Genomic DNA, 72,089 nt, shown 5'->3' with positions numbered 1-72,089 from the left:
CATATTGGACGGCCCATATGATGCTACTGGGCCTAATTCGGATAGGTTGTAACGGGCCCTGGGTTAGCGGGTTGTAAATGGGCTATATGCGAACATGTCGTTAACAGGCTTTTAGTTGGCCGACCCGCCACCTTTTGACCAAGTCAAACGGGCCGGCCTTTTCACAGGAATGGGCCTCTCTTGGGCCGTGCCATGTGTCGACATATCATAGGCGCCTTCTGTCCAATGAGTGGATGACATCTGTGCCAACGATGAGACGACACGTGTTTCCTCTAGCCAATGATGATTTTACACGTGGAAAATCCCCATTGGTCGCGGCTATTAACGGGTTATCGGATCCACAACCCGACCCGATATCTTAACGGCGTTCCGTTATGGTGGATGCCACGTGTCGGTCACCCTTGATGAAAGCACTTTTGTGATGCGCGATTTATCGTCATGGAAGTGGACACTTCCGTGATGATAATTTTGGTAATGTCATGGAACACTTCTATGACAGCACATGTATGACTATCTTGATTCTGTCATAAAATCGTCATGGATGTACATACATGACAAAAAATGCGACCTACTGTGACAAACACGTATCATCACGGAAGTGTATTTCTTTGTAGTGAACATAAATGTGTTCCTTTTGATTCTGCAAAGCATCACAATCTCTTTTGGCTTGGTTGTGAGCACTATTGTTGTCTCCTACATGCTCCTTTAATCTATATTTTTTATTCCAACTTGACCAACCATTTGCAACAAATGCATCATATCCAGCTTCTTTCCTCTTGCGTGGTCTAAACAAGAAACAACAAAAACAATATGCTTTGTGTTCGGACTCGCTATACTCAAGCCAGCTCTCAAACTCATCAAACCATTCCCGAATGAACCTTCTATCTCTACCACATATTTCTGTTACTTTAAAATCACCAGTACGAGGCTGACAAGGTCCATTGGCCAAATACTTCCTTCTTACCATATCTCTCAGATTCGGATGATACTCATCTATACTTCTCCTTTTACCTGGATCAAATTTAATTTCTTCTTCCCAATTGATCTCTTCTTCAACTTGAAATAAATTCCTTGTATTATTGGCAGAATTAGGTTCATGTGTGGAGGCATCATTCTGTCCAGGTGGTGATGGCGGGGCTGGGACATCAACCTATTCATGTGGTGAGGGGACATCATTTTGTTTGACCGACAGTGGTGGTATCGAGGCATCATTCTGATTATGTTCGTGTGACGGGCCTTCATCTTGCAATATGGTTCTCCTCTTTTTTAGAAACCTTTCCATAAACTGAGCTTCTCCTGAAATTTGTAATTATTTACATAATTAATTTTTTCATAAAAGGAAAAAAACTAAGAATCATGTGTGTACATACATAACATGAATTTCAATTGCATAGCTGTAAAATAAAACTTACTTGACATGTTGCTGCCTTGCGGGTGCTTCCAGCCGTCCTAATCTCCTAGAATATTGAAGTATTCTTCTCCACTCATCCACTGACCACTGCAATAGCCAAATAGTCCAATAGCTAATATAGTCAAAATTTCTAGTCTTACCGAATAGCCCTAATTTCCTAGGGTTAGACAAACAAATTCAGAACTAGAGCAGAATTTGGGAATTGAAATAGAGGAAGGCACACACTGCGAATTGGGGTCTGATGCAACATACCTTCACTGATTGGGTGAATTGGGGGGATCTGGCAAACTAGATGAACAGGCGAGGGGTCGAGGGCGACGAGGCGACAAGCCACGAAGCGCATCGGCCGAGCAGCGAGTAGACGAACAGGCAAGGTGATACGCGAAGCCATGTACTGACATACGTATAGATGGATCGATGCCTGGGCCTGGGCTTTCACCAGGGTGTGCTGTGTTGGTTGTCGGCCGGGCCTTGTTGGCTAGTTGTAGATGTTTTTTCTGTACGGGGGTGTCCCATTAGGAAATTTAGGGGTGTCCAGGCCTTTGTGGGCTCTATATGTATAAGGTAAGGTAGTTTTTTACCTTGTGTCATGGGCTACCTGCTGGGTCAACATGGGCCCTCCCCTGCCTGCTGCAGATGCTACTAATGACGTTAAGAACGTCTGGCAGAGCAAAGCTGATGGCTACTCGATAGTTCAGTGTGACATGCTTTACGGCTTAGAATCAGGACTTCAAAGACGTTTTGAACGTCATGGAGCATATGAGATGTTCCAAGAGTTGAAGTTAATATTTCAAGCAAATGCCCGAGTTGAGAGACATGAAGTGTCCAACAAGTTCTACAGCTACAAAATGGAGGAGAATAGTACTGTCAGTGAACACATACTCAAAATGTATGGGTATCATAATCACTTGACTTAGCTGGGAGTTAATCTTCCAGTTGAGTGTGTCATTGACAGAGTTCTTCAATCACTGCCACTAAGCTATAAAGGCTTCGTAATGAACTATAATATGCAAGGGATGAACAAGAATATTCCCGAGCTCTTCGCGTTGCTAAAGGCCGCAGAAGTAGAAATCAAAAAGGAGCATCAAGTGTTGATGGTCAATAAGGCCACTAGTTTCAAGAAAAAGGGCAAATGGAAGAAGGGGGACTTCAAGAAGAACGGCAAAAAGGTTGCTGCTCAAGAGAAGAAACCCAAGTCTGGACCTAAGCCTGAAGCTGAGTGCTTCTACTGCAAAGGGACTGGTCACTAGAAGCGGAACTGCCCCAAGTATTTGGCGGATAAGAAGGATGGCAAAGTGAAAGGTATATTTGATATACATGTTATTGATGTGTACTTAACTAATGCTCGCAGTAGCGCCTGGGTATTTGATACTGGTTCTGTTGCTCATATTTGCAACTCAAAACAGGGGCTACGGATTAAGCAAAGATTGGCTAAGGACGAGGTGACGATGCGTGTGGGAAATGGTTCCAAAGTCAATGTGATCGCGGTCGGCATGCTACCTCTACATCTACCATTGGGATTAGTTTTAGACCTGAATAATTTTTATTTGGTGCCAGCATTGAGCATGAACATTATATCTGGATCTTGTTTAATGCGAGATGGTTATTCATTTAAATCAGAGAATAATGGTTATTCTATCTATATGAGTAATATCTTTTATGGTCATGCACCCCTACTGAGTGGTTTATTTTTGTTGAATCTCGATAGTAGTGATACACATATTCATAGTGTTGAAGCCAAAAGATTGAAGTTTAATAATGATAGTGCAACTTATTTATGGCAATGCCATTTGGGTCATATTGGTGTAAAGCGCATGAAGAAACTCCATGCTTATGGACTTTTGGAATCACTTGATTATGAATCACTTGGTGCTTGCGAACCGTGCCTTATGGGCAAGATGACTAAAACTCCGTTCTCCGGAACAATGGAATGATCTACTGACTAGTTGGAAATAATACATACCGATGTACGCAGTCCAATAAGTATTGATGCTCGTGGTGGGTATCATTATTTTCTTACCTTCACAGATAATTTGAGCAGATATGGTTATATCTACTTAATGAAGCATAAGTCTGAAACATTTGAAAAGTTCAAAGAATTTCAGAGTGAAGTGGAAAATCATCGTAACAAGAAAATAAAGTTTCTACGATCTGATCGTGCAGGAGAATATTTGAGTTACGAGTTTGGTCTTCATTTGAAACAACATGGGATAGTTTCACAACTAACGCAACCTGGAACACCACAGTGAAATGGTGTGTCCAAATGTTGTAACCGTACTTTATTAGATATCGTGCGATCCATGATGTCTCTTACTGATTTACCACTATCGTTTGGGGTTATGCTTTAGAACGGCTGCATTCACTTTAAATAGGCCGCCATCAAAATCCGTTGAGACGACGCCTTGTGAACTGTGGTTTGGCAAGAAACCAAAGTTGTCGTTTCTTAAAGTTTGGGGCTGCGATGCTTATGTGAAAAAGCTTCAACCTGATAAGCTCGAACCCAAATCGGAGAAGTGCATCTTCATAGGATACCCAAAGGAAACTATTGGGTACACCTTCTATCACAAATCCGAAGGCAAAATCTCTGTTGCTAAGAATGGATCCTTTCTAGAGAAGGAGTTTCTCTCGAAAGAAGTGAGTGGGAGGAAAGTAGAACTTGATGAGGTAACTGTACCTTCTCCCTTATTTGAAAGTAGTGCATCACAGAAATCAGTTCTAGTGATTCCTACACCAATTAGTGAGGAGGCTAATGATGATGATCATGAAGCTTCAGATCAAGTTACTACCGAACCTCGTAGGTCTTCCAGAGTAAGATCCGCACCAGAGTGGTACGGTAATCCTATTCTAGAATTCATGTTACTAGACCATGATGAACCTACGAACTATGAGGAAGCGATGATGAGCCCAGATTCTGCGAAATGGCTAGAGGCCATGAAATCTGAGATGGGATCCATGTTTGAGAACAAAGTGTGGACTTTGGTGGACTTGCTCGATGATCGGCAAGCCATAGAAAATAAATGGATCTTCAAGAAGAAGATTGACGCTGACGGTAATGTTATTGTTAACAGAGCTCGACTTGTTGCGAAAGGTTTTCAACAAGTTCAAGGAGTTGACTACGATGAGACTTTATCACCCGTAGCGATTCTTAAGTCTGTCCAAATCATGTTAGCAATTGCTGCATTTTATGATTATGAAATATGGCAAATGGTGTCAAAACTGCATTCCTGAATGGATTTCTGGAAGAAGAGTTGTATATGATGCAACCGGAAGGTTTAGTCGATCCAAAGGGTGCTAACAAAGTGTGCAAGCTCCAGCGATCCATTTATGGACTGGTGCAAGCCTCTCGGAGTTGGAATAAATCTTTTGATTGTGTGATCAAAGCATATGGTTTTATACAGACTTTTGGAGAAGCCTGTATTTACAAGAAAGTGAGTGGGAGCTCTGTAGCATTCTAATCTTATATGTAGATGACATATTGTTGATTGAAAATGATATAGAATTTCTAGATAGCATAAAGGGATACCTGAATAAGAGTTTTCCTATGAAAGACCTTGGAGAAGCTGCTTACATATTGGGCATGTAGATCTATAGAGATAGATCAAGACACTTAATTGGACTTTCACAAGGCACATACCTTGATAAAGTTTTGAATAAGTTCAAAATGGATCAGTCAAAGAAAGGGTTCTTACCTATGTTACAAGGTGTGAAGTTGAGTCAGACTCAAAGCCCGACCACCGCAGAAGATAGAGAGAAAATGAAAGTCATTCCCCTATGCTTCAGCCATAGGTTCTATCATGTATGCAATGTTGTGTACCAGACCTGATGTATGTCTTGCTATAAGCATAGCAGGGAGGTACCAAAGTAATACCGGAGTGGAGCACTGGACAGCGGTCAAGAACATCCTGAAATACCTAAAAAGGACTAAGGATATGTTTCTCATTTATGGAGGTGAAAAGGAGCTCGTCGTAAATGGTTACGTCGATGCAAGCTTTGACACTGATCTAGATGACTCTAAGTCTCAAATCGGATACGTATTTTTATTGAATGGAGGAGCTGTCAGTTGGTGCAGTTCCAAGCAGAGCATCATGGCGGGATCTACATGTGAAGCGGAGTACATTGCTGCTTCGGAAGCAGCAAATGAAGGAGTTTGGATGAAGGAGTTCATATCCGATCTAGGTGTCATACCTAGTGCGCCGGGTCCAATGAAAATCTTTTGTGACAATACTGGTCAATTGCCTTGGCAAAGGAATCCAGATTTTAGAAAAGAACCAAGCACATCAAGAGACGCTTCAATTCCATCCGTGATCAAGTGTCAGAAGGGGACATAGAGATTTTCAAAATACACACAGATCTGAATGTTGCAGATCCGTTGACTAAGCCTCTTCCACGAGAAAAACATGATCAGCACCAAAGCTCCATGGGTGTTAGAACCATTACTATGTAATCTAGATTATTGACTCTAGTGCAAGTGGGAGACTGAAGGAAATATGCCCTAGAGGCAATAATAAAGTTATTATTTATTTCCTTAATTCATGATAAATGTTTATTATTCATGCTATAATTGTATTAACCGGAAACTTAGTACATGTGTGAATACATAGACAAAACCTATAGTCCCTAGTATGCCTCTACTTGTCTAGCTCGTTAATCAGAGATGGTTATGTTTCCTAACCATAGACATGTGTTGTCATTTGATGAACGAGATCACATCATTAGGAGAATGATGTGATGGACATGACCCATCCGTTAGCTTAGCATTATGATCGTGTTAGTTTCATTGCTACAGCTTTCTTCATGACTTATGCAAGTTCCTCAGACTATGAGATTATGCAACTCCCGAATACCGGAGGAACGCTTTGTGTGCTACCAAACGTCACAACATAAAAGGGTGATTATAAAGGTGCTCTACAGGTGTCTCCGAAGGTGTTTGTTGGGTTGGCATAGATCGAGATTTCGATTTGTCACTCCGTGTTTCGGAGAGATATCTCTAGGCCCTCTCGATAGTACTCATCACTATAATCCTTGCAAGCATTGTGACTAATGAGTTAGTTGCGGGATGAAGTGACAAGATTGAACTAGGTATTGAGATACCGATGATCGAATCTCGGGCAAGTAACATACCAATGACAAAGGGAACAACGTATGTTGTTATGCGGTTTGACCGATAAAGATCTTCGTAGAATATATAGGAACCAATATGAGCATCCAGGTTCCACTATTGGTTATTGACCAGAGACGTGTCTCGGTCATGTCTACATAGTTCTCGAACCCGTAGGGTCCGCACGCTTAAAGTTCGATGATGATTGGTATTATGAGTTTATGTGATATGTTGTACCGAAGATTGTTCGGAGTCCCAGATGTGATCAAGCACATGACGAGGAGTCTCAAAATGGTCGAGACATAAAGATTGATATATTGGACAACTATATTCAAACACCGGAAGTGTTTCGGATAAAACCAGAGTGTCAGAAGGGTTATCGAAACCACCGGAGAAGTAATGGGCCTTATTGGGCCTAGGAGAGAAAGAGAGGGGCATCCAAGGGATGGCCGCTTGCCCCCCATGGACCTAGTCTGAATTAGACTAGGGGAGGGGCGGCGCCCCCTCCTTCCTTCTTTTCCTAGTAGGACTACGAAAGGGGGGAGTCCTAGTCCTACTAGGAGGAGGATTCCTCCCCCCTTGGTGCGCCTATGAGGGTCGGTCGGCCTCCCCTCTCCTCATTTATATACGGGGGAGGGGGCACCCCAAATACACACAAGTTGACAATTGTTTTAGCCGTGTGCGGTGCCCCCCTCCACAGTTACACACCTCGGTCATATCGTCGTAGTGCTTAGGCGAAGCCCTGCGCAGGTAACTTCATCATCACCGTCACCACGCCATCATGCTGACGAAACTCCCTCGGCCTCAACTTGATCAAGAGTACAAGGGACGTCTCCGAGCTGAACGTGTGCTAAACGCGGAGGTGCCGTACGTTCGGTGCTTGGATCGGTTGGATCACGAAGATGTTCGACTACATCAACCGTGTTAACTAAACGCTTCCGCTTTCGGTCTACGAGGGTACGTGGACACACTCTCCCCTCTCATTGTTATGCATCACATAGATAGATCTTGTGTGATCGTAGGAATTTTTTTGAAATTACTGCGTTCCCCAACAGGCGGAACGCCCCCCACAACACCCGCGGCTAGACTGCAGTGATCCACGTCGTTGAGCTTGTCGACAGTCTTCTTGGAGGCCTCAACTACCACCTTGGCCACCTCCGCAACATTGTAGGAAGCCTTGTAAGCAGCGTCCTCCGTGGCGCCGACCCGCTCGTGGTCCTTGGCTGCCCCATCCTAAACCTTCCTAACAAAAAGCATGAACAGCATGGCGATAGCCATAGCATAAACTACATAGCGCATGTAAGTTGCGATGAGTGTATGCAACTCATCTTCATTGCAAGTGGTATGATAGGAGGTGGGCCTAGCAGGGGAACACAAGGAGATGAATGAGTGAAAATGGAGGCAAAATGGTGAGAGCTAGCACTAAGTCAAACATGCCAAAAATTGTGCTAGTGAACCACCAAAAGATCTCAGCATCTTTAAGGAAGATGTGACCAAATGTATTTGCCATTGTGCTAGGCTGTTGGCTTGCAGTGGGGAGTTGAACTACACTATAAGTGTTTATATGGGCGTGGTGGAGACACACACGCAAGGATGCTACTGCTAGATTGCTACTCGTACTCAACCAACTCACGGAGCAACCAACAAAGTCATGATTGACAGACATGCACAAGCAACCCAGTAGCAGCAAAGTACTGCGGGAACCTGGTCAGATTGGTTTGGCTTGGTCTTACTCGCCCTTTCTATCCCCTACTACTACTAGCAGCAACAAACAGTGCAAGCGTGTAGAGTAAAAAAAGGAAACCCAATGCCACCTCTCTCCCACACACACAATAGAAAAACGAGACAAAGAGAGAGGTTTTCCAAAGGCGAGGAGATCTTTTCCCCGATCTATACGTTTTCAGGCTCTAGTTCAGGCGCAGCCTATGTCTGCATCCTTATCTCTTCTCCCGGGTAGTACAAGTAGCCAGTCTAGGGCTATGATTATGACTCAGTAGTAGTATTCTAGCTAGCCTAAATACATGCACAAATCTCTTCTGCCATCTCACGGATGTAAAAGGAAGATATTGTCAAAATCCCGAAAAAGGATTGTTTTGGTTGAACTTTTGGGAAATGATGAATTTTGTGGGTTCTAAAAGTTTGGTGGAGGTGCTCTCCCTTGGCACAAGTCTTGAAACTTTGCCCCGCAAGATGATCGTAAATTGGAGTTGCCTTACCCTTGATGACATTTGACTATTTGGTTCGGTTGACATGGTTTTTGACGTGACTTGTGTTATGAGGATAAGTTGAGGTTTCCAAAGGTGAAGTAGAAGTAATTACATTCGGGAGTGCTTGGTTACATGCACAAATCCCTTCTGCCATCTCACGGATTTAAAGCGGAAAATAATCAATGTTACTCTAATGATAAAATCATTTTTCGGTTGAACTAAGTTTGAACCATTCCCTTACATACATCTAGTTGATATTGCCCATAGACCTGCATCAGATTTGAAGCATGAACAACACTAATCTAAACACTCATCTTTCCTCATACACTAAGCATCAGTTTTGAAGCACTAACCTTAACTGAACTACAGATAACTAAATATGTTACTGAAGGAAATATGCCCTAGAGGAAATAATAAAGTTATTATTTATTTCCTTATATCATAATAAATGTTTATTATTCATGCTAGAATTGTATTAAACGGGAACTTAGTACATATGTGACTACATAGACAAAACAGAGTGTCCCTAGTATGCCTCTACCTGACTAGCTCATTAATCAAAGATGGTTATGTTTCCTGACCATAGACATGTGTTATCATTTGATAAACGGGATCACATCATTAGGAGAATGATGTGATGGACAAGACCCATCCGTTAGCTGAGCATTATGATCATTACAGTTTCATTGCTACTGCTTTCTTCATGACTTATACACGTTCCTCACACTATGAAATTATGCAACTCCAGAATACCGGAGGAACACCTTGTGTGCTATCAAACGTCACAAAGTAACTGGGTGATTATAAAGATGCTCTACAGGTGTCTCCGAAGGTGTTTGTTGGGTTGGCATAGATTGAGATTAGGATTTGTCACTCTGTGTATCGGAGAGGTATCTCTAGGCCCTCTCGGTAATGCTCATCACTATAAGCCTTGCAAGCAATGTGACAGATGAGTTAGTTGCGGGATGAAGCATTATGAAACGAGTAAAGAGACTTGCCGGTAACGAGATTGAACTAGGTATAATGATACCGACAATCGAATCTCGGGCAAGTAACATACCGATGACAAAGGGAACAATGTATGTTGCTATGTGGTTTAACCGATAAAGATCTTCGTAGAATTTGTAGGAGCCAATATGAGCATCCAGGTTCCGCTATTGGATATTGATTGGAAATGTGTCTTGATCATGTCTACATAGTTTTCGAACCCATAGGGTCCGCACACTTAACGTTCGACGACGATTTGTATTATGAGTTATGTGTTTTGATGACCGAAGTTTGTTCGGAGTCCCGTATGAGATCACAGACATTATGTGGAGTCTCGAAATGGTCGAGACGTACAGATCGATATATTGGAAGGCTATATTCAGACATCGGAAAGGTTCCGAGTGATTTGGGTATTTTTCAGAGTACCGGGGAGTTACGAGAATTCACCGGGAGAAGTAATGGGCCTTATTAGGCCATACGGGAAATAGAGGAGGCGGACCAAGGGGAGGTGGCGCCCCCCCCCCATGGGTCCGAATTGGACTAGTGGAAGGGGGCGGCGCCCCCCTTGCCCTTTCCTACTCCCTCTCTCCTTCCTTCTCTCCTACTCCTAAAAGGGAAAGGATTCCTACTAGGACTTGGAAGTCCCAGTAGGACTCCCAACACGGGGCACGCCCCTAGGGTCCGGCTTCTCTCCCTCCCTCCTTTATATACGGGGGCAGGAGGCACCCCAAAGACACACAAGTTTCTCTTAACCGTGTGCGGTACCCCTCCACAGTTACACCCCTCGATCATGCCATGGTAGTGCTTAGGCGAAGCCCTGCACCGGTAGCATCATCATCACCGTCATCATGCTGTCATGCTGACAAAACTCTCCCTTGACCTCAGCTTGATCTAGATTTCGTGGGATGTCACCGAGCTTAACGTGTGCAGATTGCAGCGGTGCCGTACGGTCGGTACTTGATCGATTGGATCGCGAAGATGTTCGACTACATCAACCGCGTTTCATAATGCTTTCGCTTTCGTTCTACGAGGGTACATGGACACACTCTCCCCCGTTGTTATGCATTACCTAGATAGATCTTGCATGATCATAGAATTTTTTTTGAAATTACTACGTTCCCCAACAGTGGCATCTGAGCCAGGTCTATGCGTAGATGTTATATGCACGAGTAGAACACAAAGAGTTGTCGGCGATAATGGTCATACTGCTTACCGACATGTCATACTTTGACTCGGTGGTATTGTTGGATGAAGCGGCTCAGACCGACATTACGCGTACGCTTACGCAAGACTGGTTCTACCAACGTGCTTCGCACACAGGTGGCTAGTGAGTGTCTGTTTCTCCAACTTTAGTTGAATCGAGTGTGGCTACGCCCGGTCCTTGTTGAAGGTTAAAACAGCACACTTGACGAAAAATTGTTGTGGTTTTGATGCGTAGGTAAGAACGGTTCTTGCTAAGCCCGTAGCAGCCACGTAAAACTTGCAACAACAAAGTAGAGGACGTCTAACTTGTTTTTTGCAGGGCATGTTGTGATGTGATATGGTCAAGACATGATGTGTTGTATGAGATAATCATGTTTTGTTAAAGTTATTGGTAACTGGTAGGAGCCTTATGATTGTCTCTTTATTGCATAAGATGCAAGCACCATATAATTGTTTTACTTTATCGCTATGCGATAGCAATAGTTGAAAAAGCAATAGTTGGCGAGACGACCATGTGATGACACGTTGATAAAGATCAAGATGATGGAGATCATGGTGTCATGCCGGTGACGATGGAGATCATGATAGTACTTTGGAGATGAAGATCATAGGCACAAGGTACTTTGGAGATTGCATGTGATGTTTATCTTTTATATTCTTATTTTCCTTAGTTCGGCGGTAGCATTATAAGATGATGCATTACTAAAATTTCAAGGTATAAGTGTTCTCCCTGAGTATGCACAGTTGTGACAGTTCTTCGTGCTGAGACACCACGTGATGAACGGGTTTGATAAGCTCTATGTTCACATACAACAGGTGCAAGCTAGTTTTGCACACGCAGAATACTCGGGTTAAACTTGACGAGCCTAGCTTATGCAGATATGGCCTTGGAAATGTCGATGTACTAAAGTAGGGGCACTACTTTGTACCCCTTACTAAGTGCACGGGCAGTCGGAGCCGCGCGTCCACGACCACACTAAGCAGGGCAGTGGGAAGAGTCGAAGCCGCAGAACAGCCAAAGCAGCGCCAAGACAAGAAGACCAAGAGGGCAAGGTGGTTCTCCCCGGCAAGAGCCTTCCGGGGCAGCCTCCGCGGCCCCGGCAGGAGCCTTGCCGGGCCAACATGCCCAATTCCCCACCAGCAGAACGCGCCACCCTCGAGCCCAAGGTTTCCAAGCACCGTCATCCTCATTGGGACCAGGGCTCGGGAGGCACATCTATGGTGGCATGCAGATCTTTCTGAAGACAAAGGATAGAAGCCGACGATCCTTGGCAAGATCCTTGCCAAGGAAACTCACAAGACCTCCGGCGACATCCTTGCCGGGGACGACCACGACGCCACGGCAAGACCCTTGCTGGGGCCCCGGCAAGGCCCTTGCCGAGGACGTCTGCGAGGCCATAGCCAGGCCCATGCCTGCCACAATCCCGCCACACTCCCCATGCAGCTGCCAGCCCACCAGCCAGGCAGGCATCTGCGTGTCAACAGGAGGCTTCTAGGCCAACTCAGCGACGCCTACGTGGTGGCATGCAAATCTTCGTGAAGACTTCTCCATCACGCCACCTCAGCTGCCTGCCAGCTTACATGGCACCTTGCGCCCCGCTGGCCCATACGCGTGTCGGAACAGGGTGGAGCGGCGACAAACAGGATAGGGGTGTGCATCTAATGCACCTTGTCATGTAATGGCTAGCGATAAGCTTAGCCATAGTATCCCGATGCCACCTCCTGCGTGCCACTGTGGCGATCCCCTTTGCTATAAAAGGAGGCCCAAGGCATACTGGGGAGGGATTCGGACCCCTGAGCAAGTGACTCATTGTAGCTAGCTCAAGAACAGCAAGAACATTAAAATAGACACCTAAAGCAAGACTAGGGTATAACGCACGTCGCGGCCTGAACCTGGGTAAACAACCCGTGTGCTTTGTCTGGCTACTGATCCTGCTCTCCTCTTAACCCCGCGCCCCGCAACCGTAGTAGGGATCCCAGTTGGTCCCATAGGTGCCGTTTCCACTGACATCTTTAGGGGCACTACTTTGTACCCCTTACTAAGTGCACGGGCAGTCGGAGCCACGCGGCCACGGCCACACTAAGAAGGGAAGATGGAAGAGTCGAAGCCACAGAACAGTTAAAGCAATGCCTAGACCAGAAGACCAAGATGGAAAGGTGGTTCTCCCCTGCAAGAGCCTTGCCGGGCAGCCTCCACGGCCCCGGCAGGAGCCTTGCCGGGGCAAATTGCCCAATTCCCTCCAGCAGAACGCGCCACCCTCGAGCCCAAGGTTTCCAAGCACCGTCATCCTCATTGGGACCATGGCTCGGGAGGCGCTTCTATGGTGGCATGCAGATCTTTGTGAAAACAAAGGATACAAGACGACGATCCTTGGCAAGATCCTTGCCAAGGAAACCCACAAGACCTCCGGCGACATCCTTACCGAGGACGACCACGACGCCGCGGCAAGACCCTCGCCGGGGCCCCAGCAAGGCCCTTGCCAAGGACGTCTGCGAGGCCACAGCCATGCCCACACCTGCCAAGTTCCCACCACCACTCCCAATGCAGCTGCCAGCCCACCAGCCAGACAGGCGCCTGCGTGTCAACAGGAGGCTTCTAGGCTTACTCAGCGACGCCTACGTGGTGGCATGCAAATCTTTGTGAAGACTTCTCCACCGCGCCACCTCAGGTGCCTGCCAGCTTACATGGCACCACGTGCCCCCCTGGCCCAGACACATGTCGAAACAGGGTGGAGCGGCGACGGACGGGACAGGTGTGCGCATTTAATGCACCTTGTCCCGTAATGGCTAGCGATAAGCTTAGCCACAGTATCCTGATGCCACCTCTTGTGTGCCACTGTGGCGATCCCCTTTGCTATAAAAGGAGGCCCAAGGCATACTGGGGAGGGATTCGGACCCCTGAGCAAGTGACTCATTGTAGCTAGCTCAAGAATAGCAAGAACACTAAAATAGACACCTAAAGCAGGACTAGGGTATTATGCATGTCGCGGCCCGAATCTGGGTAAACGACCCGGTGCTTTATGTGGCTACTGATCCTGCTCTCCTCTCAACCCCTCACCCCGCAACCGTAGTAGGGATCCCAGTTGGTCCCATAGGTTTCGTTTCCACCGATATTGTGGTTAGTGCGGCACTAGTGGCACATAGAGAGGTCGACAAAGAGACAGTAGCGACGGCGGGCTTAGCGAATGACGAACCAAAGCTCCCCTTGGCAGGACCTGATCCCGGTAAGGCGAGGCACCCGGCAGAGTCTGATGCTAGTGAGGCAGGGCCTACACAACCAGGAGAAGTGGTGCAGAAGAAGAAGATGATGCAGCACCCAGTTTACTTTGTTAGCTCCCTCTTGCAGGGGGCTAGATCAAGGTACTCTCGTGTGTAGAAATTGCTCTTCGGCCTCCTTATGGCCTTGAGGAAGCTGCGTCATTACTTCCAATCCCACGAGATCACTGTTGTCACCCGCCTCCCATTGCAATGGATATTACATAACCCAGATGCAACAGGGAGGATTGTGGAATGGGACTTGGAGCTGTCAAGTTTTGGTTTGAAGTTTGAGAGAACCTCGACAATCCAGAGCAGAGTCTTGGCAGAGTTCATTGCAGAATGGACCTCGACTCCCGACGAAGAGGTCCAGGAGACCACTCTCCCCAGCAAGGAAGCAAGTCACAACTGGGTCATGTACTTTGATGGGGCTTTCTCGCTGCAAGGCGCCGGTGCTGGTGTCTTGCTTGTCGCACCCACCGGAGAGCACCTCAAGTATGTCATCCAGATGCACTTTCCAAGGGAAATGTCTATGAACAAAACTGTCGAGTACGAGGGATTGCTTGCCGGTCTCGGGATCGCGGCAGACCTCAGAGTCAAAAAGCTCATTGTCAGAGGTGATTCACAGCTCGTCGTCAGGCAAGTTAATAAGGATTATCAAAGTCCGTTGATGGAGGCCCACGTGGATGAGGTGAGGAAGCTGGAGGAGCGTTTTGATGGTATACAGGCGGAGCACGTTCCCCGAGTGGAGAACGAAGTCGCCGACTACCTGTCGAAGCGCGCTGCCTTCAAACTACATGTGGAACCAGGTACCTTCGTGCTTCGGCTGACTCAACCATCCGTAGAACCATCAATATAGCAGAACAAGCAAAGGAAATCAGGCCCCTACAAGTACTTTCCCACCGAGCTCCCTGGAGCCGCCGGCAAGGATGATGCCGTGGACACTGAGCCTGCCGTAGGGCTACCAACTCCGGCAGGGCGTCGAGCCCTGTCCGTAGAGACGGCAGCCCCCATGGCAGAGGAGATGCCTTTAGTTGTCGTCGAGCCTCAGGCTCCGGCATGGGCACACCATACTGTCCGATTCCTTCAGACAGGGGAGCTTCTTGAGGAGCAGGAAGAAGCAGAGAAAGTGGCCCGTCGGTCTGCCCTGTATCAGTTCATTGACACTATTCTGTATAGAAAAAGGCTAAACGGTGTCAAGCTGAAATGTGTCCCCTGCGAGGAAGGACTAGAGTTGTTGGCAGAGATACATGGAGGCATATGTGGCTCCCACATAGGGCCGAGAGCCCTTGCCGGTAAGGCCTTCCGGCAAGGCTTCTTTTCACCCACTGCCCTCCAGGATGCGACGACACTAGTAACCAAGTACGAAGTGTGTCAGTTCCATTCAAAGGAGCTTCATCAGCTACCTCAAGCCCTTCAAACCATCCCTCTCTCCTGGCCTTTCTCGGTCTGGGGGCTCGACATACTTGGCCCTTTCCCCGCGCCGTCGGGGGCTTTGAGTACTTGTATGCTGCAATCGACAAGTTCACAAAGTGGCCCGAGGTGGAAGCAGTGAGGAAGGTGACAGCGCAGTCAGCCGTCAAGTTCTTCAAGGGGCTAGTCTGCCGTTTTGGTGTGCCCAACAGGGTCACCACCAACAACAGCACACATTTCACAAGCCATGCCTTCATGCAGTACATCGAGGATCTCGGCAGCAAGGTCTGTTTTTCTTCTGTGGCACACCCACGAAGCAACGACCAAGCAGAGAGAATGAATGCTGAAGTTCTGGGAGGCTTAAGAACGAAGACTTTTGATAGGCTGCGCAAGAGTGGAAGGTGCTGGATTGATGAGTAGTCGACGGTTCTTTGGTCGATCAGGACGACGCCAAATCGAGCCACTGGCTAGACACCCTTTGCCCTGGTTTACGGGGCGGAGGCAGTTCTCCCCACGGAACTCAAATATGGGTCACCTCGAGTGCTCGCTTATGATGAGCTTGAGCAAGAGCGATTGCGGCAAGACGACGCGACGCTCCTTGAGGAAGATCGTCTTCGGGCAGCTGTCAGAGCAGCACGCTACCAACAAGCCTTGCGCCGCTACCATAGCCGCAAGGTGCACGCCCGAAGCTTTGAGGAAGGCGACCTTGTTCTTCGGCGCATTCAGTCGGCCAAGAACTCCAACAAGTTGACGCCGAAGTGGGAAGGCCCTTATCGGGTAATACGAGTCACCAGGCCCGGCGCAGTCCGGTTGGAGACCGAAGATGCCATTCCAGTGAGCAACTCCTGGAACATTGAACATCTTTGCAAGTTTTACCCATGAGGCGCGGCTTGCCGGGCCCCCCGTCAAGCCACATTTTGTATGAGCCTTGCCGGCAAGGCATGTATCCCTCTGTACAGAGCCAGGCGCATACCCTGAGCATAAATAAATGAAGCGTTGGCGCCCTAAGTTATAGCATGCATGATAGGTTGGGTCTCTTCCTCGTGAGGGTTGATAGTGCTTAGCAGCGACTAACCCCTAGCATAGAGATCGAATCCGCGTCTCTCTGTTCTTCTCTTCCCTTCTTTTTTGGTTCATAGGATGCATGAGCATATCTTCTATGCCATGTGGAAATGAGAAGAACAAGATTGACGCTCCGGGCTCGGCAAGCCAAGGTTGCCGGGCTAAAGATACCAAGATCTGACCCCGGCAAGCCAAAGTTGCCGTGGAAGGGCCGCATATTTAGATAAGTTTTTCATCCTCTTCTTTACATTCCCGTATGATACAAGGGGAGTATGAAGCCTCATCTTGTTCCTAAGCCACCATGCCCCCTTTTCTCTGTACCCGAAGAATCATTTCTTAGGGCAGAATCTGGTTGTGGCCGCGGTGGCAAAGAAACAGGTGTAGGGCCTAACCCTGCTTCACCATTGCCTCCGCCGGAAGCATGAGTGCGGCTGGGCGGAGTAGGGAAGCGGCAAGGCCTGTTGCCGGGTGATGTTGTTTATATTAAAAATAACAAGGATTGGTTCCTTGGAATGGGCTTGGCTCACACACAAAGGACCCGGCAAGCACCCCTTTTTCATTAATACACCCCATACAAGTACAGATCATACGGAATGTAAACATGAGCAAGGGGATTACAAGTTCTAAATTTAACTAAGGCTCGTAGGCTTACAAATTAAAAAGAGATAAGGTGCCCGTAATCCCTTTCTTGTCCCTCTCCCGAGGAAATGGAACAAGATAGCAGAAGGGCAAAAGGGGCACCTAGGCAAAGTACGAGCAGCAGGAGACACCAAGAGAACATCTCGGTGGCCGTCCAGAAGAGGGCTGATGATGATGGCGCCAGGAGAAGAACTGGAAGACGAGGCAGCGGGCGGGCAATACGCTATGAAGGCGTCGGTGCCATCGTACTCCGACTTGACGGCCCGCCACCCGCCTTCTTCGTCTTTTTCGGCCCTCCTATGCCAGCCGCCCAAGGAGATGACCCCGAGAAGTTCAAGGAGCTGGCTCCGCCCCCAGCAAAATGCTCTGCCGGAAGAAGACCCAGGTGCAGATGATGCTACTGCCGGCACCGCCCAACGACGACGAGTCCAGCGCCTAGTCGGACCTGTCATCTTCCCGCCTGACGCTCTCATCATCCCTGTCGTTGTCCTCCTCGTCACTCCCGCTTGAGGAAGAATCTTCGTCATTGGAGGAGCTCTGCACGCAACACTTTAGGCGAGTCCCGAAGTCTCCAAAGACCTTGATGGAGAGCAGGCCGTTCTCCATCAGTTTGAAGTAGAGAACGAGCCGCACCGTCAGGCTATGGATGCAAGTGAAGGTCTTCCACCCGCGGCGGAGATACAGGACATGAGGGGCTGGGAAGTCAACATTGACTCGTGTGTCGCTGTTCCCGCAGCCCCTCATGTGCAATCTCAGCGTCTGCGGCGGGTCAAGCTCCACCTCCCGAGCGAATGGCGTGGGGAGACGAAGACAACGACGTGCTGGTCGGTGCAGCCTGATGAAGAATTCACGAGGCTGATCCCCGATGTGGCCTTCCATCGGGGGAGGGACTGCAGGTGGAGGCGAGGCCGATGCACGGCCCCGTCCTCCTCTCCCCCGAGCGCCACGGCAGCCTCGGCCTCGCCCCCTTCCCCTTCCCCTTGTGGATGGCTCCGCCGCCGCGAGATCTTGGGAAGGGGGGGCGCATTGACGGGCGGCGACCCTTGGTGCCACCGTCGAGGCACCGGCGCATCCTCTCGTCATGGCAGAAGAGGAAAAGAAGCGAAAGGAGAAGAGGCAGATGGCAAAATACTAAGGAGAGCCGCTCCTCCCCCTCCCCTCCTTATAAAGGGCTAGGGTCAGGATCCGGTCGCCTCCCTTCGCCAATCCAGCCCATTAAAGTGACAGCAGGCAAGGCCGTCGACCGCCCTCCTCACCCAATTGAAGGCGCGTGGGCATCAACCCACGCACGCACGCCTTCCCATATTCCATACGCCAGTCACCCACCCCGCGTTGTGCATGCAGGATACGTGGCGCAGGGGGCGGGTGCAATGGGAGACGTGGAACGGCGGCCCTGCGGTTTCACTATTCACTGCAGGGTGATGCATGCATGCTTCAATCATCCCCGCGCGTGATCCCCACGTCACGCACGACCCCCACATCGCACGTTCAACACACCTCATGGGAAGGCGCAACAGACAAAGAGTTACCGCGGTAAATTCCGCCTCACCTGCCCGCGCACCGTTTTGCGCCTAGCCCAACAACGCGTTGCGCTTATGTGTGGCCCAGGCCCGAGGGCTCCTGTCGGTGTACTAAAGTAGGGGCACTACTCTGTACCCCTTACTAAGTGCATGGGAAATCGGAGCCGCGCGGCCACGACCACACTAAGCAGGGCAGAGGGAAGAGTCGAAGCCGCAGAACAGTCAAAGCAACACCAAGACCAGAAGACCAAGAGGGCAAGGTGGTTCTCCCCGGCAAGAGCCTTGTCGGGGCAGCCTCTGTGGCCCCGTCAGGAGCCTTGCCGGGGCAACTTGCCCAATTCCGCACCAACAGAACGCGCCACCCTCGAGCCCAAGGTTTCCAAGAACCGTCATCCTCATTGGGACCAGGGCTCGGGAGGCGCTTCTATGGTGGCATGAAGATCTTTGTGAAGACAAAGGATAGAAGAGGATGATCCTTGGCAAGATCCTTGCCAAGGAAACCCACAAGACCTTCGGCGACATCCTTGCCAGGGACGACCACGACGCCGCGGCAAGACCCTTGCCGAGGATGTCTGTGAGTCCACAGCCAGTCCCACGCCTGCCACGATCCCGCCACCACTCCCCATGTAGCTGCCAGCCCACCAGCCAGGCAGGCGCCTGCGTGTCAACAGGAGGCTTCTAGGTCAACTCAGCGATGCCTACGTGGTGGCATACAAATCTTCGTGAAGACTTCTCCACCGTGCCACCTCAGCTGCCTGCCAGCTTACATGGCACTACGCACCCCGCTGGCCCAGACGCGTGTCGAAACAGGGTGGAGCGGCGACGGACGGGACGGGGGTGTGCATTTAATGCACCTTGTCCCGTAATGGCCAGCGATAAGCTTAGCCACAGTATCCCGATGCCACCTCCTGTGTGCTACTGTGGCGATCCCCTTTGCTATAAAAGGAGGCCCAAGGCATACTGGGGAGGGATTCGGACCCCTGAGCAAGTGACTCATTGTAGCTATCTCAAGAACAACAAGAACACTAAAATAGACACCTAAAGCAGGACTAGGGTATTACGCATGTCGCGGCCCGAACCTGGGTAAACGACCCGTGTGCTTTGTTTGGCTACTGATCCTGCTCTCCTCTCAACCCCGCGCCCCGCAACCGTAGTAGGGATCCCAGTTGGTCGAGCGTGAATCATATAGTAGATATGATCAACATAGTGATGTTCACCATTGAAAACTACTCCATCTCACGTGATGGTCGGACATGGTTTAGTTGATTTGGATCACGTGATCATTTAGATGACTAGAGGGATGTCTATCGCAGTGGGAGTTCTTAAGTAATATTATTAATTGAACTTTAATTTATCATGAACTTAGTCCGGATGGTATTTTGCAAATTATGTTGTAGATCAATAGCTCGTGTTATAGTTTCCGTATGTTTTTTATATGTTCCTAGAGAAAACTAAGTTGAAAGATGATAGTAGCAATGATGCGGACTGGGTCCGTGATCTGAGGTGTATCCTCATTGCCGCACTAAGAATTATGTCCTTGATGCACCGCTAGGTGACAAACCTATTGCATTAGCAGATGCAGACGTTATGAGCGTTTGGCTAGCTAAATATGATGACTACTTGATAGTATAGTGCACCATGCTTTACGGCTTAGAACTGGGACTTCAAAACGTTTTTGAAACGTCACGGAGCATACGAGATGTTCCAAGAGCTGAAATTGGTATTTCAGACTCATGCCCGTGTCAAGAGGTATGAGACCTATGACAAGTACTTTGCCTAAAAGATGGAGGAGAATTGCTCAACTTGTGAGCAAGTGCTCAGAATTTCTGGGTACTACAATCACTTGAATCAAGTGGGAGTTAATCGTCCAGATAAGATAGTGATTGACAGAGTTCTCTAGTCACCATCACCAAGTTACTGGAACTTCGTGGTGAACTATAGTATGCAAGGGATGACGAAAATGATTCCCGAGCTCTTCGTGATGCTGAAATCGACGAAGGTAGAAATCAAGAAAAAGCATCAAGTGTTGATGATTAAACAAGACCACTAGTTTCACGAAAAGGGCAAAGGGAAAGAAAGTGAACTTCAAGAAGAATGGCAAGCAAGTTGTCACTCCCGTGAAGAAGCCCAAAGCTGGACCTAAGCTTGAAACTGAGTGCTTCTACTGCAAAGGAAATAGTCAGTGGAAGTGGAACTGCCCCAAAAAATTTGGTGGATAAGAAGGATGGCAAAGTGAACAAAGGTAAATTTGATATACATGTTACTGATGTGTACCTTACTAGTGCTCGTAGTAACCCCTGGGTATTTGATACTTGTTCGGTTGCTAAGATTAGTAACTCGAAACATGAGTTGCAGAATAAATAGAGACTAGTTGAGGATGAAGTGACGATGTGTGTTGGAAGTGGTTCCAAGATTGATATGATCATCATCGAGCACTCCCTATACTTTCGGGATTAGTGTTGAACTTAAATAAATGTTATTCAGTGTTTGCTTTGAGCATGAATATGATTAGATCATGTTAATTGCAATACAGTTATTCATTTAAGACAGAGAATAATTATTATTCTGTTTACATGAATGAAACCTTTTATGGTCATACACCCAATGTTGATGGTTTATTGAATCTTGATCGTGGTAATACACATATTCATAGTATTGATGCCAAAAGATGCAAATTTGATAATGATAGTGCAACTTATTTGTGGCACTGCCATTTAGGTCATATCGGTGTAGAGCGCAGGAAGAAACTCCATGCTGATGGACTTTTGGAATCACTTGATTATGAATCATTTGATTCTTGCGAACCGTGCCTTATGGGCAAGATGACTAAAACTCCGTTCACCGGAACAATGGAACCAGCTAGTGACTTATTGTAAATAATACATACCGATGTATGCGGTCCAATGAGTGTTGATGCTCGTGGCGGGTCATGTTATTTTCAGACCTTCATAGATGATTTGAGCAGATATGGGTATATGTACTAATGAAACACAAGTCTGAAACATTTGAAAAGTTCAAAGAATTTCATAGTGAAGTGGAGAATCATCGTAATAAGAAAATAAAGTTTCTACGATCTGATCGAGGAGGAGAATATTTGAGTTACGAGTTTGGCCTTCATTTAAAACAATGTGGAATAGTTTCACAGTTCACGCCACCTGGAACACCACAGCGTAATGGTGTGTCCGAACATCGTAACCGCACTTTATTGGATATGGTGCGATCTATGATGTCTCTTACCGATTTACCACTATTGTTTTGGGGTCATGCATTAGAGACAGCTACATTCGCGTTAAACAGGGCACCATCAAAATCCGTTGAGACAACGCCTTATGAACTGTGGTTTGTCAAGAAACCAAAGTTGTCATTTCTTAAAGTTTGGGGCTGCGATGCTTATGTGAAAAAGCTTCAACCTGATAAGCTTGAACCCAAATCAGAGAAGTGCATCTTCATAGGATACCCAAAGGAAACTGTTGGGTACACCTTCTATCACAGATCCGAAGGCAAGATATTCGTTGCTAAGAATGGATCCTTTCTAGAGAAGGAGTTTCTCTCGAAAGAAGTGAGTGGGAGGAAAGTAGAGCTTGATGAGGTAATTGTACCTTCTCTCGAATTGGAAAGTAGTTCATCACAGAAATCAGTTCCAGTGATTCCTACACCAATTAGTGACGAAGCTAATGATGATGATCATGAAACTTCAGATCAAGTTACTACAGAACCTCATAGGTCTTCCAGAGTACGGTTGATACGTCCATTTTGCATCATGCTTTTATATCAATATTTATTGCATTATGGGTTGTTATTACACTTTATGTCACAATACTTATGGCTATTCTCTCTTATTTTACAAGGTTTATCATGAAGAGGGAGAATGCCGGCAGCTGGGATTCTGGCTGGAAAAGGAGCAAATATTGGAAACCTATTCTGCACAGCTCCAAAAGACCTGCAACTCCAAGAAAGTCATTTTTGGATTTAATAAGAATTATTGGGCAAAGAAAGTACCGGAGGGGGCCCACACCCTGGCCAGGAGGGTGGGGGCGCCCCCCCCCCCCCCTACTGGGTGCCCCCTATCTCCTGGGCCCCCTAGTGGCCCTCCGGTGCCCATCTTCTGCTATATGAGGTCTTTTACCCTGGAAAAAATCATAAGCAAGCTCACAAGACGAAACTCCGCCACCACAAGGGGGAACCTTGGCGGAACCAATCTAGGGCTCCAGCGGAGCTGTTCTGCCGGGGAAACTTCCCTCCGGGAGGGGGAAATCATCACCAACGATCCTCTCATCGGGAGGGGGTCAATCTCCATCAACATCTTCACCAGAACCATCTCCTCTCAAACCCTAGTTCATCTATTGTATCCAATCTTGTATCCAAAAGCACAAATTGGTACCTGTGGGTTGCTAGTAGTGTTGATTACTCCTTGTAGTTGATGCTAATTGGTATACTTGGTGGAAGAACATATGTTCAGATCCTTAATGCATATTAATACTCCCTCGATCATGAACATGAATATGCTTTGTGAGTAGTTAAATTTGTTCCTGAGGACATGGGTGAAGTCTTGCTATTAGTAGTCATGTGAATTTGGTATTCGTTTGATATTTTGATAAGATGTATGTTGTCTCTCCTCTAGTGGTGTTATGTGAATGTCGACTACATGACACTTCACCATTATTTGGGCCTAGAGGAAGGCATTGGGAACTAATAAGTAGATGATGAGTTGCTAGAGTGACAGAAGCTTAAACCCTAGTTTATGCGTTGCTTCGTAAGGGGCTGATTTGGATCCACTAGTTTCATGCTATGGCTAGGTTTACCTTAATACTTCTTTTGTAGTTGAGGATGCTTGCAATAGGGGTTAATCATAAGTGGGATGCTTGTCCAAGAAAGGGCGGTACCCAAGCACCGGTCCACCCACATATCAAATTATCAAAGTAACGAACGCGAATCATATGAGCGTGATGAAACTAGCTTGACGATAATTCCCATGTGTCCTCGGGAGTGCTTTTCTCATTATAAGAAATTGTCCAGGCTTGTCCTTTGCTAAAAAAAGGATTGGCCCACCTTGCTATACCTTATTTACTTTCATTGCTTGTTACCTGTTACAAATTATCTTATCACAAAACTATCTGTTACCTACAATTTCAGTGCTTGCAGAGAATACCTTACTGAAAACCGCTTGTCATTTCCTTTTGCTCCTCGTTGGGTTCGACAATCTTACTTATCGAAAGGACTACAATAGATCCCGTATACTTGTGGGTCATCAATGGTCCGCACCAAAGTGGTACGATAATCCTATTCTGGAAGTCATGTTACTAGACCATGATGAACCTACGAACTATGAGGAAGCGATGATGAGCCCAGATTCCGCGAAATGGCTTGAGGCCATGAAATCTGAGATGGGATCCATGTATGAGAACAAAGTGTGGACTTTGGTGGACTTGCCCGATGATCGGCAAGCCATATTAAATAAATAGATCTTCAAGAGGAAGACAGACAGCGATAGTAGTGTTACTATCTACAAAGCTCGACTTGTCGCAAAAAGATTTTTGACAAGTTCAAGGTGTTGACTACAATGAGATTTTCTCAACTATAGCGATGCTTAAATCCGTCCGAATCATGTTAGCAGTTGCCATATTTTATGAAATTTGGCAAATGGATATCGAAAGTGAATTCCTTAAATGGATATTTCTTAAAGAAGAGTTGTATATGATGCAACCATAAGGTTTTGTCAATCCTAAAGGTACTAACAAGGTGTGCAAGCTCCAGCGATCCATCTACGGACGGGTGCAAGCATCTTGGAGTTGGAATATAAGCTTTGATGAGTTGATCAAAGCATATAGTTTTATACAGACTTGCGGTGAAGCCTGTATTTACAAGAAAGTGAATGGGAGCACTATAGCCTTTCTGATAAGTATATGTGAATGACATGTTGTTGATCAGAAATTATGTAGAATTTTCTGGAAAGCATAAAGTTGAATGTCAAAGGATTTTTTCAAAGAAAGACCTCGGTGAAGTTGCTTATATATTGGGCATCAAGATCTGTAGAGATAGATCAAGACGCTTGATACGATTTTTCAATGAATACATACCTTGACAAGTTTTTTGAAAGAGTTCAAAATGGATCAGTCAAAGAAGAAGTTATGGCCTGTATTACAAGGTGTAAAGTTGAGTAAGACTCAATCCCGACCATGGCAGAAGATAGAAAGAGAATGAAAGTCAATCCCTATGCCATAGTCATAGGTTCTGTAAAGTATGATGTGCTGTGTACCTGGCCTATTATGCACCTCGCCATGAGTTTGGCAAGGGGGTTCAACAGTGATCTAAGAGTAGATCACTGGACATCGGTCAAAATTATCCTTAGTGAGGACTAAGGAAATATTTCTCGGTTATGGAGGTGATAAAGAGTTCGTTGTAAAGAGTTATGTCGATGCAAGCTTTTACACCGATCCAGATGACTATAAGTCTCAATCTGGATACATATTAAAAGTGGGAGCAATTAGCTAGAGTAGCTCCATGCAGAGCATTGTAGACATAGAATATTTTCAAAATACATACGGCTCTGAATGTGACAGACCCGTTGACTAAACTTCTCTCACAAGCAAAACATGATCACACCTTAGTACTCTTTGGGTGTTAATCACATAGCAATGTGAACTAAATTATTGATTCTAGTAAACCCTTTGGGTGTTGGTCACATGGCGATGTGAACTATGGGTGTTAATCACATACAAGATGTGAACTATTGGTGTTAAATCACATGGCGATGTGAACTAGATTATTGACTCTAGTGCAAGTGGGAGACTGAAGGAAATATGCCCTAGAGGAAATAATAAAGTTATTATTTATTTCCTTATATCATGATAAATTTTTATTATTCATGCTAGAATTGTATTAACCGGAAACTTAGTACATGTGTGAATACATCGACAAAACAGAGTGTCCCTAGTATGCCTCTACTTGACTAGCTCGTTAATCAAAGATGGTTATGTTTCCTGACCATAGACATGTGTTGTCATTTGATAAACGGGATCACATCATTAGGAAAATGATGTGATGGACAAGACCCATCCATTAGTTTAGCATTATGATCGTTACAGCTTCATTGCTACTGCTTTCTTCATGACTTATACACGTTCCTCAAACTATGAGATTATGCAACTCTCGAATACCGGAGAAACACCTTGTGTGCTATCAAGCGTCACAACATAAATGGGTGATTATAAAGATGCTCTACAGGTGTCTCCGAAGGTGTTTTTTGGGTTGGCATAGATCGAGATTAGGATTTGTCACTCCGTGTACCGGAGAGGTATCTCTGTGCCCTCACGGTAATGTTCATCACTATAAGCCTTGCAAGCAATGTGACTAATGAGTTAGTTGCGGGATGAAGCATTACGGAACGAGTAAAGAGACTTTCCGGTAACGAGATTGAACTAGGTATGATGATACCGATGATCGAATCTCAGGCAAGTAACATATCGATGACAAAGGGAACAACGTATGTTGTTATGCGGTTTGACCGATAAAGATCTTCGTAGAATATGTAGGAGACAATATGAGCATCCAGGTTCCGCTATTGGTTATTGATTTGAGATGTGTCTCGATCATGTCTACATAGTTCTCGAACCCGTAGGGTCTGCACTCTTAACGTTCGATGAAGATTTGTATTATGAGTTATGTGTTTTGATGACTGAAGTTTGTTCGGAGTCCTGGATGAGATCAAGGACGTGACGACGAGTCTCAAAATGATCGAGATGTAAAGATCGATATATTGGAAGGCTATATTCGGACATCAGAAAGGTTCCGAGTGATTCGGGTATTTTTCGGAGTACCGGGGAGTTACGGGAATTCACCGGGAGAAGTAATGGGCCTTATTAGGCCATACGGGGAATAGAGGAGGCAGGCCAAGGGGAGGTGCCCCCTATGGGTCCGAATTGGACTAGGGGAAAGGAGCGGCGCCCCCTTGCCCTTTCCTACTCCCTCTCTCATTGCTTCTCTCCTACTCCTAAAAGGGAAATGATTTCTACTAGGACTTGGAAGTCCTAGTAGGACTCCATACATGTGGCGCGCCCCTAGGGGGCCGGCCTCTCCCGCTCCCTCCTTTATATACGGGGGCAGGGGACACCCCAAAGACACACAAGTTTCTCATAACCGTGTGCGTTGCCCCCTCCACAGTTACACACCTCGATCATACCATTGTAGTGCTTAGGCAAAGCCCTACGCCGGTAGCATCATCATCACCGTCATCACGCCATCATGCTGACGAAACTCTCCCTCGACCTCAGCTAGATCTAGAGTTCATGGGACGTCACCGAGCTGAACGTGTGCAGACCGCGGAGGTCCCGTGCGTTCAGTACTTAATCGGTTGGATCACGAAGACGTTTGACTATATCAACCGCGTTACATAATGCTTCTGCTTTCGGTCTACGAGGGTACGTGAACACACTCTTGCCCCGTTGCTATGCATCATATAGATAGATCTTGCGTGATCGTAGGAATTTTTTCGAAATTACTGCGTTCCCCAACAGTTTCAAACTCTAGACACTAATCATCTTTGAGTGGAGGTTACCCAAAGTAAGAAACAGTGAATGATTGTTGATACAACTACAACGAGCACGAACAGAAACATTGTCAGGAAGCTCCTCATGCGCTTGGTCTATATCTCTAGGGAGTAGTAAAATGCAAATCATGCACAAACTGAACCTGCGTAATGTGCCCCTACATCCGAAACAAAAGCTGAAAAGCAGCAATTCTCCATCGTTTGTTGAGGTGAGGAATACCTTCCTTGTGCTTCAGGCGTTCCGTCTTATCGAAGGTGAGCCTCCACTTCTGGACGAGCTCGTCTAGCGTGTTCCATGCTTGAGCCAATGTTTGAGGAGGGGATCCCTCCTCTGGGCGGCCGGGCGGCGCCCCCCCCCCCCACCCCCAACAACGCCCACGGCTAGATTGTAGCTATCTACGTCGTTGAGCTTGTCGATGGTCTTCTTGGCTGCCTCGACAACCACCTTGGTCACCTCCAGGGCATCGTACGCAACCTTGTAAGTTGCGCCCTACAAGGTGGCGACCGACTCGTGGTCCTTGGCTACCCCATCTACAACCTTTCGTACATAAATCATCAACAACATGGCGATGACCATAGAAAAAATTACATAGCACATGGTAGTTGTGATGAGTCTATGCAACTCATTTCATAGAAAGTGGTATGATAGGAGGTGGGACTAGCAGGAGGCCCGCAAGGAGATTAATGAGTGGAAATGGAGGCAAAAATGGTGAGAGCTAACACTAAGACAAACATGCCAAAAATTGTGCCAATGAACCTGCAAAAGATCTCAGCGGCTTTAAGGAAGATGTGACCAAATGTATTCGTCATTGTGCTAGGTTGTTAGCTTGAAGTGGGGAGTTGGACTACACCATAAGAGTTTATAGGCATCGAGGAGACACAGACAAGGATGCTACTACTACATTACTACTCGTACTCAACCAAGTCAAGGAGCAACTAACCAAGTCATGACTGACGAACATCCACAAGCAACCCAGTAGTAAAGTACAGTGGGAACCCGGTCGCATTGGTTTGGCTTGGTCTTACTCGCCCTTTCTCTCCCCTGCTACTGCTTGCAGAAGCAAACACTAAAAGCGTGTAGAATAAAACAACGGACCCAATTCCACCTCTCTCCCACACACAAAGTAGAAAAGATAGGTTTTCCTGAGGTGAGGAGATCATTTGCACGGTCTATATGTTCTTTGGCTCCAGCTCAGACGCAACCTATGTCTGCATCCTTATCTTCACCTATGTAGTAATAACAGCAAGTCTAGGGCTATGATTATGACTAGGTAGTAGTACTCCATCTAGCCTAAATACATGCACAATCCCTTCTGCCATCTCATGGATGTAAAACGGAAGATATTGCCAAAATCCCAAAGGAGGATTGTTTTGGTTGAACTTTTGAAAAAGGATTAATTCTACAGATTTGCCCGATAATGGCAAGTTTTGGGCCTAAAAGTCTGGTGGAGGTGCTATCCCATGGCAGAAGTCTTGCAATTTTGCCACACAGGTTGATCATAAATTGGATTTGCCTTACCCATGATGCCATTTCACTGTTTGGTTTGGTTGACATGGTTTTTGGTGTGACTTGTGTTATGAGGATAAGTTGAGGTTTTCCAAAGGTGGAGGAGAAGTAACTAGAGTTGGGAGTGGTCGGTTACATGCAAAAATACCTCCTGCCACCTCACGGATGTAAAACAGAAAATAATCAAAGTTTCTCCAATGATAAAACCATTTTTGCTTGACTATAAGTTTGAACCATTCCCTTACATAAATATGAAGTTACGTAAATCTAGCTGATCTTGCCCATAGACGGGCATCAGCTTTGAAGCACGAACAATACTAATCTAAACACTGATCTTTCCACATACACTGAACATCAATTTTGAAGCATTAAGCTTAACTAAACTATAAAAATTTAAATAGGTTTCAAACTCTAGGCACTAATCAGTTTTGGGTCGAGGATACCCAAAGTAAGAGATGGTGAACGGATGTCGTTACAACTCCAACGAGCACGAACATGAAGATAGTCAGGAAGCTCCTCACCCACTTGGTCTGTATTTCTATGGAGTAGTAAAATGCAAATCCTGCACAAACCTAACCTGTGTAATGTCCATAAATAGCCGAAAAGAATGCTGAACACGCAACAATTCTTCACCGTTTGTTGAGGCAAGCAATACCTTCCTTGGGATTCAGGCGTTCCAACTTATCCACGGTGAGCCTCCACTTCTGGATGAGCTCATCTAGCGTGTTCCGTGCTTGAGCCTAAGTTGGAGGGGGCAAGGATCCCTCATCGGGGTGGACGGGCGGGGAACCCTCCACAACGTCCGCAGCTAGATTGCAACAATCCACACCATTGAGCTTGTCGACGGTCTTCTTGGCGGTGTTGACAGCTACATTGGTGATGTCTACGGCATCATACGCAGCCTTGTAAGCTACATCCTCGGAGGCAGCGACCCGCTCGTGGTCCTTGGCAGACCCATTGCAACCTTCTGAACAAAAATCATCAACAATATGGTGATGACCATAGTGTAAACTACATAGCACATATAAGTTACAATGAGCCTATGCAACTCATCTTCATTACAAGCGGTATGATAGGAGGCGGGACTAGTAGGGGGTGCCCAAGGAGATGAATGAGTGGAAGTGGAGGCAAAAATGATGAGTGCTAGCACTACGACAAACATGCCAAAAATTGCACCAATGAACCAGCGAAAGGTCTCAGCGGCTTTAAGGAAAGATGTGATCGAATGTATTATCCATTGTGCTAGGTTGTTGGCTTGTGGTGATGAGTTGGACTACACTATGAGCGTTTATATTGGCGTCGAGGAGACACACACAAAGGATGGTACTACTACATTGCTACTCGTACTCAACCAAGTCACAAAGCAACCAACCAAGACATGATTGACAGACATGCGCAAGCAACACAACAGCAACAAAGTATTGTGGGAACCGGGTCGCATTAGTTTGGCTTGGTCTTACTCTCCCTCTCTCTCCCATGCTACTTCTAGCATCACCAAACATTAAAAGCATGTAGAGTAAAAAACAGAACCCAGTGCCACCTCTCTCCCACACAGAAAGTAGAAGAGAGAGAGAGAGAGAGAGAGAGAGAGAGAGAGAGAGAGAGATAGAGAGAGAGGAGAGGGAGGGAGAGGTTTTGCTGAGGTGAGGAGATCTTTTGCCTGCTCTACATGTTTTCAGGCTCTAGCTCAGGCTCAGCCTATGTCTGCATCCTTATCTTCACCTTCGTAGTACTAGTAACCAGTCTAGGGCTATGATTATGACTAGGTAGTAGTATTCCAGCTAGCCTAAAACATGCACAAATACCTTCTGCCATCTCATGGATGTAAAATGGAAGATATTGCCAAAATCCCGAAGGAGGATTGTTTTGGTTGAACTTTCAAAAAAGGATGAATTCTGACGGTTTTCCCGAGAATGGCAACTTTTTAGGCCTAAAACTTTGGTGGAGGTGCTCTCCTTGGCACAAGTCTTGCAAAATTTCCCTGCAAGATGATAGTAAATTATAGTTGCCTTACCCTTGATGCCATTTGATTGTTTGGTTCGGTTGACATGGTTTTCGGTGTGACTGGTGTTATGAGGATAAGTTGAGGTTTTCTAAAGGTGAAATAGAAGTAATTAGAATCAGGAGTGGTTGGTTACATGCACAAATCCCTTCTGCCATCTCATAGATGTAAGACGGGAAATCATCAAAGTTACTCCAATGATAAAACCATTTTTCAATTGACCTAAGTTTGAACCATTCCCTTACATAAATCTTAAGTTACATAAATCTAGCTGATCTTGCTCATAGACGGGCACTAGCTTTGAAGCACGAACAACACTAATCTAAACACTGATCTTTCCTCATACACTGAGCATCAATTTTGAAGCACTAACCTTAACTAACAACATAAATCTAAGTAGGCTTCAAACACTAGACACTAATCGGTTTTGGATCGAGGATACCCAGTGTAAGAGACGGTGAATGGTTTTCAATACAACTCCAACAAGCACGAACAGAAATATAGTCAGGAAGCTCCTCACGTGCTTGGTCTGAATCTCTAGGGAGTAGTAAAATGCAAATCCTGCACAAACCGAACCTGTGTAATGTGCACAAACAGCCGAAAATAAAGTTGAACGCGCAGTAATTCTCCACCGTTTGTTGAGAGAGAGGGAGAGGGAGGGAGGGAGGGAGAGGTTTTGCTGAGGTGAGGAGATCTTTTGCCTGGTCTACATGTTTCCAGGCTCCAGCTCAGGCGTAGCCTATGTCTGCATCCTTATCTTCACCTCTGTAGTACTAGTAGCCAGTCTAGGGCTATGATTATGACTAGGTAGTAGTACTTCAGCTAGCCTAAATGCATGCACAAATCCCTTCTGCCATCTCATGGATGTAAAATGGAAGATATTTCCAAAATCATGAAGGAGGATTGTTTTGGTTGATATTTCGTAAAAGGATGAATTCTGACGGTTCTCCCAAGAATGGGCAACCTTTTGGGCCTAAAACTTTGGTGGAGGTGCTCTTCCTTGGCACAGTCTTGCAATTTTGCCCCGCGAGATGATTGTAAATTTGAGTTTCCTTATCCTTGATGCCATTTGACTATTTGGCTGGGTTAACATGGTTTTTCGCATGACTTGTTTTATAAGAATAAGTTGAGGTTTTCCAAAGGCGAAGTAGTAATTAGATTCAGGAGTGGTTGGTTACATACACAAATCCCTTATGCCATTTCAAGGTTGTAAAATGGAAAATAATCAAAGTTACTCTAGTTATAAAACCATTTTTTGATTGAACTAACTTTCTACCATTCCCTTACATAAATGTTAAGTTACATAAATGTAGTTGATCTTGCACATAGATGGACATCAACTTTGAAGCTCAAACAACAGTAATCTAAACACTGATCTTTCCTCATACACCGAGCATCTGTTCTGAAGCACTAGCATTAACTAAACTATAGAAATCTATATAGGTTTCAAACTCTAGACATTAATCAATTTTGGGTCAAGGAACCCAAAGAGACAGTGAACGGTTGTCGATACAACTCCAATGAGCACGAATAGAAAGATAGTCAAGAAGCTCCTCACGCACTTGCTCTGTGCACAAATAGCCAAAAAGAAAGCTGAACACGCACCAATTGTCCATCACTTGTTGAGCCAAGCAAGACCTTCCTTGGGCTTTAGGCGTTCCGCCTTATTCATGGCAAGCCTCCACTTATGGACGAACTCATCCAACGTGTTTCATGCTTGAGCCAAAGTTGGAGGGGCGGGGATCCCTCATCTGGTCAGATGGGCGGAACACCCTCCACAACGCACGTGACTAGATTGCAGCGATCCACGTTGTTGAGCTTGTCGGTTGTCTTCTTGGCAGCCTCGACAACCACCTTGGCCACCTCCACGGCAATGTACGCAGCCTTGTAAGTTGCATCCTCTAAGACGGCAACCCGCTCGTAGTCCTTGGCTGCCCCATCCGCAACCTTTCGAAGAAAAAACATCAACAACATGGCGTTGACCATAGCGTAAATTACAAAATGCATGTAAGTTTTGATGATTCTATGCAACTCATCTTCATCGCAAGTGGTATAATATGAGGTAGGACTAGCAGAGCCAGCACAAGGAGATGAATGAGTGGAGGTGGATGCAAAAATAGTGAGATCTTGCACTAAGACAAACATGCCGAAAATTGTGCCACTGAACCAGCAAAAGATCTCAGTGGGTTTAAAGAAGATGTGATCGAATGTATTCGCCAATGTGCTAGGTTGTTGGCTTGCAGTGAGGAGTCAGACTTAACTATGAGCTTTATATAGGCGTCAAGGACACACAGACTAGGATGCTACTGCTACATTGTTACTCGTACTCAACCTAGCCACGGAGCAACCAACCAAGTCATGATTGACGGACATGCGCAAGCAACCTAGCAGCAACAAAGTATCGTGGGAACCCTATCACATTGGTTTTGCTTGGTCTTACTCGCCCTCTCTCTCCCCTGCTACTGCTAGTAGCAGCGGTCAGTTAAAATGTGTCGAGTTAAAAACGGAACCCAATGCGACCTTTGTCCCACACACAAAGTAGAAGAGAGAGAGAGAGAGAGAGAGAGAGAGAGAGAGAGAGAGAGAGATTGTTTAGGTGAGGAGATCTTTTGCCTAGTCTATATGTTTTCAAGCTCCAGCTCAGGCGCAACCTATTCTGCATTCTTATCTTCACCTGCGTAGTATTAGTAGCTAGTCTAGGGCTAAGATTATGACTAGGTAGTAGTAGTCCATCTAGCCTAAATACATGCACAAATCCCACCTGCTCTCTCAGGGATGTAAAACGGAAGATATTGCCCCAATCTTGAAGGAGGATTGTTTTGGTTGAACTTTCGGAAAAGGATGAATTCTATCAGTTCTCCCGAGAATGGCAACTTTTTGGGCCTAAAAGTTTGGTGGAGGTGCCCTCCCTTGGCACAAGTCTTGCAAATTTGCCCCGCAAGATGATCTTAAATTGGAGTTGCCTTACCCTTGATGTCATTTGTCTGTTTTTTTTTGGTTGACATGGTTTTTGGTGTGACTTGTGTTATGAGGATAAGTTGAAGTTTTCCTAAGGTGAAGTAGAATTATTTAGATTCGGGAGTGGTTGCTGATGTAGATCCTTGGCGCTACTCATCAATGTCAACTATCGGATTGTGTAGTTGCTCGAGTCAGAAACCATGTTGGCACCCAGGTGGGCGCGAGGTGTCTTGTTTCATAACAGTCTTGTGATATTGTAATCTCGCTCTTTTCTTGGCATTTTTGTAATTAGTTTGGCAAATCTATTGCAGGTGGTGAGATCATGATGTTGCAATAATCAATGATGAAAATGCAAGGGGAAGCTTCTGCTATCAGCCAAAGCACAATTCCGTGTCATCAGTAGTTGAAGTGTATGTAGCGTCAATGATAAGACCAGGATGCGCTATGCCGGATATTGAATCCTTCTTCTTTGGCGACCTTGTCGTTTGGCTTGTGCAGCTAGTCTAAAGAAACAAATGTGCATATATGGGAGCACCGTTAGCCGTCCTTCTTTCTCCTTCTTCACCGACGTGTTCTTCTCCCTCTATCACGTCTACTCGTCTTCATCCAGCTACATGCTTATTCTTCCCTCTCCCTCTTAGGTTTTTCTTTTTCTTCCTCTACCTTGTTACCACGTCCACATGTGTTGGCCTTATCGTTGGTGGTGTTGTGGCTCCTCGTATCGTCCCATAGCCTTATCCGAGCCACAGCAGGGGGGGGGGGGCATCCCGTAACCCTACACTGCACTCACCACTACCACCATCTCTGGAACCGCCGATACCAGCACGACACCACACCATAACCCATCGACGCATAATTCGCCTCCGCCAATGACACCATGGCCAGCCATGTCATCTCCATCTTTGGCAAGGTCCCCGCAATGTCATGTCAAACCGTCTCACACGTACAGGTGATGCTCTCCTCTCTGCTAAAATTTGAGTGGTCCAAGAAAAACACAATTACCTCGCGAATAGCAACACAATGCATTCCTTGTTTGGCATGTATTGGATTAGTGTAGTTCAAGCGGAGTCGAATGTGAGCAATAGTAATCTTCCAGGGCAGCGGTGACATGCTCCAACTCCACACGAAAACGCCATGCATTGTAAGGAATGAGGTACAACCGCGAGCCACTTTCGTAAGTTGCCTGGAAATTATACTCATTTCAGCCACTTATTTTAATTTCCTTTAGCCTGTTTTTGTTCCTTTTCATTTGTATCTGTTTTCTTTTTCATATCTGTGCCTAGGTATGCTGATGTGTGTAAACGAGACCCATATGTGTGTGACGCGTGTGTGTGAGCACATGTGCGGATGCATGTGTGTGCGGATGCATGTGTGTGCGGCTCCATGTGTGTGTGTGCGCGCGCGCGTGTAATGAGATGGATACACAACACCACCAACCTGAGATCCAGTTTATTTTCGTTGTGTCGAGAGTCGATTAATCTCCAACATTGTTGTTTTACTGTTTGAATATTGAGTACACCATGATGTATAGAAGCAAATTCAATGTAATTAGTGTGCAAATCATATTGTTGTCCGAAAGTTACACTACTATATGATTGTCGTTCTTGCATATTACGGATAATTTGTGGATAGTGCAAATTGTATGCAATATATGTGTGCAAGTATAGTTACCCTATGTTTTGATTTTTTTTTCCTTCATTTTGTTTCTTCTTTCTGGGTACAGATGCCTTTAATCCATTCTACCCTGAAAATGTATTTTTTTTCTTTTGTTTGTGAATATGTGTACAATACTAAGAAGAAGAAAGATATTTTTTTGCGAGTAGAAGAAAGATGATTGTGATGCTTATAAATGAGTCAACTCCAAATATTTAAAGTATCATGCAAATTATATAGTTTAGATTTACCCTTCTCTTCATTATTGAAAATTAAAATTGATTTGTTCACGGGATGCAAGTGCATGCGCACGCACGTTAGCTAACACTAGTGGACATTGAACAACATATCCTTGCTTAATTAGCCCTTGTGAAAAGTTAGATACTGCACGTTCTAGACTTGCCACTGAAAAAACTGTGCACGCCTCATGTGTGTCAAATGAAAAAGAAGAAAACAATAATACACAGCTAAAAGGACGGCTTGCACGAATCCACGAGTGCGCGTGTGTACATCGTTCATTGGATGCCCGGCCCTGACGAAGATGCCGCACGTGGTCAGACGGGGAATATCCTATTTGACGCTGCGTCAAGCTGTCGAGGCTTCGCATATGAGCAACCGATCGAACAGTGAACTGGGCCGGCCCATTTACAGTGTTCTCCTACTTCGCGCCTTCAGCGCCAGCTAACCAACTGGCGCTGGCAGCAGCGCCTAGCTGGGCTGGCCCACGACCGCGTAACCCCAGTGGACAAAATATCCTAAAAAAAAAGACGCAGTGCCGAGGACTCAAACTCGCGTCGTTTTGCTATCTAAACCCGCTAGGCTAACCACTAGACCGACCTGCTACTTGCCATCAGAAGTACCTCGATAGCCTTTAAGGATAATATGGGCAGCGCTGTTCCAAAAAAATGAAAGTTCGCAGATTAAAAATAGTTTGCGAAAAAATTTCAAAAAAGAAAAGGCTTGCATATTCAAAAAAGTTCACAAATAATGAGAAATGTTCACGAAACTTCAAAAAGATCACTAATTTAAGAAAAAATCGTGAGTTTGAAAAAGTTCACGTGAAACCAAAAAAGTTCAAGAAAACTAAATAAAGTTCACTAATTTGAGAAAAAGTTCACGGATTTGAAAACAATTTCATCCATGTTTTAAAAAAGTTTATCATATTGAAAGAAAGTTCAACGTTTTTGAAAGAAGTTGAACGGTTTAAAAAAAGTTCACTGAATTTGGAAATAGTTCATCGATTTTGAAAAAAGTTCATGGATTTTGAAAGAAGTTCACCGATCTGGAAAAAAACCTACATCGAATTTGAAAAATTTCATCGAATTTCAAAAAGAAAGTTCATCCAATTTAAAAGAAGTTCATTGAATTTGAAAATAAGTTCATCAATTCTAAAAAAAATCATCGATTCTGAAAAAAGTTCATCGAGTTTAAACAACCACGCACTAAAAAAAGAAAAAAGAAAAGAAATAAAAAAAGAAACCGACTAAAGAACAAGTAAAAAGAATAAAACGAACTTAATATGCACTCGCGGGCGGGTGCCCCTGGTGGCAATAGCGGTGCGCTTGCAACAAGCGGGTCGCGTGTTCGAATCCTTGTCTCCGCACACCTTTTGCGTTACAAAATACTGGAAAAACGAATGGAACGGGCCAGCCCAATTAAAAACACCTGCAGGCGCCCATTCGGAATTGCCGGACTATTTGGTTCACGTCCTGGAGGTCATGCCTGGAAAAATTGTGTGCCTGGACTGGGCCTGAGCTGTCTCTGTTTCCTGTCTGACCAGGCAAGCATTCTTTGGTTCGTGGCCATGCCTGGTAAGTGTTAGATATATTAAACCATGTCACTATTCACCTGTACCTTCTCCTATTTTAAATTGGACGACAGGATTAGCATCCTAGACACATCCCAGGCATGTCCAAGCATCCATTTCAGGTGGCCTAGACCAGGCTAATCACGCGCTCAGGTGGCAACTTTGCTCCAGGAAGCAACAAAACTGAGAGCATCTCCAGCCGCGCCGCTAAACAGGCCGCTCCTACTCATTTTTTAGCTGCCTGCGCCCAAAAACGGCCCAATCGCGTCTTCATGATCCAATTTTTCGTTGGTTTGGGCCGAAACTGACGCCAGCGGATCCAGGTTGAACCCGGCGCGCTGGGGGGCGCCGGGGAAAGCGATTTTGGCACGAACGGGGATTGTTATATTTGTGTCGAATATACTATGTACGCAAGGGGTTACGTGGACTTGGAGTTGTAATTGGTGTGGTTAGGTACGAGTTGTGTAGGAGTCGGACACTTGTATCCTAGGCCTCTTATATACGGAGGGGCACCACACGTTGTAACCCATGACGACTTGATAGCAACAGGTACGCGGGGAAGCCGACGGCTTGTGCCGGCGCCCGGGCGGCCGGTGTTGTGCTATCTTGGGGAGGAGCGCCAGTAGTCATGCCCCGGGGATGTAGCCACATCGGTGAACCTCGTTAACAAATATCGTGCCTCGGTGTGTTGTCTTTGATCTTGCATTAGCGTTTTATTCTAGCAAGTGGTATCATGAGCAAGGTTGCGAGAAGGCTATGCGGGAGATTATCCGGAGGTACGAGGATCATGCTCGACAGGTGCCAGGGAACGTCCGATTGATGCAAGGTGGAACATGGCGGCGATCGCGGATGCGGTCGGTGGTGTCGGACACTTCAGGCGGGAGGCTTGAACCGTTCGATGGGCTGCGGTTGGTAAGGATCGGCTAGACGTGGCGATCGGACTGGCGTTGTGGCTGTTGAAGACATTGCGGAGGCGACAGATTCGGCTCGCGATCAGACCGGCGACCAGACGTGGGGGGCGGCTGGATAGATCGGAGTGTGAGAGCATCAAGATGATGCGCTCGGTGTTCTACAAGGGCGGCGACGTGGCACTGCGGACGGATCGTGTCGGCGACGTGAATGGCCAGGGTATGACACGGCTCGTGCACGGATGATGCGCGAGGTGGCGAACTGTTATGGCAGGGTTGGCATCGGTTAGTGCGAGCGACTAGGCAGTACATCGTTGGCGAGAACCAAGGTCAGAGGTGACGGCGTGAGCTATTCATCGGATACGGCGGCGAGTTTTTCCGAGATGCATGGAACGAGAGAAGGAAGGTTACGGTGCAAGGTTGTGCGTACGCGAAGAGGAAGTTTGCGACGTGCGGCAGCAGGTCTCGTCAGGCAGCGTACAACGCAAGGAAATAGGCGTGTTGGTTCAGGAGTCCAACGGATGCGATGGAGAAGCCACCGGTTGTGATACGTGTACAGATTGGATTTTGTGAGTTTCCTTTTGTATGCATGTGGGGCCGGTTCGGACTAGTGCACAGGCACGGTGGTCCATGGCTTGCATGCATGTACGGTTTTGGATTGAACAAAAGATAATCTGGGTGTATGCATGTTCGGCCGGAGGCGTGATTACTGCAGTTGTGATTACTGAAGTTGGACGCGATTAGGGAGCACACGTATGCTTCCTAGCATTCTGGAGCACACACCCAAAAAAGGTGTGTTTTTGTCCTAGTACTATGATGCAAAATCCACTTCAAGAAAAAGATTCTGTCTCATGTGCAATTATTTTGTGTGTTTAATTTTTTTAAGAAATCATTACTTTTGAACGGAGCATTAAAATTAAGATCCGTTTTTACCATTAGATTCTTGGCGACGAGCTCTTCAAAACTAGATCCCATATAGATATGTTTCGATGAACTTTGTTTCTTCGGGCAACTTTGATGTCACGGGGAGGCAACTTTGGTGTCACTGGAAGCAACTTTTGTACTACTGTAGGCAACTTTCGGTTAGGGTGTGCATCATGGTCACCTATCATCCGGATGTTCTTTTGAGTTGGTTATGATGACTACCAAATTGCCTAGCATCACGTGTAAGTTGCCTACCATGACTTTCTATCAAATTTGCTGCTATATGAAGCACTTGTTGCCAGGATTCCTATCATAACTACATATCGACTCAATGTACTTATAAAGTTGGCTATCATGATTGTCAAGTTGCCTGGCGTCACCTATGAAGTTGCTTTTGCTGAACTTATTTTCTCAAGCAACTTTGTTGCCATAGAGAGGCAACTTTGAACTACAGTAACTTTCACCCAGATGTTCTTTTGAGTTGGCTACAATGACTACCAAATTGCCTAGCATGACATATAAGTTGCCTAGCATCAATTATGAAGTTGCTTTCGACGATCTTTTTCTTTCTCAAGCAACTTTGGTGCCACTGAGAGGCAACTTTTGGTTAGGTTGTGTATATAGTCATCTATCATCCTAATGTTCTTTTGAGTTGGCTACGATGACTATCAAATTGCCTAGCATCACTTGTAAGTTGCCTACCATGACTACCTATCAAAGTTGCTGCTACATGACCCACCTTGTTTCTTATCATGATTACCTATCAACCCAATACTCTTATAAAGATGGCTATCATGACCTCAAGTTGCTTAGCGTAACTAATGAAATTGCTTTTGATGAAAAAATTCTCGAGCAACATGGTGCCATGGAGGCAACTTTTGTATTACAGTAAGCAACTTCCCCTTAGGTTGTGTATCGCGGTCAACTATCATCAAAATATTCTTTCGAATTTGGCTATACGATAACTACCAAGTTGCCTACCATCACCTATAAGTTGCCTACCAAGCTGCCTACCATCACGTGTAAGTTGCCTACCATGACTACCTATCAACTTTGGTGCTACATAACGCACCTCGTCGCTAGGTTTCCTATGATGGCTACATATCAAATCAATGCTTTTATAAGTTGGCTATCATGAACATCAACTTGCCTAGCACCACCTATGAAGTTTCTTTTGATGAAATTATTTTCTTGTCAGATATACAACTTTGGTGGACGGGAAGGCAACTTTTGAAATAAGGTAAGCAACTTTTAGTTAGGTTATGTATCATGGTCGCCTATTAGCCCAATGTTCTTTTGAGTTTCCTAAGATGACTAACAAGTTGTCTAGCATCACATGTAAGTTGCCTTCCATGACTATCTATCAAAATTTTGATCATATATGTAGGAAACTTTTACTGAGTGATTTAGGCAAGTACTATTTATATCGAGGCAACTTATTCCGTTGGAAATTGCAAGTTTTGCAGCAGCAGCAACAGCAGCGCAGCCATCTAATTCCTCCAAATTCAGTAATAGTGCATGCAACCACTGTGACAATCAGACTCGGGTTACAGATCAACTGTACAGCTACAAATGGCAAAACAACGAAAAGGTCAAAAGTTCAGATTTGTAGCAGCGACAAGTTCTTGGCTCTAAGCAAATCTAACTGCAGGAAAGTAGGAGAGTGCTATTTATATTGAGGCGACTTATTTCATTAACTGAATTATTTTTCCTCTATCGATATATTCAGTAGTGACTGTATAATGGACCGAGTCCTAGAACAAAGAACACACCATGTGTTCAGGCTATTAGGCTCTAATTGACAGCAGTTAAGCAATATCACGCACCCCATTTCCAGGCCAAAATCTGAAAATCATATCATGCATCTAATTGACACCGGTTAGACAAAATCACGCACCCCATTTTTAGGAAAAAAAACTAAAACCATATCAAGCAATTGATTGCCACCAGTTAGGAAGAATCATACACCCCATTTTTAGGCAAAAACTGTAACCATATCAGGCAACTATTTGAATGCCGGTTAGGCAAATTTTAGGTTGTTCCCTTAACTGAAATAACCCCCCCCCCCCCCCCCCACACGCGCACACACACACACACAAACTAGCAGAAGGATAACACGACTCTGGCAACTTGCTCTACAAACTTCAGTAACACGTTGAAATTACAAGTTTCGAGTACTCTCATCTTGGAGGGAATCTCATATTTACAAGTTTTCAGTCATATATGTGAAACCTAGACTAAAAGAAAGGTATATGAACCTATGCTAAAAAATGAAACACCACACCCTTCCCACATACGGCGACATGCACGATCTTGATTCTTTAAGAAAAAATATTTATGTGTAAATATCTCTACTAGCATGTTTTGGAACCATCTCAAGCAACTAGCTAGCGAAAAAAGAGTAGACCAAAAAAGTTTTAGACGAGATATGCACATGTAAGGTAACTCATGATAGTCTTTGTGAAAACGGTAAAAGAGAAGTCTGGACAGAAAAAGAGAAGTAAATCTACATAACAAGCAGAGAAGGACCAGCAAACTATTTGATGGTCATAGCAGGACATGTCAACAATTCAGGCCTTTCAGTCTGTTTGCTTTGTTTGAACAAATTAGACAACAAATAAGATAACTAGACAAGATTCATTTCTCCATCCAGCAACTCAGCCCTGGACTGATTATGCAACTTGATAGTATGGTACCACACTTTAGTGGACGAAGAACATGACCACATGCATCATGCATGCATACTGTTTTAGCACCTCCCCTCCATGTCAAATTCTAGCACCTCAGCTGGTTCTGGAGGCTGATGTGCCCCATCTTTCAGCCAGAACGGCCAATGAATCTGCGTTCATTTTTGTTTTTCACTATTCCAAAAAACATTTCAGTATGTAGTACAAAAGTTAAAAGTAAAAAATTGTTGCTGCCGCTGCTTCCAAAAACATTTCAGTATGTAGTACCAAATTTGCAAGTAATACAATTGCTGTAGTCAATCTGGCGAAACATTGATTCAGTAAAAATGATACTAAGACAACAAAAATCAGAAGCATCGACGGATAAAAAGTCAGACACCTACATGACTAGCGTCAGGCAAGTTGTGTGAAGGGGAAAAGTCAGGCAAACTGGTAACGCATATCAGGCAACTCGTAGCCTCTCTCATAGTAGCTTTCAACACCGACCCTCTAGAAAAACTCACCTGGTTCAGATAATGCCTATTGCGAGTAGAATCTTATCGCCAAACAAATCGAAGACATCAACTCGCCATTCTTATTTCGACACCTGCAGATACACACATGTATCCACCCCCATTCCCTCCCTCTAAAAATGTCACCTACGACAAAATGGAAATGCTCGTCCCTTGCAACCAAAATTCACTCGCCGGCTGCCCCCTTCCCCCCGTGAAATCGACACTACTCTATCACAGACCTCCCCCGGGGCATCATTAGAGAAGCGCATGAAAAAAACGATTTAGATGACGCTCACCACTGATTTCTATTGTAGAACCCCCTTCCCGCTTGCCGGAATAAGCACACCGTCGACAACGACCGTCACCCTCCTCCGCCCCTGCTTCGAAGGAGATAGAGGAGGAAGAGAGGCTCTGCAGCCGAATCAGATTGCTCTATACAACACTCCAGTCCCCTTGGATCCCCTCTCCCAATGAACCTGACCAAAAGCCAAATCCATGTTAGGGAGAAATCAGCGCTCAAATTGAATGAATCTTGCAACTACTGCACCAAAACTGACACTTGAATCACTTGTTTCAGATTACATAGGTGCCCATGGTATGCAAGTCTTTTGCACGAGCCATAACCATGAAGATACGATATTGCTAGCAGTATGCAGGGGAAAACTTACCCCAGTTCCATTGGTGTACGAGAAGCGGAGCTGTTCCGGCGATGTCGGCGGCCGTGGTTCCCCTCCATCGACGGGCTCCTACCACCCCAAAAAACCGGCCCTGCTAGCCATGTAGGCGATCCATGGCCTGGGGGCGGGAGGCCGCCATGTACGAGAAGAGAACCCACGGGATCTGATGCTGGCGGTGCGGATCCTGCACGGGGTGGCCCAAATCTGGCGCAAGGTGACACTGCCGTTCATCCCGAGCACGACGGGATTGCTGGGGTAGCGCTAGGGGAGGAGCACAGGTAGTTGCGCGACGCTGCTCGGGTCTGGGCGGCGCGGCGGCGGTTGATAATGGAGGGGGTCGGGACAGGTCGGCAGAGGTAGGATGGAGGGGCTAGCAGGGTGTGGTGGCTGGGGTCCCCGGCGATGCATCGGCAGGGATTGAGGCAGAGGAAGAAGGAGGGGACGGAGAGTGAGGGGACGGGGAGTGGGTGGTGGACCAGAGGGAGTGGGTCAAGGCCTCATGGGTGTTTCCTCCTGACCGGTCTGATTTAATCGGACGACGTGGAAGGGTGTGTGCTCAGGACGTCTAAACAGCAAAGCTTTGCTTTGAAGAATTTAGGATTTTTTTTCGTGTCAGGGAAGGAAAAAGTAAGATCGGCTGAGCCATCGGATAATAAGAAGCTGGGGCGACGAGGCGCACAGGCTAGCAGGTACAACAGAAATTGTTTGCGAGTTCAGGGAAAAGGTGGAGGCAAGAGGCTTCAAGTGATTTTCTGAAGGGCAGATAGGAAGGTTGTGCGGGTCATATTTCTTGGTAGATCGCGGACTGCGGCGTGGCTTCAGATGAGAAATACGGGATCAGTGATCTTTTTCGTGAGGAAGTCGCAGAGGAAAACAAGGGCGGTCAGACCGGCGGCAACATGTCGGTTAGATCGCGGCTCGGCATGGCGCCGGGGTTCACCAAGTTTGATGTGGAGAAATTCGATGGCACAGGTAACTTCGGTCTATGGCAGACAAGAGTCAAGAATATTCTGGCGCAGCAAGGAATCTTGAAGGGTTTGCAGGAGACAAAGCCGGCCAAGGTTGACAACGATGCGTGGGAGGATATGCAAGTGCAGCGGCCGCTACCATACGACTTTGTCTTGCGGATCAGGTCATGTATCATGTCATGGACGAAGATACTCCTAAGGGAATTTGGGATAAGTTGGCAAATCGTTATATGTCCAAGTCAGCGACCAATAAGCTGTATTTGAAGCAAAAGTTCTATGGGCTGAAGATGCAGGAGGGGTCGGATCTTGTGGAGCATGTGAATGCCTTTAATCAGTTGGTCATGGATCTAGCGCGTCTGGATGTGAAGATCGATGATGAGGATAAGGCGCTACTTCTTCTTGTTTTGTTGCCACCGTCCTATGAGCATTTGGTCATTACATTGACACATGGAAAGACAACCATCAATAATGAGGAAGTCACTTAAGTGTTTCTTGGACATGAGTTGATGAAGCCAAAGAATGCTGTAGAAAGGGAGAGTACTCAAGGTTTGGGGTTGGCAGTTAAAGGTTATCAGCTCAGAAGGGACAAGAGGCGGAGAAGAAAAAGAAGAAAAAGGTGCAGTGCCACAGGTGCAAGGATTGGGGACATATAAAGAGGGAATGCCCAGAACTGAAGGGTGGGGCAAGTGCTAATGCGGCTACTCATGGTGATGGCTCGGACAGTGATACTGATGTTCTCGTAGTGTCAAACAGGCGGTCTACAAAAACTGACGCGTGGATGTTGGATTCAGCTTGCTCTTTTCATGCGACGCCCAACAGGGAGTGGTTCTCTTTCGTACAAGTCTGGTGAGTTTGGTTTAGCCTATGTGGGCGATGATACAGGTTATCATGTTGCTGGAGTAGGTGACATCAAAATCAAGATGTTTGATGGAGTTGAGCGGATGCTTCGGGGAGTCAGGCATGTGCCAGGGTTAAAGAGGAATCTAATTTCACTTGGTGTTGTTCATGATGGTGGTTTGGAATTCCGTTGTGATCGGGATAAGAAGACCATGAAAATCATGGAAGGTGGGGTGACTGTGATGATAGGAGAGAGGACAGCTTCGCATCTTTACAAGTTGCAAGGGAGCACTATTGCAGGTGGAGCCATGGAGAGTGGAGCTGCAGGAGTAGCAGTGGAGTACCATGGTGGCGGCGGGTCTAGCCCGTCGGGTAGCTCTCAGTAAGCTACAAAGAAGACAACCCAAGTCCAGAGTACATGAAGGTTCGAGCATGGACGACTTCTAGGTGGTGGAGAATATTCGCCAAGGTGGAGTTTGTTATATTTGTGTCGTACTGTGTACGCAAGGGGTTACGTGGACTTGGAGTTGTAATTCGTGTGGTTAGGTACGAGTTGTGTAGGAGTCGGACACTTGTATCCTAGGCCTCTTATATATGGAGGGGCACCACACGTTGTAACCCATGACGACTTGATAGCAACAGGTACGCGGGGGAGCTGACGGCTTGTGCCAGTGCCCAGGCGGTCGTTGTTGCGGTATCTTGGGGAGGAGCGCCCGTAGTCATGCCCCGGGATGTAGCCACATCGGTGAACCTCGTTAACAAATATCGTGCCTCGGTGCGTCATCTATGATCTTGCATTAGCATTTTATTCTAACAGGGATGGTCCCGCCTAGTCAGCAAGATGCCGCTTCGTCGTCCTCATCGCCTTGGTTCCCACGGGAATCAACACTACTAGAGAAAAGCCTAGTAGTAGTACGGGTGCCCGTGCTACTACTATGGCACTACAGCTAACTTGTACTAGTAGCGTGGGTGCGCCAGCGCTACTACTATGTCTGTTAGTAGTAGCGGGGGTGCCACCCGCGCTACTACAATTAATTTCAAAAGCAAAAAAAAATTCAATCCCATGCGTGCTGTCAATGGCGGCAATGGTTTGATCCAGCGACGGCATGGGTCGCTGGAGCTGCGAAAGGATAGTGGCAGACCGTATCCAGTGCTGGCTGTTGCAGAGGGCCCAGGTCCATGGCCGAGCATGGCGGCGGCGTGGGGCTCCCCTTCGCAGCCAAAGCAGCGAGCTCTTGGTCGTCCATGGCGACGACCTGCACGGACAAGGACATGGGAGGATGAGTCAAACTACAGGGAGAGAGAAAAAGAAAAACGGGGGAGAGAGGAAGGATATGGAGGTAGCAGCGGGGTTGGTCGCCGGTGGTGAGGTGCTCCGTCATGGTGGCATGGAGATGCAGGGAAGATCGGCGAGCTCCGGGACGCCGGCGGTGCGAGGCGGCGGCGTCTTTTTGCGCCAGAGGAGGAGGCCGCATGCGTAGCAGGTCCATGTGAGAGCATATGGAGAGAGAGGGGGGAGAGTGGCGGGGGAGAGGAAGGATTTGGGGGAGGAGATGGGGATTTCAGGGCTCTTCAAAAATCATGTTGTTAGTACCAGCGTGGGTTTATGCCCCTCGCTACTATTACCAACTTAGTAGTAGCGCGGGTTTATACCCCTCGCTACTACTATGGCATATCCCGTGGGGCACGGTAGAGACTGCTTAGTAGTAGCGAGGTGTAAAAACCCGCGTTACCACTATCAACTTAGTAGTAGCGAGGGGTAAAAACCCGCGCCACTAGTAAGTAGCAGTAGTGAGGGGTATAAACCCGCGCTACTAGTAAGCGTTTGCCTATAAGCTTTTCCCTAGTAGTGCAATGCCAAGGCTGCAGTGCTGCCGCGCCCGTCAGCCTCTGTTGATGCCTCATGGGTGGCGCAGTGAAGGCGCCACCAACGCGCGTCATGCCCGCTCCCGTCATGCGTCGCCCGGCATGCAAGCTCACCGCCCCCTCTTCGGCTATAAAAGCCGGCCTCCTCGCCGGTGGACGCCACAATCAGCAAAGCTCGCCTTCCCTCCCTCTCAGAGAGCAACTCTCCCCCCTCTTCCCCGTCAATGAGCAATGGCTGAGAGGTACCCCGACGACTCCATGGCGGCGAACGGCTTCGGCCGACACCATCTCCACGAGGACGAGGCGCGCCTCCTCTACGAGGCCGACTATCTGGCACCCCCGAACATGCGGGTGCCGGGCTCGTGGAAGCTCAGCGCCGGCGGCGTCCTAGTACCGCTGGTGCCCGAAGGGGCTGTCGGCGGGCCGAGATCGTCCGCATCCGCTTGTTGCTGCCAGAGGAGCAGCAGAACGAGCCGAGGTATGCCGTTGACAGCCACATGCTGTGGATGATGTTCTTCGAGCGTCGCCGCACTGAGCAGATCGCCTCCGCCAATGGCACCATCCCCCGCGGCCGCCTCAACGCCGACGGGCTGCGAGAGTGGTGGGGCGTGCCAGGCCGCACCCTCGAGGCCACCACATGGAGACCGGCAACACGCCGCGCCTCGAGTACCTGCTGCGCCCGTCGTTCTTACGCCACCGTGGGAGCTCCTGGACACCACAGCGAATGGAGTCGGGGACATCCTCCTCGTCGGGCTCCAGCCCGCTCTCCTCCGCCTCGCCAACTCTTCGCCCCGTCAAGCCGGAGCTGGAGGAGGAGACGCGCTCACTAGTAGAAAAGGGGGCAATGGTCCAGGCCGGGTCAGCCCATTAGTCCTGGTTCAATCCAGAACCGGGACCAATGGTGGTATTGGACCCGGTTCGTGAGCCCCGGGGGCCGGCCGGGCCACGTGGGCCATTGGTCCCGGTTCGGCTGGACCTATTGGTTCCGGTTAGTGGGACGAACCGGGACCAATGCGCCTCGCTCCTGGCCCACAACCATTGGTCCCGGTTGGTGTAATGAACCGGTACCAAAGGCTGACCTTTAGTCCCGGTTCGTGGCACGAACCGGGACCAATTAGTTGCCTATATCTACCCCTCGCCCGCGAGCAGAGCACTCCCAGTGCTCTGTTTTTCATGGCCGGCGAGGGGAGAGCTTTGTGGTGCTCTAGCTCACCTCCTATGCACACGAGGTGTTCGATGGAATGCCCGAGCCACACTACTTAAGCTTTCTCCTCTCCAAGCTAGACCTCCAAGCTCCATTTTCCTCAATATTTGTCTAGGTTTAGCGGTCTGTCACGTCCCATCCCCGTCTTCACCACCGTCGATCGCCCGCGCCGATCTCGTCGCCGGCACCACCGTGGTGAGCCTCTTGTTCTTATCTTCTTTCTGAAAGGAAAAAAATCTTACTTGTATATTTATATAGATACTTGTATAATTTTCTTACTTTTATTATCGCATCTTATATAGTGCGATGGTTTTGGTATCCGCTCCCGTCGGCCCTCGTCCTGTCTATGATTCAGATGTGGTATATATTATCTTTTCATAACTATTGGTTCATTTATTGTTTATGACAATTATGCCGACAAACGTGACATAGATTTTATTTATCTAGGAGGTTGTTGAACCGGAAATTCCAACCGACCCTATTGTCGAGAGGTTAAATTTAGTTGAAGAAGAAAACAATTTGTTGAAGGAAAAAATTAGAAAAATAGAGGAGGAGAAGATGATATTGGAGTTGCATGTTGCGGATGTCGTCGATGATCACAAGATCAAGATGGATGCAATGCGCTTGAAGATTAGAAAGATTAGAAAATATGCCATTCATACCGAGGCTTGGTATCATTATGCCGTTGGATCAGTTGTTACATTGGTTGCGATTATGATCGCATTTGTTTTCGCATTGAAATGTTTTACATAGTTTCAGTGTATGGTTTAATTAATTTAGATGCTCTGCAGAGCTTTATGTTGTTAGATGAGAACTATGTATGTACTTTGGTTTTAATGTGATGATGAACTTCTATTAATTTGGTCACTTAATTATCTATTCATGATGTTCTGTAATGATTTTTGACACACTTAATTATATATAATGCACGCAGATGAACCGGCAATGGATGTACGGTTCAAGACACACCTCCGAGTACATTAAGGGCGTGCATGATTTTCTCGAAGTGGCTGAGGCAAACAAGCAGAATGGTTTTATGTGTTGTCCATGCCCTATATGTGGGAATACGAAGTCTTACTCTGACCGGAAAATCCTCCACACCCACCTGCTTTACAAGGGTTTCATGCCACACTATAATGTTTGGACGAGGCACGGAGAAATAGGGGTTATGATGGAAGACGGCGAAGAAGAAGAGTACGATGACAACTATGTGCCCCCTGAATACGGTGATGCTACTGAAGATCAAGAGGAACCAGACGATGTGCACGATGATGCTGCAACGGGCGAAGCTGCTGAAGATCAAGAGGAACCAGACGATGTGCCCGATGATGATGATCTCCGTCGGGTCATTGTCGATGCAAGGACGCAATGCGAAAGTCAAAAGGAGAAGCTGAAGTTCGATCGCATGTTAGAGGACCACAAAAAAGGGTTGTACCCCAATTGCGAAGATGGCAACACAAAGCTCGGTACCGTACTGGAATTGCTGCAGTGGAAGGCAGAGAATGCTGTGCCTGACAAAGGATTTGAGAAGCTACTGAAAATATTGAAGAAGAAGCTTCCAAAGGATAACGAATTGCCCGACAGTACATACGCAGCAAAGAAGGTCGTATGCCCTCTAGGATTGGAGGTGCAGAAGATACATGCATGCCCTAATGACTGCATCCTCTTCCGCGGTGCGTACAAGGATCTGAACGCATGCCCGGTATGCGGTGCATTACGGTATAAGATCAGACGAGATGACCCTGGTGATGTTGACGGCGAGCCCCCCAGGAAGAGGGTTCCTGCGAAGGTGATGTGGTATGCTCCTATAATACCACGGTTGAAACGTCTGTTCAGAAATGGAGAGCATGCCAAGTTGATGCGATGGCACAGTGAGGACCGTAAGAAAGACGGGAAGTTGAGAGCACCCGCTGACGGGTCGCAGTGGAGAAAAATCGAGAGAAAGTACTGGGATGAGTTTGCAAGTGAGCCAAGGAACGTATGGTTTGCTTTAAGCGCGGATGGCATTAATCCTTTCGGGGAGCAGAGCAGCAATCACAGCACCTGGCCCGTGACTCTATGTATGTATAACCTTCCTCCTTGGATGTGCATGAAGCGGAAGTTCATTATGATGCCAGTTCTCATCCAAGGCCCTAAGCAACCCGGCAACGACATTGATGTGTACCTAAGGCCATTAGTTGAAGAACTTTTACAGCTGTGGAATGGAAACGGTGTACGTACGTGGGATGAGCACAAACAGGAGGAATTTAACCTAAAGGCGTTGTTGTTCGTGACCATCAACGATTGGCCCGCTCTCAGTAACCTTTCAGGACAGACAAACAAGGGATACCACGCATGCACGCACTGTTTACTTGACACCGATAGTATATACCTGGCAAGCTGCAGGAAGAATGTGTACCTGGGCCATCGTCGATTTCTTCCGACCAACCATCAATGTCGAAAGAAAGGCAAGCATTTCAAAGGCGAGGCAGATCACCGGAAGAAGCCCACCATGCGTACCGGTGATCACGTACTTGCTATGGTCAATGATTTACACGTAATCTTTGGAAAGGGTCCCGGCGCACTAGCTGTTCCAAGTGACGCTGGGGGACACGCACCCATGTGGAAGAAGAAATCTATATTTTGGGACCTACCCTACTGGAAAGACCTAGAGGTCCGCTCTTCGATCGACGTGATGCACGTGATGAAGAACCTTTGCGTGAATCTGCTAGGCTTCTTGGGCGTGTATGGGAAGACAAAAGATACAGCTGAGGCACGGGAGGACCTACAACGTTTGCACGAAAAAGACGGCATGCCTCCAAAGCAGTATGAAGGTCCTGCCAGCTATGCTCTTACCAAAGAAGAGAAGGAAATCTTCTTTGAATGCCTGCTTAGTATGAAGGTCCCGACTCGCTTCTCGTCTAATATAAAAGGAATAATAAATATGGCAGACAAAAAGTTTCAGAACCTGAAGTCTCATGACTGCCACGTGATTATGTTGCAACTGCTTCCGGTTGCATTGAGGGGGCTTCTACCGGAAAACATCCGATTAGCCATTGTGAAGCTATGTGCATTCCTCAATGCAATCTCTCAGAAGGTGATCGATCCAGAAATCATACCAAGGCTAAGGAGTGATGTGGTGCAATGTCTTGTCAGTTTCGAGCTGGTGTTCCCACCATCCTTCTTCAATATCATGACGCACGTCCTAGTTCATCTAGTTGACGAGATTGTCATTCTGGGCCCCGTATTTCTACACAATATGTACCCCTTTGAGAGGTTCATGGGAGTCCTAAAGAAATATGTCCGTAACCGCGCTAGGCCAGAAGGAAGCATCTCCATGGGCCATCAAACAGAGGATGTCATCGGGTTTTGTGTTGACTTCATTCCTGGCCTTAAGAAGATAGGTCTCCCTAAATCGCGGTATGAGGGGAGACTGACTGGAAAAGGCACGCTTGGAAGGGACTCAATAATATGCAGGGACGGATATTCTTGGTCTCAAGCACACTACAGAGTTCTACAGAACTCTACCTTGGTGACCCGTATGTCGATGAACACAAGAACAGTCTGCGCTCCAAACACCCGGAGCAGTGCGACGACTGGATTACATGTGAACACATCAGGACTTTTAGCAGTTGGTTGGAAGCACGTATCAGAGGTGACAACACTGTTTGTGATGAGCTGTACTTGTTGTCCAGGGGACCATCTTTGACTGTATTGATTTGGAAAGGATACGAGATAAATGGGAATACATTTTACACGATTGACCAAGATCAAAAGAGCACCAACCAAAACAGCGGTGTCCGCTTTGATGCAACAACCGAGAGGGGAAAGGACACATATTATGGTTACATAGTGGACATATGGGAACTTGACTACGGAGTAGATTTTAAGGTCCCTTTGTTTAAGTGCAAATGGGTCAATCTGTCAGGAGGCGGGGTACAGGTAGACCCACAGTACGGAATGACAACAGTGGATCTGAAAAATCTTGGGTACACTGACGAACCGTTCGTCCTAGCCAATGATGTGGCACAGGTTATCTATGTGAAGGACATGTCTACCAGACCGAGAAAGAGAAAAGATAAGGAAGCGAATACATCATACGATGAGCCAAAGCGCCACATAGTTCTTTCAGGAAAAAGGGACATCGTGGGAGTGGAGGACAAGACAGACATGTCTGAAGATTATGAAAAGTTTCATGAAATTCCTCCCTTCAAAGTCAAGGCTGACCCCAGCATCCTGATAAACGATGAAGATTATCCATGGTTACGGCGCAATAAGCAAATGACACAAGCGAAGAAAAAGTGAAGACTTTCTCCCGCAACTATTATGATGACACCATGCAAACTTTGTAACTGACGAGTATGATACCATTGCCCGTTTTGTACATGCACATGCTATGTGAGTCAATTTATGATATCATGCCAACTTTCAACTTTTTCATAGTTCATTTGAAATGCTTTAATATCTTATGGTTCGGCCCTCGTAATAATTAAAAATAGCAACAATAAGTATTTGTTGTAAGTAGAAACAAAAAAAAATAAATAAAGCAAGAAAGAAAACAAAAAACAAAAAAAGTGTTTTCAAATTTGAAAACTAATGGCACTAACAGAAAGTTTATAATTTTCCTAAAACTAAAAGCAAAAACAATTAAAAATAAAGCAAAAAACAAAAGAAAATAAATAATGCAAAAAACAAAAGAAAAAACAACAATAAGTATTTTGTTGTAAGTAGAAACAAAATAAAATAAATAAAGCAAGAAAGAAAACAAAAAAAACAAAAAAAGTGTTTTCAAATTTGAAAACTAATGGCGCTAACAGAAAGTTTATAATTTTCCTAAAACTAAAAGCAAAAACAATTAAAAAATAAAGCAAAAAACAAAAAAATAATAATGCAGAAAACAAAAGAAAAAACAACAATAAGTATTTTGTTGTAAGTAGAAACAAAATAAAATAAATAGAGCAAGAAAGAAAACAAAAAAACAAAAAAAGTGTTTTCAAATTTGAAAACTAATGGCACTAACAGAAAGTTTATAATTTTCCTAAAACTAAAAGCAAAAACAATTAAAAAATAAAGCAAAAAACAAAAGAAAATAAATAATGCAGAAAACAAAAGAAAAAACTTGAAAAATAAATAAATATAGCAACAATAAGTAAAGAAAACAAAAAAAAACAAAAAAAATGCCTCCTACTGGGCCCCCACGACCTGAATACGACTAGAAGCCCTACTATGGGCCAGGATTCAGGCCCGCAGTAGGCCCAGAAGGCCCATCAGGCAAAGCAATAGCAAGTAGGCCCGAAAGCCTGCGGTGGAGAGCGGCTCGAGAGGGGTGCGGCAGTGGGGCTTATAAACCACTGCGTGCCCCTCTCGTCTAGCGAGGTGGGACTAAACTTTGGCCCCGAGGCAGGCAGCACAGGGGCCTTTGGTCCCGGTTGGTGGCACCAACTGGGACTAAAGGGGGGCATTAGTCCCGGTTGGTGCCACCAACCGGGACCAAAGGCCGACGGTTCCCGCCCTTTGGGCTGCCGAAAAAGAGGCCTTTGGTGCCTTTGGTCCCGGTTGGTGGCACCAACCGGGACTAAAGGGGGGCATTAGTCCTGGTTGGAGTCACGAACCGGGACCAATGCCCTTCGTATATATACAACACTTAGTAGTTTTCGCCAAAACCCATCTCTTTCTTCTCGCCCCGATGCCTCTGCTCCTCGTCGTCGTCGCCACCGAGCCCTGCCCCAACGCCGTCAGGCTGGTTCAGCTCGCCGTCGCCGCCGCCGAGCCACTGCCCCGACACCGTCGCCGCGCCCGCCGCCCCTGCCGGCCCCGACCCCGTCGCCGTCGCCGCGTGCGCCGCCCCTGCCCCGACCCCGTCGCCGTCGCCGCGCGCGCCGCCCCTTCCCCGACCCCGTCGGCATCGCCGCGCGCGCCGCCCCTCCCCCAACCCCATCGCCGTCGCCCCGACCACACGCCGCCGCCTTCGGTCCGGCCGCCGGCGCCCTTTCCTCTTATTTTTTTGTGCATTTTATGTATATGTTCTCTGTGTATATATGTTCATATATGCAAAAGTTAGATTTTAGAAAAACTTTATATATGCAAAAATTTATACATATATGTAAGTATATATGTATGTATATATGTATATATGTATGTGGATACATGAGGGGGGTCGATATACCCCCTCTCCGATAGCATTTTTGTGCATTTTAGGTTAGTGTATATATATGTTGATGTATATATGCAAAAGATAGATTTTTAGAAAAATACTATTTTTTCTGTTCATGATATGATGATGTTTTTTTTTCATATATGCATTTTTTCATATATGTATTATTTTTTAAGGTGTTAGTAGATATCGATTTTAGGTTAGTTTATTTTAGGTTAGTGTAGAGGAGAAATTTAAAGTAAAATAAGGAAAAAGAAGAAAAGAGGAAGAAGGAAGAAGGAAGAAAGAAGAAGAAAAAGAATGAGAGGAAAAAGGAAAATAAGAAGATGAAGAAGAGGAGAGGAAGAAGAGGAGAAATAAATAAGAAGAGGAAAAAAGAAGAAAAAGAAGAGGAGAAGAAGAAAGGAATAGAGGAGAAGAAGAAAAAATAGAAAGAAAAATTTCTATTTTTTCTTCTTCTCCTCTATTCCTTTCTTCTTCTCCTCTTTTTTTTTCTTCTTCCTTCTTCCTCTTTTCTTCCTTTTCCTTAATTATTTTCCTTTCTTGTCGTTGTCGGTATAACCCCCTCGAGATAACTTTGACATGAGGGGCGGTCGATATAAATACCCCCCCCCCTCGGCCCTCTCGCTCGACCAAAACTCTCGAGGACACCCAAAACCTAGAGAGAAAACGATGTTTGTCTCCTACCCCCTCCTGCCGCGCCCCTACCCGACAAATTAACTCTCTCGAAGCGTTGTTGTGTCGAGGCGACCCCAAACCCTAGAGAAGCAGCGTCGAGGCCACTAACATGATTCCTTATTGTGATTAGTTGGCTAGTTCTATGTTTGCCACTAGTTCCATTTGTACCATATATAAACATGTTGTAAATATTTGCAGAAACTATGGAGCACTGCCGAGATGAAGAAGCAGAAGCGATATTGAGGGACATAATCTCAAATGGAAGGGATGAAGTTGCGTAATTTCTCCGTTTGCTCCGTCTGCTCCGGCGTCTAGCAGGACAACCAGAGGCGGGAGGCAATACAAATACGGTCCATCATCTCTCAAGCCTCTAGAGAAGTTACCGTACGAGAGGTCCGAGGAGGAAAACGATACGATTGTGCGGACCCATGTGAAGGAGTTCTTTGAAGGGGTGAAAGCAAAGAGACATCCACCTCCGGAGGAGAAGGTAGATCCGGTGAAAGCAAATCGCACTCTCGACGCCCTGAGGAAACCACCAAAGTCTCCGCCGAGAACCAACTATGAGCGCAATACTGAACAAACATATCTCCAAGCCCAGCAGTCGGGAACTACTGTCAGTGCTAAAAGGTCAAAAGAACGAGCAAAGGGGAAAAAATTGCCCAGCTCGGCGAACAAGCATAGCAATCGTGCCCCCCGCTCAATGTGTCTAATGCTCCGGGGACGGTGGCCGGTTATGGCAATCTTGACGATTACCTGCCTGACGATGCACTTCCTGATTTCTTGGAGGTGGACGAACACAGATACGAGTACGGGAAGCCTCTCGTCAAAGATGAAAAATCTCTGACAACAATGATGCGAAGATTCCATAATTGGTACATGGAAACCTGCAGAGAGTCTGAGGGTAAGAATGCTTTGTATCTGCATATTAAAGAGGAGCACGATCTCGTTGCAAATGATCTGTTGACTATTCCATTTGAGGAGTTCTTCGAGTTCTTCAATCAAAAGGCCCTCGATAAATTAATGGTCTTTTGCTACCGCCTGTAAGTACTATTTCTGTCATTAAGTCTCTATATATAGCTCAGCTCTTTCATTGCATGTATTTATAATTAATTATCCTCAATATATTATGCAGATTGAAGATTGTCGAGTGCAAAAACAAGAAATTTATGATATTGGGTTCATTAACACAAATATCATAGATGTATTTCTGGTTGAAAAGGATGTCAAAGAGGTCGAGGACAACTTGCTACGATCGTTGCTCAAAAATCAAAACAAAGATACCATACTCTTTCCTTACAACGGCCCGTGAGTGTTACTGTCGTGTGCATATTCGGTTTCCCTTATTACTCAAGCGACTTTATAGTAATATAATTGATGAGTTATGCATGCGTGCGCAGGTACCACTATATTCTTCTGGAGATTAAGCTTGAGCGTGGACTAGTAACCGTCTTAGACTCGAGACGGAAAGATCCCAAATCCTATGCGGACATCACTGAAATGCTCAGCAAGTAAGTTCAATCGATCATTATCGCACCATATTGGCAACTTTTTGTTCATTTCCTGATATCTCAAGTAATAATAATAATTTTCTTTGTCTTGCAGGGTTTGGAAACAGTTCACCGCAGAAGCTCCGGGACTGCCGAAGGAGTTGACATATAAATGGCCGAAAGTAAGTACTACTGGCTAGCTAGTTGCGCGCATCTCCCGTTGATTCTATAGCTATACTTTCATCAATGCCATTTATAATGCTTCATTATCAGTTTAATTGACCTCTATTTCTCGTAAAGTGCTTGTGGCAGGAGGAAGGGAATGATTTCTGTGGATACTACGTGTGCGAGTTCATCCACACCGCGACTTTGAAAAACAAGCGGGGCTACTCTCAAAGACAATATGAAGTGCGTAAGCAATAATATTCACAATTTCATTTTATTACACCATCATTTCCGTTGAGTTTCATTCATATATATGTATTAATTAACCCCCTTCTTCAAATTAGACGTGGCAGATGCGGAATGAACTCCTAGAACCAGATCGCATGAAAGCAATTCAAGAGGAATTGGCGGGATTCTTTCTTGACCACGTCATCAATAAAGCCAGAGAATACCATGTGGAAATTGATTTCAAATGCTAGGGGTTTGTAATTAAGAGATCTTATACATATTGTACATGTATGTAGCCAGTAGTGTCGGATACATGATACGAAAACTTGTTGTTCGACCAATCTCTCGGAGAAGGAGAGGTCGATCGATCACTTCTCTCGGTATGCATGACGAACTTCTGTACTGAATGGTTCTCTCGATCACTTATATATATATAGTACGTAGCGTCGACCAAGCATGGACATAAGAGAGGAAACTTCTCTCTATTAATTAGCTAGCTAACACAATATATGAAACATCTAAATTAACCCCCCAAAACCCCCAACCTCCCCTCCTTTCAAAAAAAAAACAAAAACCCCAGCCACTGGAATGCTGACGCGTGGATGCCTTTTGGTCCCGGTTGGAGCCACCAACCGGGACCAAAGGCCCCCTGACTGGGCTCGGCGCACAGGGCCACGTGGAGGCACATTGGTCCCGGTTCTAGTTTGAACTGGGACTAATGGGTGGAGGTATTAGTAACAGCCCATTAGTCCCGGTTCATGAACCGGGACTAAAGGCCCTTACGAACTGGGACTATTAGGTGTTTTTCTACTAGTGGCTATGTCGTTTTACCCGCAGTGGCGCCCTCATCATCAACGAGGGTGCCCGCCCCTCCCCGCGCTCTCTCCGCCTGGTCTGGCCGAAGACCGAGCCGGGGCTGCTCCCCGTGAAGCTGAAGCACACGGAGATGGCCACTGCCGACGAGGCCGCCCTCAAGTAGGCGAGGGACGACTACGTCCGCGAGCAGGTGCTCCACCAGCACCAGGCATACGCGGAGCTCCAGGCCCGGCGCAAGGACGCGCGCCGCGCGCGCAGACGCGAGGATGGCGGCGTTGTCGTCCTCGACAGCGACGAGGAGCACGAGGCCGGTCCGACAACCCCGCGCGGGTCGGCGACCCTGGCCTGGGTTCTAGCAGGGACTGTGGCGGCTCCGACGGGGAGCGACACGACGACGACGACGACGACTACACCCGTTTCTACAAGCTCCTTGGCATGTAGAAGGCGGGCGACGGCCATGGCGTAGCAGTAGTTTACATGTTTAGGCGTAGTTCTAGGCATAGTTTAGGCGTACTTTGCATGTTTGTACAAGTTCCTGTGAAATATCGCCGAGTTTGTGCCAGGTCGCTGAGTTTGCACAAATTTGCATGAAAATTCGCCGAGTTTGCGCGATTCTGGCGGGCGGCCTGGGGGCGACGACTGCGACCGTAATCGCCCCAACACGCCAACAAACACCGGTTCGCCCCCAGGCGGCTCTTTTTCGGCGTCCTAGGGGGCCGAACGGCTGGAGATGCTCTGACCCTAGATCCCTGGTCTTCAGGTTGAAGACCCGCTGCGCCAACCACTCCGCCCGACATACTTTCATGGTAGGAAGTAGGTGCATCGCCTACTTGAGGCTACTCGAGCCGTTTTCTTCCAGATTTTGTCCTTTTTTATTATTTTGTTTCTTTTCTTTTTTATTCTCCGTTTTTCTGTTAGTATTTTTCATTCTTTTTTGCATTTTGTTTGTTCTGCTCCAAAATTTTGTTGGGTTTTCTTTCTTCTTGTCAGTTTTTTGTTTTGGTTTTCTCTTTTCTTCTCCATTTTTCATTTTTCTTTTGTGTTTTCTCATATTTGTTTTCTTTTTCACTTCACATTTTTGTACATCTCAAAAACATTTTTGTAACAAGTGATCAACATTTTTTGTATACATGTTCAACACCGTCCGAGTGCTATTTCAACATTTCTCAAATACTTGTTCAACATTTTAATAGTTATTCAACATTTTTTCAAATACTTGGTCAACATTTTCAGATACATGTTCAACATTTTTTAATATCTATTCAATATTTGTCAAATACTTGTTCAACATTTTTAATACTTATTCAATATTTTGAAATACTTGTTCAACATTTTTCAAATTCTTGTTCAACATTTTCATATACACGTTCAACACTTTTTAATACCCTTTCAACAATTTTCAAATTCTTGTTCAATATTTTTTAATACGTATTCATCATTTTTTCAAATGTGTTTTTCAAGAGTGATTTTGTGTGTGTGTGGCACTAGTAGAAAACAGGGCTTTGGTTCATGTCGGGGTAGCCCATTAGTCTCGGTTCAGCTCAGAACCGGGACTCATGGGGGCATAGGTCCCGGTTCGTGAGGCCAGGGGGCCGGCCGGGCCATCGTGGGGCATTGTTTCCGGTTCATCTGGCACCTTTGGTCCCGGTTCAAGGCTCGGACCAGGACCAATGTGCCTCACTCCTGGCCCACCACTATTGGTCCTGGTTGGTGGCTTTAACCGGGACCAAAGGGTGTCCTTTAGTCCTGGTTCCAGCCACGAACCGGGACCAATGATGTGCCTATATATACCCCTTATCCGCGAGCAGAGCAGTGGAGTGCTCTGTTTTTTTGGAAGAGGTGTGTTGTGCTCTAGCTCACTTCCTATGCACATGAGGTGTTTGATGAAATGCCCGAGCCACACTTAAGCTTTCTCCTCTTGAAGCTCCTTGTCCAAACTCCATTTTCCTCGAGATTTGTCTAGGTTTGGCGGTCCGTCCTGTCCCGTCCCCGTCCTCACCGCCGTTGGTCGCCCGCGCCAATCTCGTCGCCTGCACCACCATGGTGAGCCTCTTGATCTTATCTTCTTTCTAAAAGAAAAAAGTTCTTACTTGTATGATTTAGATAGATACTTGTGTAGTTTTCTTACTTATTATTGTTTTTTATTATATAGTGCAATGGTTTTGGTATCCGCCTCCATCAGCCCTCGTCCTGTCTATGATTCGGATGTGGTATATATATATATATATATATATATATATATATTCTTTTATAACTATTAGTTTCATTTAGTGTTTATGACAATTATGTCGAGCAACGTGACATAGATTTTTTATCTAGAAGGTATGTGAACCGGAAATTCCAACCGACCCTATTGTCGAGAGGTTAAATTTAGTTGAAGAATAAAACAATTATTTGAAGGAAAAATTGAAAAAAATTGAGGCGGATAAGATGATATTGGAGTTGCATGTTGCGGATGTCGTCGATAATCACAAGATAAAGATAGATGCAATGCACTTGAAGATTAGAAAGATTAGAAAATATGCCATTCATACTGAGGCTTGGTATCATTATGTCGTTGGATCAATTATTACCTTGGTTGCAGCTATGCTCGCATTTGTTATTGCATTGAAATGTTTTACATAGTTCAATGTATGGTTTAATTAGATGCTCTAGAGAGCTATATGTTGTTCAATGAGAACTATGTATGTACTTTGGGTTTAATATGATGATAAACTTCTATAATTTGGTCACTTATCTATTCATGATGTACACAGAGATGAACCGACAATGGATGTACGGTAACAGATGCACCTCCGAGTACATTAAGGGCGTGAATAATTTCCTCACAGTGGCTGAGGCAAAGAATAAGAATGGTTTTATGTGTTGTCCATGCCCTATATGTGGGAATACAAGGTCTTACTCTGACTCGAAAACCCTTCACACCCACCTTCTTTATAAGGGTTTCATGCCACACTATAATGTTTGGACCAAGAACGGAGAAAGAGGGGTTATGATGGAAGACGAAGAAGAAGAAGAAGATGATGACAACTATGTGCCCCCTGAATACGGTGATGCTGCAACGGGGGAAGCTGAAGATGCTGCAACAAGGGAAGCTGTTGAAGATCAAGAGGAGCCAAATGATGTGCCCGATGATGATCTTCGCCGGGTCATTGTTGATTCAAAGAGAGTGCGAAAGTGAAAAGGAGAAGTTGAAGTTCGATCGCATGTTAGAGGATCACAAAAAAGGGCTGTACCCCAATTGCGAAGATGGCAACACAAAGCTCGGTACCGTACTGGAATTGCTGCAGTGGAAGGCAAAGAATGGTGTGCCTGACAAAGGATTTGAGAAGCTACTGAAAATATTGAAGAAGAAGCTTCCAAAGGATAACGAATTACCCGACAATACGTATGCAGCAAAGAAAGTTGTATGCCTTCTAGGATTGGAGGTGGAGAAGATACATGCATGCCCTAATGACTGCATTCTCTACCGCGGTGCGTACGAGGATTTGAACGCATGCCCGGTATGCGATGCATTGCGGTATAAGATCAGACGAGATGACCCTGGTGATGTTGACTGCATGCGCAACTCAGTGTTGGAGATTATCTTGTTGCTTTATTTCTAAAAAGTTCTTGTTGCTGGAATTCTGAATTGGAATGACTAACTTGACCATTACAATTTTCGCTCTCCCTTTTCCGTGCTAGTAATTTTCGCTCTCCCGTTTCCATGCTAGTATTAGATCAAAGATTAGATCAAAGATTTTTTTTCCTTTGTTGTCTTATTGTGGTATTTTATTGAGTTCTATTACTGTTTAATTCTTTTCTTTAAGATGTTTGTGCACATACATAATAGTTTCTTTCATGACTAGTAGATTTTGGATTTATCTTAGATTTATGATTTGGGGAAATTGATACTGAACTAGCTCTTTAAATTGTACATAATTTCAGGATAGGCAAAGATTCGACATCAAGAGTCACAGTAAGTATTCTTTTACTTGTGTTTGTCTTCATTTAGTGATTTTCCTAAGTTATTACATGGACTAAATTTTTAACTTCCGATGACTATTTCATTTGACAGCATTCCAGAAATTAATTGGTCACTCGGATTTTAGCTGGAGATTTAGAAAATAGTATAACAGAAACATTACGCCAGCAATTAGAGAACAAGGAAGAGGTAGTGTTTTTTATCATCAGGATTACTTGCTTTTTTTATTGTTTGACTTATGGATCTGAAATCTGCATTTTTTATTGTCTGACTTGTGGATCTGAAATCTAAGAATATATTCTACAGGTGAATGTTCATCGGTGTCAACTGTTTCAGCAACTGAATCTCTTTATAAGAAGCAACATGCAACTGAAATTACTTTTGGCGACAATGTTTATCAAGCTGATGAATTTATTATTGAACTATCACACAACCACCTCCAAGATATCGTCGGTCAATTCTACAAAATGAATCAAAGAAAAGGAAATGAAAAGCTGGCTGTGTGTATGGAGCAGATGGAAGAAAAAGGTGTTGTAAGCGAATCAGCCTACAACAAGGGAGATACAAAGTTTCAGGTGCGATTCTTTATTTTTCTATCATTAAGTAATAAGTAATTAACATCTGAGAAGATTTTGGAGGAACAACTCCCACACAAGTGTTGAAGGGATTATTTCAACATGCTGTGCTAGATATCGTCGCTCTAGAGGCGAAGATAGGTCGATATGCACAAGGAGTCAATCCAAAACTCTTGAGAGCACAAGATACAATACATCTTAGATAAGCATACCAAGTTCTATTAAGGGGCTTTCCTTGCTCGAGGTGATGAAAACAAAGGAATCTATGCAAACCTGCAGGTTTCGAAAACATAGAAAGAAAAAAGGGGGGGGTGTTTGGATCACAGCTAATGTAACACTTTTACGGAATTATGAAGAGTGCTTACTGAGAGACTAGGACACGCCAAAACACTTCGTAAACTAATTGACTAGAGTTTTAATAAACTCTCAGATTTCAGTTCTGCAGCAAAGTCTATTTACTCTTACATCGGTAATCATACAGGTAACATATTTTGTTGATTTGTTCACATGAACACATTTAGTGGGGTGAACACTTTCTGAAATTATCTTAAGAAAGTCTGTAGGCCCACCTAGTTAGAGACTTAATTGGTGCCTAATCACAACAGTAAATAGTATCAGCTTGTCAATTGTTAGCTGCAGCCTTCAGGTGTTAGTATGATCAGTTAGTTTGTGAGTCACTGATCTAGGAAATGTCTCAGTTTCAGGCTAATAATAATACAGTGCGAATGGACACAACTAGCAACTACCCTGGTTGTGAGTCACTTATTTAGGAAAACTACCATTCTGCAGCCAAACTCTGCTTTTAGTAGAAGCTGAAACTGTTCTCCTATGACTGGTGGTGTGTGTGTGGGGGGGGGGGGGGGGGGGGGGATTTTAATATAATTATAGGCACCAGACATTGTTTTTGAAGTACATTCTCTATCTGAATATGATGAGAATGAGAGTATACTTTTCTTCTCTCATGATAATATACTACTCTTACAAATGTGCTTGCAAACTTGATGTGCTGTAGTTGTTATACCTTGGTTTTTCTTAATCGCATTGCTTTTAGTAAATGAAATCATACCTGCTTGTTTACGGCTTTGAGACTGTATATATTGGATTCAGTGTCTAGTAATTGCAATTGTTTTCATCAGTATTCAAATAATGGTTGAATTGTTTTCACATGAATCTTGTAGGACTTTGAGCAATATCGCATCAGTGGATTCGAAGAGCTAAATATAGCTGACTTTCATGGTGCCTGTGCTAAATTGAAAGAGGGGAATGTGCTCGTTGGGAATTTTCGAGTCACCACGGATTTCTACAGATTAAAAGCTGATGATGTTTATGACATACCAGCTGATCCAGTTTATGTGATCACCCCAAGCGGGCTGGTATCTTCGCATTGTGTGGTGATTGTGGGATTCGGTGTGACGCCCGAAGGTGAAGGCTACTACGTCTTCCAGAATTCTTATGGGGAAGGCTGGGGATCGGGAGGCTACGGGAGAGTCATTGCCAGGAGCTTGAAGTATCTCTACTCTCCGACACTGTAGCAGCCTTCTAGTAGTTAGCTCAGGGTGATGTGACAGGCATGTCGTAATGTGACTCCACGCTGCAGCAGTCTTCTAACTCGTGGCAATGTGGCCACCACTTATAAATGTAACTCCACGCTCGGCCCGGGGCATATAATTCAGTACAGATAAGATGACCGACCTAAGTACGTTGAGCTTGAAGTATCTCTACTCTCCGACACTGTAGCAGCCTTCTACTAGCTCAGGGTGATGTGGCAGGCATGTCGTAATGTGACTCCACGCTGCAGCAGTCTTCTAACTCGTGGCAATGTGGCCACCACTTGTTGTAAATGTAACTCCACGCTCGGCCCAGGGCATATAATTCAGTACAGATAAGATGACCGACCTAAGTACGTTGAGCTTGAAGTATCTCTACTCTCCGACACTGTAGCAGCCTTCTACTAGCTCAGGGTGATGTGGCAGGCATGTCGTAATGTGACTCCACGCTGCAGCAGTCTTCTAACTCGTGGCAATGTGGCCACCACTTTGTTGTAAATGTAACTCCACGCTCGGCCCGGGTCATATAATTCAGTACAGGTAAGATGACCGACCTAAGTACGTTGAGCTTGAAGTATCTCTACTCTCCGACACTGTAGCAGCCTTCTACTAGCTCAGGGTGATGTGGCAGGCATGTCGTAATGTGACTCCACGCTGCAGCAGTCTTCTAACTCGTGGCAATGTGGCCACCACTTGTTGTAAATGTAACTCCACGCTTGGCCCGGGGCATATAATTCAGTACAGGTAAGATGACCGACCTAAGTACGTTGAGCTTGAAGTATCTCTACTCTCCGACACTGTAGCAGCCTTCTACTAGCTCAGGGTGATGTGGCAGGCATGTCGTAATGTGACTCCACGCTGCAGCAGTCTTCTAACTTGTGGCAATGTGGCCACCACTTGTTGTAAATGTAACTCCACGCTCGGCCCAGGGCATATAATTCAGTACAGATAAGATGACCGACCTAAGTACGTTGAGTGTTGTGTATGATATCGCTTATGATATGTGAGGTTGTGATATACTCCCTACTGTTTCTTGTGATATACTAATATGCACATCTAAGAAAAGGATATGTACTGTATATTTACTTCCTCCGTCCCAAAATATAAGAACGTTTTTAACACTAGCATAGTGTCAAAAACGTTCTTATATTCTGGGACAGAGGGAGTAGTTTGCAGAGGATATTAAATATGCACTGACCAAAACCTTAATCATTATTTGCTGCTTATTAGATCAAACTTGGTCAGAGTGTTGTTTATCAAAAAAAAAAATTGGCTAAGTGGTAGGAACAGGCACAACTAGCCATTATAGCAGCTCTGCTAGAGTTGCTCTAGCAAACGAGTATATATGTAGAGAGAACATAAAGCCACCTTCACTCGGCTGGAACAAGCTATCATCTGTGTGATGTACTACTATGAAACTAAAATACTAAAATAAAATGGTGACAAAAACAGCAGGGGAAAGAAAATGAAATTATATCCTTCACATAGCATTTAAATGAAAATAAATAAAATACATCCACGGTGACTGCAGTCCAAAAACTAAACTCCACTCCCGCGGAGGCGGAGATAGCTGAACTTTATTATACGGACTAATATTCAGCTAAGGAGGTTGGTAGATTCATTCATTCAGATCAGCTCAGCTCAGCTGTTAGATATATTCATCATCACTGCTATCTGGAAGCTCAAAGTCAAGGAAGTTGGTTTCCATGTGGCCGCCCAAGTAGGCAGCGCCGGTGGGATGCATAAGGCCCCTGGCGCGGTGTTTGCAACTGAAACAGGGGCCGTTGTTGTTGGCGTCGGCGTCTTGCAGAGGGATGCAGAGATGAACATCCTCCTCTCCGGCGCGTTCAGGATCCACCTCGGCGAAGAACACGGTGTGCGTGCCATCTGGGCATCTCACCAGGATATTGTAGTGCAAGTAGGCTCTTGGGCATTCAAAGACATAGTTCCTAGCCTTCACTTCCACGAGCTCTAACTCGCTATGCTGAAAGTAACACCAAAGGGAGTGATGAGTGCGTACTACTATATGTTATTTAAAAAAAAAACTAGTAGCAGAAAAAGAAGCCTGAGTAACAACAGTCTCGATTCTTGTAGGTACCTGTATGTTGTTTTGCGTGGCGTACTTGCGGAGCGCGACGTTGAGCAGGAAGCTGCGCTCGCGCTCCTGCCTCCGCCGGGCGCGCTCCTCGCGGGGCGGCGGCTGGGGGATCAGGCTGAGGTGGTGCTTGGAGCCGGCGACGAACGCGTCGCAGAGGTCCTGGACGGTCCACTGCGACCGCCTGGGAATAGGATCGTCCCAGGTCTCCAGCCCGTTGACGTCGTCGCGCTCGCCGAGTTTCGGCGAGGATGGTCGCGTCGAGACCCTCGACGGCATCTTCCCTTGGATCCAAATTAAATCCGCAATCGTTCCTAGTCGGATCCCCTTCCTTCCTATCCTAGACAAAGGAGATACAAAATTCTTCACCTGTAGTAACTAATTGACGAGGGCGCGGCGGGGCGGCTCACAAGGAGGAGCTCGCCGGCGCCGGCCGACGGCTAGGGCAGTTCCCCTCTTCCGCTTTTTCTTTCTTTCTTTCTTTCTTCTTTCACCTCAGCCACGCAAGAAATACCTATGTATACTATACATAATATAGGCAGGGCAGGCCGCCTGGGCCTGCGTCCCAGTTCGATTCGTATAATAATCCTCCTCCAGTTCGATTCGTACTAATTTCCACCTCTCTAACCCTCAAAAAAAAAAAGATCCACCTACACCTCTCGGATTCATCATCAGCCAAAATTTTAAAAACAAAATCACCTAATTTTTTTCTAAACTGTAAAAAAACTCAGTCGGTCCATTGTTTTTCTTTCGTAAATGTATTGAACTAACATCAACTCACAACATTTTTGGCGCGAACGGTCTCAGGTACATCAGATCTCGCGTGCAAATCTGAAATCGTTTGCACCCCATCCCAAGAGAACAACCGAAACGGTTTGCCGCAGCCCAACCACCATCACCACCTAGAGTGAACATCTTGAATTCCCGCGTTTTTATCCATTTTCTAATCCTGAAAAGGTAGTTATGTAGAGAGCATGACATTTTGCCTTTTTTGGCTTTTTTCACATGGCAACTACGCTTGCTATAACATGCATACTTTCATGTTTTTTAGGTTTTACTAATGAAAACGCTGGTTTTAAGCCGACTGATTTTCTCGGCTCATAAGTCACCTCGAACGCTCGACGCGTGGCGACGTGGGTCACCAACCGCTCATCCCCATCGAACCTTTTCTCTTGGCAAACCATCCAGATAGTTTCCTCTCGTCTTCGTCTTCCCATCAACACACGGCATCTCTCTCTTCACATCATGCTCTTGCCACCACCTGTTGGAAATATGCCCTAGAGGCAATAATAAAATGGTTATTATTATATTTTCTTGTTCATGATAATTGTCTGTTGTTCATGCTATAATTGTATTAACCGAAAACCGTAATACATGTGTGAATACATAGACCGTAATATGTCCCTAGTAAGCCTCTAGTTGACTAGCTCGTTGATCAATAGATGGTTGTGGTTTCCTGACCATGGACATTGGATGTCGTTGATAACGGGATCACATCTTTAGGAGAATGATGTGATGGACAATACCCAATCCTAAGCATAGCACGAGATAGTGTAGTTTGTTTGCTAAGAGCTTTTGTAATGTCAAGTATCATTTCCTTAGACCATGAGATTGTGCAAGTCCCGGATACCGTATAAATGCTTTGGGTGTACCAAACGTCACAACATAACTGGGTGGCTATAAAGGTGCACCACAGGTATCTCCGAAAGTGTCTGTTGGGTTGGCACAAATCGAGACTGGGATTTGTCACTCCGTATGACGGAGAGGTTTCTCTGGGCCCACTCGGTAATGCATCATCATAATGAGCTCAATGTGACTAAGGAGTTAGTCACGGGATCATGCGTTACGGAATGAGTAAAGAGACTTGCCGGTAACGAGATTGAACGAGGTATTGGGATACAGACGATCGAATCTCGGGCAAGTAACATACCGGTGGACAAAAGGGAATTGTATACGGGATTGATTGAATCCCCGACATCATGGTTCATCCGATGAGATCATCATGGAACATGTGGGAGCCAACATGGGTATACAGATCCCGCTGTTGGTTATTGGCTGGAGAGATGTCTCGGTCATGTCTGCATGGTTCCCGAACCCGTAGGGTCTACACACTTAAGGTTCTGTGACGCTAGAATTGTTATGGGAAATAGTATGTGGTTATCGACAGTTGTCCGGAGTCCTGGATGAGATCCCGGACGTCACGAGGAGTTCCAAAATAGTCCGGAGATGAAGATTTATATATGGGAAGTCCTTATTCGGTCGTCGGAAGTGTTCGGGGGTTACTGGTACTGTACCGGGACCACCGAAGGGGTTCCGGGGGTCCACCGGGAGGGTCCACCTGCCCCGGAGGGCCCTATGGTCTGAATATGGAGGGGGACCAGCCCCTAGGTGGGATGGGCGCCAACTCCCCCTAGGGCCCATGCGCCTAGGGTTGGGGGAAACCTTAAGGGGGGGTGGGCGCCCCAGCTAGCTTAGGGGGCAAGCCTCCCCCTTGCCCCCCAGATGGGATCTAAGGGGGCCGGCCCCCTCTCCCCTTCCCCTATAAATAGTGGGGGGTGGGACGGCTGCCACACCCCTTCCCCTGGCGCAACCCCTCACTACTAGGGAAAAGCTTATACACAGAAAGTTACTAGTAGCGAGGGTTTTTAAACCTCGCTACTACTAAGTTGATAGCAGTAGCTCGGGTTTTTAACCCTCGCTACTACTAAGCGGTCTCTACTGTGCCCCCCGGGACAATGCCATAGTAGTAGCGTGGGTTTTTAACACTCACTACTACTAAGTTTGATAGCAGTAGCGTTTGTTTTTAGCCCTCGCTACTACTAAGTGGTGCCATAGTAGTAGTGAGGGGTAAAAACCCGTGCTACTACTAAAGGTCCGATTTTCAAACTCTACCCCCCCCCAGGATCGCCTTTTCAATTTTTTAAAAAATAAAAGAAAATGATGAAAATGTCAAAAAAATAAAAGAAAATAAGTTTCCCATGTGATATGTGGTCTAGTTGTTGGGAAAATTTGCAAATATGAATTTCCACTTTATTTGCAAAATCTCTTGAGAATTTGTAAAAATGGGCATAACTTTTGCATACTAACTCGGATGAAAAAGTTTTTTATATGAAAAATCATCTACTCGAAAAGTCACATCCAAATTTTACTGGGGGAACCCCGTTAAACATTTTTAAAATCCTCAAAAACCTAACAAAAAAAAGTTACGGGGCTTTTAAGATCTGGAGGCAAAAAAAATCATCAAATTTCAGTTTTTTTTAATTTTTGTTAAATCTGGTCAAACTATGGTCAACCTAATTATTCAAGAATATTAGTGTTACTAAATAATTATTTTAGTTTTGTTGAATTTTGGTCAAATCTGGTCAAACTGTGGTCAAACTGTGGTCAAACTAATTATTCAAGAAATATTAGTGTTACTAATTTTTTAGAACAATAGTTTCAAACTCAAACAGTGAAATGTGTGACTTCATGCTCAAGCTAAATTCCTGAGGTTAATAGGTTTGACATCTTACTATTGTCAGAAAAACAACAAGTGCAGACTTGGAAACGAGGGAGAATAGAACCCAGAAGTTAAGCGAGCTCAGGCTGGAGTAGTGAGAGGATGGGTGACCGTTCGGGAAGTTAGATGATTTGGAATGATGAGGGGTGATTGGAGATTAAATTGAGCAGCGATGAGGGGTGATTAGAGATTTGAGGTTAAAATAATTCAGAAATTTGAAAATTAGGGGAAAAAATCGAAATATTTTTTCGAAAAAATTCAAAATAAAAAAAATCAGAGATTAGAGATTAGTAGTAGCGCGGGTTTTTACCCACGCTACTACTAACGGACGTATTAGTAGCGCCGGCCCCCGCGCTACTAATAGGCCCAAAACCCGCGCTGCTGCTAGGCTTTTCCCTAGTAGTGCCTCCCTCCCCAACACCTCTTCCTCCTCCGTAGAGCTTGGCGGAGCCCTGCAGAAATACCACAAGCTCCACCACCACACCGTCGTGCTGCCAGAGTTCTCCCTCAATTTCTCCTCTCCCCTTGCTGGATCAAGAAGGAGATGTCTCTGGGCTGTACGTGTGTTGAACACGGAGGCGCCGTCCGTTTGGCGCTAGATCAGATCTTCCGTGATTTGAATCGCGGCGAGTATGACTCCATCATCCGCGTTCTTATAACGCTTCCGCTTAGCGTTCTTCAAAGGTATGAAGATGCAGTCCCTTTCTCTCTTGTTGCTAGAATCTCCTAGATTGATCTTGGTGATACGTAGGAAAATTTTGAATTATTGCTACGTTCCCCAATAGTGGCATCAGAGCTAGGTCAATGCGTAGATTCTATGCACGAGTAGAACACAAGTAGTTGTGGGCGTTGGTTTCTTCAATTTGCTTACCATTACTAGTCCTATCTTGATTCGGTGGATTGTGGGATGAAGCGGCCCGGACCGACCTTACACATACGCTTACGTGAGACAGGTTCCACCGACTGACATGCATTTGTTGCATAAGGTGGCTAGCGGGTGTCTGCCTCTCCCACCTTATCGGATCGGATTCGATGAAAAGGGTCCTTATGAAGGGTAAATAGCAATTGGCATACCACCGTTGTGGCTTTTGCGTAGGTAAGAAACGTTCTTGCTAGAAACCCATAGCAGCCACGTAAAACATGCAACACCAATTAGAGGACGTCTAACTTGTTTTTGCAGGGTATGCTATGTGATGTGATATGGCCAAAAGGATGTGATGAATTATATATGTGATGTATGAGATTGATCATGTTCTTGTTATAGGAATCACGACTTGCATGTCGATGAGTATGACAACCGGCAGGAGCCATAGGAGTTGTCTTAATTTATTGTATGACCTACATGTCAATGAGAACGCCATGTAATTACTTTACTTTATTGCTAACCGTTAGCCATAGTAGTAGAAGTAATAGTTGGTGAGACAACTTCATGAAGACACGATGATGGAGATCATGATGATGGAGATCATGGTGTCATGTCGGTGACGAAGGTGATCATGCCGCGCCTCAAAGATGGAGATCAAAGGTGCAAAATGATGTTGGCCATATCATGTCACTTTATGATTTGCATGTGATGTTTGTCATGTTTACATCTTATTTGCTTAGAACGATGGTAGCATAAATAAGATGATCCCTCACTAAAATTTCAAGAAAGTGTTCCCCCTAACTATGCACCGTTGCTAAGCTTTGTTGTTTCGAAGCAGCATGTGATGATCGGGTGTGATAGATTCTAACGTTCACATACAACGGGTGTAAGCCAGATTTACACATGCAAAACACTTAGGTTGACTTGACGAGCCTAGCATGTACCGACATGGCCTCGGAACACGAGAGATCGAAAGGTCGAACATGAGTCGTATATCATATATGATTAACATGGAGATGTTCACCGATGATGACTAGTCCGTCTCACGTGATGATCGAACACGGCCTAGTTGAGTCGGATCATGTATCACTTAGATGACTAGAGGGATGTCTATCTGAGTGGGAGTTCATTAAAAAATTGATTAGATGAACTTAATTATCGTGAACATAGTCTAAAATATCTTTACAGTATGTCTTATAGATAAAATGGCCCATGTTAATGTTGCCCTCAACTTCAACGTGTTCCTAGAGAAAACCAAACTAAAAGACGATGGTAGCAACTATACGGACTGGGTCCAAAAGTTGAGGATCATCCTCATAGCTGCCAAGAAAGTGTTGGGGAACATTGCAGAAAATTAAAACTTTTCCTACGGTTTCACCAAGATCCATCTATGAGTTCATCTAAGCAAAGAGTCATGGGAGAGAGATTGCATCTACATACCACTTTGTAGATCGCGTGCGGAAGCGTTCAAGAGAATGGTGATGATGGAGTCGTACTCACCGTGATCCAAATCACCGATGACCAAGTGTCGAACGGACATCACCTCCACGTTCAACACACGTACGAAGCGGATGACGTCTCCTCCTTCTTGATCTAGCAAGGGGGAAGGAGAGGTTGATGATGATCCAGCAGCACAACGGCGTGGTGGTGGATGCAGCAGAACTCCGGCAGGGCTTCGCCAAGCTGCTGCGAGAGGAGGACGAGGTGTAGCAGGGGGAGGGAGGCGCCAAGACTTGGGTGCGGCTGCCCCCCTGCCCTCCTTTATATAGGCCCCTAGGGGGGGCGCCGGCCTTGGGAGATGCAATCTCCCAAGGGGGCGGCGGCCAGGGGGGGTGGAGTGCCCCCCAAGGCAAGTGGTGCGCCCCCCACCTAGGGTTTCCAACCCTAGGCGCAGGGGGCCCAAGGGGGGGCGCACCAGCCCACTAGGGGCTGGTTCCCCTCCCACTTCAGCCCACGGGGCCCTCCGGGATAGGTGGCCCCACCCGGTGGACCCCCGGGACCCTTCCGGTGGTCCCGGTACAATACCGGGTGACCCCGAAACTTTCCCGATGGCCCAAACAGCACTTCCTATATAGTTTTCTTTACCTCCAGACCATTCCGGAACTCCTCGTGACGTCCGGGATCTCATCCGGGACTCCGAACAACATTCGGTTTGCTGCATACTCATATTCATACAACCCTAGCGTCACCGAACCTTAAGTGTGT

General features: G+C 45.9%; 1 protein-coding gene and 1 long non-coding RNA gene across 2 annotated transcripts; both read right to left on the bottom strand.

Moving 5' to 3' along the window:
• Positions 1 to 41,582: 41,582 nt before the first annotated feature.
• Positions 41,583 to 43,933, bottom strand: LOC123093694 (uncharacterized). The gene is made up of 2 exons (XR_006445508.1): positions 42,949 to 43,933; positions 41,583 to 42,756 (listed from the first exon to the last, which is right to left on the bottom strand). It is a non-coding gene; the product is annotated as an uncharacterized lncRNA (long non-coding RNA).
• A 20,946-nt stretch (positions 43,934 to 64,879) lies between these two features.
• LOC123089471 (uncharacterized) lies at positions 64,880 to 66,043 on the bottom strand. Its single transcript, XM_044511146.1, has 2 exons — positions 65,524 to 66,043; positions 64,880 to 65,409 (listed from the first exon to the last, which is right to left on the bottom strand). The coding sequence occupies exons 1-2, from the start codon at positions 65,797 to 65,799 to the stop codon at positions 65,074 to 65,076; spliced, it is 612 nt and encodes a 203-aa protein (XP_044367081.1). The 5' UTR covers positions 65,800 to 66,043; the 3' UTR covers positions 64,880 to 65,073.
• Between the last annotated feature and the right edge of the window lie 6,046 nt (positions 66,044 to 72,089).

The sequence above is a fragment of the Triticum aestivum genome, chromosome 4B (assembly GCF_018294505.1).
Source record: "Triticum aestivum cultivar Chinese Spring chromosome 4B, IWGSC CS RefSeq v2.1, whole genome shotgun sequence".
In the NCBI taxonomy this organism is placed as follows: domain Eukaryota; kingdom Viridiplantae; phylum Streptophyta; class Magnoliopsida; order Poales; family Poaceae; genus Triticum; species Triticum aestivum.
The sequence above is the reverse complement of the archived record's forward strand: the minus strand, read 5'-3'. Positions and strand labels throughout refer to the sequence as shown.

Excerpts from the sequence above, each read along its gene's own strand:
- LOC123089471 (XM_044511146.1), bottom strand. The coding sequence starts at position 65,799 with ATGCCGTCGAGGGTCTCGACGCGACCATCCTCGCCGAAACTCGGCGAG. Across the intron at positions 65,410-65,523 it reads CCACGCAAAACAACATACAG|CATAGCGAGTTAGAGCTCGT; the intron begins GTACCTACAAGA and ends TGTTACTTTCAG.